This window comes from Cibotium barometz, chromosome 13 (assembly GCF_041138505.1).
Source record: "Cibotium barometz isolate CiBa-2024 chromosome 13, ASM4113850v1, whole genome shotgun sequence".
Lineage (NCBI taxonomy): Eukaryota > Viridiplantae > Streptophyta > Polypodiopsida > Cyatheales > Cibotiaceae > Cibotium > Cibotium barometz.
This window is the reverse complement of record NC_141058.1, coordinates 11,163,445-11,235,533: the sequence shown is the minus strand read 5'-3', so window position 1 is coordinate 11,235,533 and position 72,089 is coordinate 11,163,445. Positions and strand designations below refer to the sequence as shown.

Sequence of the window (72,089 nt, the reverse complement as noted above, 5' to 3'; positions counted from 1 at the left end):
GATATACTTGATGAAAATAAGTTTGCAGAAATTGTATTGTATTACATCATCTTTACAAAAGCTTTCTTACAATATTGAGCTTCCTTCTCTTGTTATTGGTGGGCAGAGTGTGCTCAAAGAGTGATTGGTCTATTTCTTGACGATCCTCTATGCCTATGCTTTTGGCTATACCTATACGAGCAAGAAGCTTACCCCTAGATCTAGAACCAAAAACATCGAAGGCAAGGGATTTTTTAATCAGAACTATACATTTGGTGCTCTGTGCCATAGAGACTACACAGAGCACCTTAGAGAGGGCTTTCAAAAAGAAGAGAGTGAAGGCAGATTGAGGGGTGTAGTCCTCGTGATAATGGCGATCCCATCCATAGGAAGTCGACCAAGATAGGTTACCAACGCAGCATCATGTCCATCTACCTTGGCCTGGTCTCTGCTGCCGTCGCCTCTCCCAGCAAATGCGTCAATTTCAACCACCCTCTCCAATCAAAGGAAAAATCAAAATATTTTCCTATACATAATTACAAATGTTTCTAGGTTGTAAAAGGTCGATTATTACCTCTTACTCAATGTCTTCTTTTGCCAAAGTGCTGGTGGGGGCGGAGAGGTCAATCGAGGACTTAGCCTCATCCTTTTTTGGTGCTTTGGTCTCCTCCATTACTCCAGCAGCAGCAAGGGTATGCTTTTCAGCCTTTAGCTTGTCTTGTAAGGTTGTGAATTCCTCCTCTGGAACTAGGGCTTGCTCCTCGGTCTCAACCACAGTTTCCTTGACCAAAGCAACTGTCTCTGCGATAGATTCTCTAAGGGGTAATATAGCACTGTCTAGGTGAGGACTGAGGCTGGACGTATCACATCGCGTACATATATTGCCCAAGCATTCATCCATTCTCAAGCCAGCTATCTTTTCAAGGTCATGAAGAAATAAGTATTCTTCACCTTCCACCACAATGGTGCTCAAGAGATTGATCTCAAGCTCTGGCAACACCTTGCTCTTCTCGTGTGGGGAAGATGGCCCTGCATCTTCTACTACACTGGGTTCAGCTGCAGATTGTGCACCCTCTGGAAAGTGCTCTGATGCAAGCTTCTCTTCTACACCAGCACTCGATCCTACTGGCTTCACTTCCTTGTCATCCCTCAACAAATACCCTGCCAACTACAATGCAGGCATCTCTACCTCCTCATCCGAATCCTCATCTCGCTGATGAGGAACGCAAAAGTGGCGAGCCACGAGAGGAACCTAGTTCCTAAATTGCCCTTCCCCAGCCTATTCACCTCCTGCTTATTGAAGGTACAGTAAGCTCCTGCGGGGATGCAGATGTCGATGAAGCATTCAAGGTGTTGGATGTAGGGGCGGGCATATTATTGAATGTACTTAAGCAGCTCAACAGGCACCCACCATCGATCATTGGGGCAATGGGGAAAGGAGATGGAGTGGGGAGCCAAGTATTGCTCCATGTATGCAATCTGCGTCTCATAATGTTGGGACGCAAGGGCGAGTGACTTTTCAAAGTCGACTTCACGAGAGAACATGACAAAGAGCTCGCTCTTGCCCACCCATGCGGTGGTGGGGAGAGAAACTCACAGAAGTTGTCTGTGAGATCCCTCTGCCCCCTCCGCACACCAGACTAGTCCCGATAGTTGACAGGGTTTCTCACTCGGGGCCTCGCTCGCGAATGTCTGGGTATGAGACTAGGCTGGTGGTCACTCCAAAAATCGAAATCGGGAAAATTTCCCATGCTCGGAAAGCGGGGACGATTCCACCTTTTTGAATTTCCTTAACGAATTTTGCTAACGAGATCAATTCTAAACTATCCTTCACCTGAATAAACCAGATAGAAGGAAACTATCACTGATATAATTTGATCATTTGAGTAATTTCAACGCTTTTTTCCTAATCAAGATCAGGCAGCACAACCGTTGATCCACTCAATTGAGAAATTTATCAGGGAATTAATTAGCTACTCAAATCCTAGCGTATTCCTAAGATTTTTCAGCTTGATTAAAACTCCACTGATTCCAGCCTAACCCCATCCGGCCCATGGGTTAGCCAACCCTACCACTGGAATCGGTAGAACCAAGCAAGTACTCATCCACCCATAATTGAAATGCCTTTCTTAACTTTAGCTTTAGAAAACAGGTACGCACACACTCCTCTTTAAAACTTTAATTTATAAAAAAAACAATCCATTGACAAACAATTTATTGGTTACACATGTCATACTTCAAAATTTCCATTGAGTCATTGTTTCCCACAAAACAGTATCACTCTAGACTCTCCGTTGAGACCAACGGGTCAGCAACGAGATCCAATAATAGATTACAATAATCATTTTGTCAACATACATATATATATCTTCCTCGACATACGAATGGGTGTCCTAAGCACTGCGAGGCCGTGCATCGCCTGGTCGAAACCCTCCAGGATCCTCCTTAGGTGTCCTGGTACTTCACTCAGGGATCGCTTCGTCGGCCCTCGCCCATCGTACCGGAAGCACACCATTTTTCACCATACCTAGGCTGGTCAAGACCTGGGCAGGTTTTTGTTCCGTGAGCTGTCCCTTGAACACTCCCCGCCAGTTGTTGCAACCGAACTTCCCTTAGATAAACATATATGCCAAATGCTCCCTCCAGCATTCTAGCGTAAGATAGTCCTTTCAAAAAATAAGGTTTCTATGCAAGTTTACAGTTTTGGTTTTGTTTGAGTACCATGAATAAATCTTAAATCCGTATCCCAATATTTCTAGATCGAGGTCTAAATTCCAGACAGAATTTCTCAATTTCTGATAACTTGATCCTCAGATCAAAATCAAAAGTCTCAGAAAACATTTCTATATTTATATAAAAGTTGCAATATGTACATAGAGCAACTCGGGCTCCAGAATCACTGCCTCAGACATAAACGTATAAAGAAGCGAAATTGTGAAGAAGTCATACCATGGTACACACGATTCATTACACAAAGAGGTGCTGTAATTCTATTTCTCGGGATAAAGCGGCTAAGAAGTCTAAAAAATCGGCATGAAGTTCTGAAGTTCCTAGGTGAATGATCAAAGAGTTGAACATGTTGAACAAGCCCTAGTCTTATCAGAATCATAGCCAAGGATATGTTTTGCCTGAGCCTCTGACGCTGGCTGGTACTAACATTAATGCACCATCCTCCATTGAACCACATATACCGATGTCGCTCAAGAGGATCAGGAAAGTAAATACTCTCAAAATGGCGAGCGAGTCTCACTCAGCTCATTCGGGTCGTAGCAGAGTTGCTGAGGTGATCAAACGCAAAAGCTATCATATCCTGACTCTAAGAGAGTCCAGGAATTCTAGATAGGTTTGGGGTGTCCATCTATAAATTTCCAATTCAATTTATGAGTTTTCAATTTTTGAAGTCCATTCACATAGTATTAACAAGTGAAAAACATTTCTTTCACAGACTTCCAGGCAATTTCCGCTCTGATACCAACTGTGATATCCCTCTGCCCCCTCCGCGCACCGGACTCCCGATAGTTGATAGCAGAAGTAGCCCCCTTATGCGCGGGGCAAGGTTTCTCACTCGGGGCCTCGCCCGCGAATGTCCGGGAACGAGACTAGGCTGGTGGTCACTCCAAAAACCGAAACCGAGAAAATTTTCCATGCCCGAAAAGCGGGGACGATTCCACCTTTGAGATCAATTCTAAACTATCCTTCACCTGAATAAACCAGATAGAAGGAAACTATCACTGATATAATTTGATCATTTGAGTAATTTCAACGCTTTTTTCCTAATCAAGATCAGACACAGCCGTTGATCCACTCAATTGAGAAATTTATCAGGAAATTAATTAGCTACTCGAATCCTAGCGTATTCCTAAGATTTTTCAGTTTGATTATTAAAACTTCACTGATTCCAGCCTAACCCCATCCGGCCCATGGGTTAGCCACCACCCTACCACTGGAATCGGTAGAACCAAGCAAGTACTCACCCACCCATAATTGAAATGCCTTTCTTAACTTTAGCTTTAGAAGACAGGTACGCACACAGTCCTCTTTAAAACTTTAATTTATAAAAAAAAACAATCCATTGACAAACAATTTACTGGTTACACATGTCATACTTCAAAATTTCCATTGAGTCATTGTTTCTCACAAAACAATATCACTTTGGACTCTCCGTTGAGACCAGCGGGTCAACAACGAGATCCAGTAATAGATTACAATAATCATTTCGTCAACATACATGTATATATCTTCCCCGACATACGAATGGGTGTCCTATGCACCGCGAGCCCATGCATCGCCTGGTAAGAACCCTCCAGGATCCTCCTTAGGTGTCCTGGTACTTCACTCAAGGACCGCTTCGTCGGCCCTCGCCCATCGTACCGGAAGCACACCATTTTTCACCATACCCAGGCTGGTCAAGACTTGGGCAAGTTTTTGCTCCCTCGCCAGCTATTGCAACCGAACTTCCCTTAGATAAACATATATGCCAAATGCTCCCTCCAGCATTCTAGCGTAAGACAGTCCTTTCAAAAAACATGGTTTCTATGCAAATTTACAGTTTTGGTTTTGTTTGAGTACCATGAATAAATCTTAAATCCGTTTCTAGATCGAGGTCTTAATTCCAGACAGAATTCCTCAATTTCTGATAACTTGATCCTTAGATCAAAATCAAAAGTCTAAACTTAGTTTCAGATTCAATGGGGGATCTGAGTACATTTTTCCAGAACTGGGCACATCGTCATTGATTGAAATTGACGAAGGAATTAGGTCTTGGTCAATAGTCTGAATCAGAGTTTGGGTTTGGAAAGGTTCTTCCCTAAACTATCTTTCTCGAAAGGTACTATTTCAATTTCTCTTTTTCTAAATTTCATTGGACGAATATCTGCTTACAGATTTCTAAAACATGAATTTCTTAGGAGGAATAAAATAATCATTTCTCTCGATCTCCGACTTCGATAGCTTAATTGAATTTTTTCATTACCATCGTAGTGAATATGAAACGGTAGCATTTCATCTCACAGATTATCTACTTATCCATTTTTCCAATTTTTGCAGAAATTAAACAGAGAACTATGAGAACCCTTATTTAAATATAATCATTCTATATGCATCTATTTATGCATATAATCTAATTCTGATGAAAGTCACACTTTTATCATCATAAAAATCATTTATGATGAAAATCACTCTTTTAATATGAAAGAATTTCTTTTATGCATCCATTTATGCATAGAATTCAATAATGATATAAGTAACACTTTTATAATAAAAAAATAATCTTTTATGCATACTTTTATGCATGAAAATCAAATATGATAAAAGTAACACTTTTATAATAAAAATAAATTTCTTTAATGCATCTTCATGCATGAAAATCAATAATGATAAAAGTAACACTTTTATAATAAAAAAATAATCTTTTTATGCATACTTTTATGCATGAAAATCAAATATGATAAAAGTAACACTTTTATAATAAAAATAAATTTCTTTTATGCATCCTCATGTATAAAAATCAATAATGATAAAAGTAACACTTTTATAATAAAAAATAATCTTTTATGCATACTTCTATGCGTGAAAATCAAATATGGTAAAAGTAACACTTTTATAATAAAAATAAATTTCTTTTATGCATCCTTATGCATAAAAAGCAATAATGATAAAAGTAACACTTTTATAATAAAAAATAATCTTTTATGCATGAAAATCAAATATGATAAAAGTAAAACTTTTATAATAAAAATAAATTTCTTTTATGCAAATAATCAAAATACATCTTCTATGCAAGAAAATGACACTTTTAGAATATAGAAATCATAAGGATTACTCTTTTAGAATAAGGGATCTAGTTGAAACAGGAGAGAGGAGAGATAAAAATATCTCATTATTTGGGATTTTAAAACTCATTCAAGCATGTGAAATAGGTGCCTCCTTCATGAGGGGAATTTCCCCATGCAGAGATGTCAAAAATGCATCATTACTTCCAAATATGTCTCTTTTTTAGCTATTAACCTTGTCCTTAGTCAACTCTTCATCTTATGTGAGTATTTACTCATTTTTGGGAGATTTTCCTTTTATTATTCTATTTATCTCCTTCCTACATTTGGATGAATCTTATTGGTCCATAGGAACCTTAATTTAAAATTTCGAAAAAATCTTCACCTCGAGGATAATGCCTCTTGAACAGATTATACTTAATTTCTAATGCACCTTCTGAAAATATTTAAACTTCTGTTTCAGGGAAACTTATTTTATTAAGATGAGATATTTTTCTATCCAAAAATATTTAAAAATTGAATTACCACTCTCTAGAATATTTTCTCTCTCTGGTAGAAACAAGATCTTTTATATTTCTGAAGAGGGATTTGATTACAGGGAAAGATATTGGACATCTTGAGAGGCTCGGGAGGAATCTTACATTGTCAAAGTGGGTAGCCATGTGAATGCAAAGAGATAGTGTGAGCTTCTGCTGCTTGGTTTCTATCGCGTCGTGAAAATGAGAAGGAAGGCACCTTTGGCTATTTATAGTTAAAATTTAAAGTTTGGCCTTTTCACACTAGACCGCTAGAAGACAAATTTAGGAATTTTGGGAATTATTCGAGTCCCATTTCTTATAGGATTGGTTGGAAACTTGGTATTTTTGTGTAGTTTGAGCTAACATCTATTTGTTGGTGCACTCTTTGTGCCATTAGATTATATCTTGACACAATTATTTGGCGTATTTGTTTGTAGTTGTATAGATACATACGTCAATGCAACAATATTGGAAGGACAAGGGAAACATGACACTAAACTTAATTGAGATTATACACAACACCTTTCATATGAAGAAGATAATGTTAAATACTATCTTCACTTTGAGACATTGAAGTAAAAACATGGGCTTTATTTAATTTGCCAAAAGAACTCTAAATATCACTTAAAAAGGAACCTTAGAAATGAGAGATCTCTAAAGGGTGTGGTTTTAGAAATGAGAGATCTCTAAAGGGTGTGGTGTTAGAAACAACAAAACAAAAAGTAAATTTCAATGACAGTAACAATGTGCTAAGTTTACGATTGATCCACAGATAAAAACCCATCTTAGACACTATATCAAGATTATAAATCATAATATATATGCTCAAATTTGAGGGATATTGAAGAACACCATATTAGTGAATTTGGGAATTTCCCAATTCCCATTTTTGAATACTTAAAAAAGGGGACATGGATAACATGTTTGTAAGTTTCTCAAAACCCTATCATATGACCTATCGTTGGAAAGCGCTTGAAAAATGGAATCTAAAGAGCTATAAAGCGCTTGAAAAATGGAATCTAAAGAGCTATAAAGCGCTCATTTTGGATTAGTGGTGTTCAAGTTATGGTTAATCCAAACTTTTGACCACATGTCCCAAACTTGTGGGAAATTCCCATATTCCCCAATATGGTGTTGAAGTAAAAACATGGGATAATAATGCCAAAGAACACTTGGAAAAGGAACCTTAGAATTGAGGGATCTCCAAAGAGTGTGGTGTTTAGAAACACCAGAAGCAATCAAATTTCAACGAGATTGTTACATTCAAGTTTACAATTCATCCGAAGACAAAAACCCTTCGTAGACACTTTGTCAAGATAATAATTGAGTACAAATTGTATCTCGAACATACCGTTTTCTCATGTATTGCTCCAATACATACAAAGTTTCACTATCATAAGCTACTTCATTTACTAAAGTGTTGCAAGTATACTCCCGTTTGTTCTTTGCATAAATCCAACCAAGTAACCATGCGCTGATTGTTGTCTCCAAAAAACTTTGAAGCTCCTCTATATTTTGATTCCACATCTTTGGAAAAATCAAGTAGGTTCCGAGCATATTCCACATTACATTGTAGAGGGTATCATCAAAAATTAGTGTGTGTTATTTCCATCCAGGTCATGAAAAATTCTCCATGCTACATTCAAGCTTTTGTGGTATACAAATCAATATCCAATTAGAAGATCTGTCTTTTGAGAATATTGACAAAAGAGATAATCAAATGATAGTAAGTTTGGAGGCATTTAATTGCTTGATATAATAGTGTAAAGATTTGGCTCGTACAATCCAAAAATTAAACCCATCTAAGCACATTATTTTGGCCAAAGCCTAAGTCTATCTTATGGGCTTTTAGTACAAAATAGCTCCAAACATTCTGCACCCAACAAGTCTTGATATTTGTCCAGATCCCATACTTCAAACTGCACGTTTAGACCTTAGAAATGGTTTTCTTCGACCTGCAGAGCAACAACTAGTATGGGTTAGGTTGGAATCTGATTATACTGTCACTCAATGTTTAATGAAACCAGACATTATCCTACCCATAAGATCAAGTAAGACTTTTGTAGCCTTGATATGTATGCTTTTGCTGCAACTCCACTTATGAGATGACCACGATCATATCCCAAGCGAGTAGCATAAGCAATAGCGTGTTGATCATCACTCAAAATCCTTCTTTTGTAACACACTTTTAACAAGCTTAGGTGGTCTTTGGATAGTAATGGTACTCCAGCTTTGAATGCCAACATTGCTAGATCCTTTCTTATGGATTCTACTTCTCTTTTTTCCCCTCTTGATTGGACATACTTTAGCTTATCACCATACAATGGTAAGTGTGAAGATGAGTTTTCCACTTCATCTGAATACTCGTTGAGCTCTTCTCGCAAAAATTGGGAGGTGAATTGGAGCCATTCTTCCAGTACATCTTGAAAATCAATAAATAAATTATGACCATGTGTGATAGGAGATTGACCTAGCCAATTAAGCAAAATAATAGACCTAATGTCATTTGTATTATTTAGATTTAAAAGGTAGGGTAGAAGGTCATTGCACAGTACGTAGTCGTGCCCTCCTTGAAAACTTTCAAGGAAGAGATAGTTTTGTTTTGGATTAACACATCCCTTGAAAGAGCTATCATCAATAAGCAATGTATTCTTCTTATTGCAAATATCTTAGCACTGATTCCAAACCTTGAGTAAAGGTTTAAACATAGCCTCAACAGTAGGCTTAACTAGCCTATACACTTTTTGAAGATTATGGATAAAACATTCTTCTTGTCCCCACACCATAAAGAAATGATATTTCTTATGTGCATACTGTTCAAGAGTGTTTACATAGGCACAAACATTCTTGGTAGCATGGTGGACCAAATACCAACATGAAAGTACTGGCAAATCTCATCCAAAAATTCAAAACACCCGGGGCGAATAACAACTGTGGTGCTGTGACACGAAGTTGGGGTTTGGACTTCGGTCACTTCTCAGAATCAAAACACACTTGTATGAAACCTCACAGCCTCCTCACCTCCCTTTCTCTCCCTAGATTAAGATAAAGATATACACATCAAAGGTGAGATCATAATTCATGGAAGGAAAGATGAAAGGCTCCGGAGAAGCAAGAATTTGTACCAGTCTTGCAACTCCAAACAAGAGGGCAATTCTTTGTTGGAAGAAAATCTTCCGACTCAGGATTATGTGAACGGAAACATACGGGGAATATTGGTAAGGTTCATCCGTTCGAATTGGGCGATTTGGACGGAACATATTAAAGAAAATGAATATAGCAATCACTTAAGACACATGGGGTTTGCCTTTTGATAAGAGATTAGGAGGAATTAATCATGATTAAGAAGAAATAATGACCAAAACTCTATAAAAATAGAGATACACAGAGAATTACAGTTTTAAATCCATATAGGCTGTGCAAGAGAGGATTAGATAGATGCGTAGAGCTTGAAGAGAGCTTCGCGCCCATATAAAAACTTTCAAAAACGGACAACCGAGCGAAAAGTTATAAGCATTTTACTACAAGACTATAAAACTGCCAAAATTCACCTAAAAATTAGTAACTTTGGGAGGAATTCTGATCATCGATGAAGTAAGGGATTAAGAAATTAGTTACATGAGTGGAAAGAGCATAGAAAGAGCTTCCTAACCATATGATCAATTTAAGAAACCAACACCCGAGTGATGAGTAATTACCGGTTGAAATTTGGGTATTGGACCACAAAAACTGCACTTCTCTCTCTTTGCATGAAACCTCAATTTTCACATAGCCTCTTGCCTTTCTTCTCCTTCATGATTCAAGCTAGAGGGTAAGGGTTAACATTGCTCAGCGGACAATCGTAAAGATTTACCTATGGTCCCCAAAGTCTTTCCACATGCTCATTACCGCTAAAACCATTGGTACCTCCAAAGGAGGGCGGCAATAAGGCAAGGGCTACCTTGAGAAGTCACAGGCCCGCCAAGATAATAACTCCTTATCCCACTTATCATGAATCATCAAAGAGGTCCAAAATTGGGTTAAGCATGAGGAGCTAATGCTAAATGAGACATTCACATGTAAAGAGAGTGTTGGAATAAGGGTTTGAAGATAAGAGGATGGCAATGACACAAAATGCTCAATTGAGGAGGCTCATTCCTTGACTTGAAAGGGAGAGGAGGGCTCATTTTATAGGTGGAGAATCACCCTCTCTTCCATTGTTACAAATTACAACATAAAAATCTTCAACCCTTCAGTGACATAAGGGTAGATGTCACCATCAATTGTCCTCTTAGGCTAAGTCTTCTATTGATTATTAAATTGAAGACTTTTTGACTTTGAGAGTGTGATGAGATAATAGCTAACTCTAAGTGGCATGTAGGTGGAGATCCCATTTACACATGGCGGAATTCTCCTCTTCCATGTAGGCATTCTAGGAGAATCTTTTCCAATTATGCACCTACACACACTCCTCCACATGCCTTCCACACTCCCCAACTTGTAGCCTTATGGTGAATACCATATTAATAATACAATAAAAATCCATGTGAGCATGAAGGCCCACTTTTATTTTCCACATCACTAGCCCATCTACCATACCAAAGTATTTATCAAGCATACTTGTGGCATTTACAATGTGTGCACCCTAAATCAAGTAAAACTATTATATTTGAAGATAGAATGCTGTTATCGGGGTAGCCGCCAAGCCGCCGCATCACCACGCCGTTATTCCATTGTGGGCGCCACAATCTTCTTGGACAAGCTTCCACCTTATTACCAGTGAGAAACCATCAAAATATGCACAAAATTGACAATGAAAGATATCAATTTTTCACGTCACAGTGCGACCAATATCAATTTGAATACAATTTGTTTGTGGATGCCTCTTCTCTTCCTTGTTGAGTAAAACTCCATTAAGATCAAGTATAAGTGCATGTTTCTTTATGGTGATTGCACGAGGAATATTTTCTGCATATACGATACAGAAGAATGATAACACTTTAATGTGTTTACATACTTAACAATGTTAAAACAAGTGATCCTATATTATCAATGAGAGCTAATTACAAAACAAAACATCCACAAGTTTACTTTCGTTTCATGCTCCCATACTCATCTATGACGATGGCTCCTAGACTTGATTGCATTTCCCTATTGATTAGTGAAGATTGAAATACTAATCTATCTCCATCTCTCTCAAAAGAATATAAACTTCCTAGAGGCCTACTCTTTTGTGTATTGGAAGGTAGCTCCTCAACACGTTGCTCTATTTCTTGCACACTTAACTTGTGATTGTTTGTTAGAAACAGCTGTACCTGCAAAAAAAACTCTTGCTGAGAATCATACTTTTTAACACACAAAATTGCTGAATAAATCATCTTATTGAAAAAGATCTACCTTTAGTTTTCTTGGCACCCTCTGCTACCACAGAGTCCTTGATTTCAACTATTCTCTCTTTATTCGTAGCATATGTAGCCTCGTCAATTTTGTCAACACCCTCTGCCGCCACAAAGTCCTTGATTTCAGCTATTTTTCCTTTATTCGTAGCATCTGTAGCCTCATCAATTTGTTCGACAATCTCTTCTTGTCTGTCCTTGGTTGCAAAAGTATCTTGAAGCTCTTCATTAACTTTATCTTTATTCTCACTAACCTCAACATCAACTTGCAAATCAAGAATGTCCTTAATCTCTTTAGTCCTATCACTTGAAGGCCTTGAAGATGTTTACAAAGCTGAATCATCGATGTGATCTATCTCCACCATGTTGTCTTCATTATTTCTAGCATTTGAATCATGAGAGTTGATCTCTCTAGTAGGGCTTTCATGATGATGATGTTCTAGTTGAGCAATGCTATCTTCGTCTTTCCCTTCTTTGTATATATCTGTAAGATTAAAATAAAATGCTATTACTTTTAGGATTTAAATAATACACCAAGGATAATACTAGTCATTTTTATATCTACACATATACTTTGTATCCAAACTTAGATTACTCAACATTGAGTGATGTACCATAATGAATTAGGAACCATATTACATGCCAAGACTTTCACATAAGGGTCAAACTTGAGTTTGAGCCTCACTTACAAGGGCAAAGTAAAGATCGCTCAACAAGACATCCCCAAGGTTGGACATAAGTGGAGATAAGGCTCAAACTTAAGTTTGAGCCTCATCGCTACACTAGGATATGGAGTGTGTAATTTCTTAATAGGCTCAAACTTAATTTTGAGCCTCACTGCTACACTAGGATATGGAGTAATTTCTTAATAGTAAGTATGCATCATCATTTATACGAGACGTTGGCATGAAATAAAGGATAATTAGAATAGAAATATTCAGTTTAATAGAAAAATGTTAAAAGTGAATCCAAAAAAGCCAATGTATTAATCAAAAGACTAATAATTATTTCAACAAATCCACACTTTGAACAAGACCTATGTTAATATTAGTTGTTGATAAGCTCCTTTCAATGATCACCATTCGTTGTACATTCATAAGCACTATCAATACACTTTTCTACCTTTCTTTGGTTGAGAGCTTGATGGGCTATGAGTATGGAAAGCCTTGTTGACATCTGTATCCCCTATCTTCTCAACGGCCATAGCAACCCCAACATTTTAAGCTTCCATGGCTTTTGCAGTATCCAATATATCATCACCATTCCCACCTTCATCATCATTTTCATGCCTTCCAATATCTTCAAAATTGTCTTTGGCATCCTCATTGAATAGAGCATCATTCCCTTGGTCCTCTTCATTCCTTTGCCCTGCATCTTCAAAGTCTATAGCATCCCCAACTTCTTTATCATCATCTGTGTCATTTTTGTTGTCAATATCATCACCTTCGTCTTCCTCCTTTGTACTTGGCTGGTCATCAATGAAAATATTTTGAAGGTTTTCTTTTTCTGCATCATCTAGTGTTTGCTTTTTTGTGCCGCCACTTGCACCACACCACACCACTCTTGCAAGGACAGGTGACCATCTAAAAGAGCAGAGCACTTTGATTCTAATGCCATCGCTTCCAAATCATCTTTGCATAAAGCAATACATTGTCTCTTCTTTAGCAAGCTCTCCTCTAGCACAACTCCACCACAATATATCTCTACAACATAGCTGTGTTCAGGACAAAACCCTGTGATGAGACCCTCAATAAAGCCTTTGTCTCGATGAATTCTCTATTTTGGCCACTAGAGCTTGAGATGAATACATTTTTTGTGAGAACCTTATCAATGGCCTCAAACTTGTCAACCTTACTACTACTGATGAAAAGAATAACAGTTGCAATCTCAACTGTTCCAGATGTCCAGGCATCATCTTTTTATGTGTGGATCACGCCAAATTCATAGTGCACCTTTATTGACTGGCTAGAAATCCCTTTGATAAGCATTCCAATGGTGATGAAATCAACAAAACACACAAGAATATATTCATATTGTGAGTTTAGTGTGTTCAAAGCAAGGGCCAACTTGGAGAAAAATTATGACGATAGCTGCTCCTTTGTACCATGTAGGTCCATGATTGCCAGTTGAAATGGTACATGCTCTTCAGAAGGCTATAGTCTTTGTCATATCAAAACCCACCCACCTAATTGTCCAAGGAATAGTCTCTTGTTGAGATACAATACCCATAGATGCTCTATATAGGTGATTCAGTAAAGTTACTACACTTTTTGGAAGTGAAGGATTTTTTTTTGAACGATTGAGAGCGTCCCTAACAAAGGATTGGCTATAGCTCCTCAATTGATTATACTCATACCCCCTAGCTTATATGTCTCACACACCTGTTCCCAAGTCATCTTTTCCCTTGTCAGATCAAAATAGAAGGCACTTATTGCATCTTTGAGCACTCCATCTGTTTTTAGCTTCCAAGCCATCTCCTCCATATCCATTCTTTGATGGGTTTGCTTTCCCTTCTTAAGCAATATTCTCTTGTCAAGAAGTGTTGTTTGAATGTCCAAAACTTCACTCTTTTGAAGGCCTAAAATGCACCTAAACAACGTTGGGCCTAGCGTGACTGTTCTTCTTGGTGCCTACTGAATTTGCCCACTCTTCAAAGTTGGAAGTTTGGGATTTTGATCAAGACCTTTAGTTTGAGTTTTGCCCTTTGTATTTCGTAGCAAGCTTTTTGAATATAGCCTCATGATCTTAACCCAATTCTGCCATACATCATCATCACATAGAAGCAAGTGTAAATCATTTTTGACAAAATTCTTATGTAGTGTGTGCTCCGTGGTCTCCACAAAGGCCTGCAAAGTTGCAAAGTAAGAAGTTAGCCCCCTAGATATCACAAAATATTAGGAGGAATCATGCATCTATGGGTTTTCAATAATTTGGAGCTTATGCTCAAACTTGAGTTTGAGCCTCACTTGCGAGTGCTAAACTAGTATATAATGGTGATGCTCGATCTTGGGTTTGAGCGTCACCTCCGTATGCAAATCTAGCACTTGCAAGTGAGGCTCCACCAACTTAAGTTCAAGCCACAATTAGATATGCAAGTGCTACACCATCACAGAGAGGTGAGGCTTGAAGTTCAATTTCAAACCAAACTATTAAGTTTATGCAGTTTGAGGAGAAGCCTCACATGCATCTTTCTTATGCTACTGCTACACTTGAAACTATAGATCCGTAAAAGATATTATGAAAAGTAAAGAAGAAGTAATGTATGTCTATGATTTACCAAGATATAGCAAAGAATCAAAAGAGTACCTTCCAAGACTCGTCCATCCTGGGTTGATTGACACCAGGCAAAGGTTTACTAGGGACGACCGTTTGCATGCCATTGTGCTCGAGCTTGTAGAAGTTGATCGAGGAATGGCTCCTTTTGCACAACAGATAAATTTGCATCCTTGGAAATGTCACGAGAAATCTTGGGCGGGCAATTTACAATGATCTTGGGCGGGCAATTTACAATTATCTTTGATCTCTTGAACCTAAATTGCTGAGGAGGGGTCACTTTAGCCATATTTAGAGCCTACAAGCTTTTTGCAGCACTAATGGAGTGTTGACCAGAGATGATCCAATATTCAAGTTTATGAATATCTTCTTTTGCGAGTTTATCAAGGGGTTGTTTCGTAGCACGATTACAGGGCATCAAAATTGCAAGTATCTCCTCTTGCTTTGGGTCCTTAATAAAGTCTTGGGTCAAAATACAAACCCAATCCTTATTTAGCCTTCTATACACATAGTTTGAAGGAGCAGGATAACATTTCATCACATCAATGCTGAAGACCTCATTTAGACCAAAGCGATAATATCCCTTCTTTATTTCTAATGAGATCATTGCTTTGCTGCCCTTGTTTGGAGTCTCAACCTCCATTAGCTCATCATCGGACGCATCTATCTACTTTGAACCACTTGCTGGTTTTGTCCTTTGCCTCTTTGAAGAGATTTATTGAACCTTTGTAGAGTGCTTTGCCTTTCTCTTCTTTGCAAGTGCTTGCTCCTCTTCTTGCACCTGAGAGCCTGCCATGTCTTTAGTGCTATTGTGCTTACATCAAGGACTTTTGTTTTGTCACCCTCCTTTTTATGTTTTGAAGAAGTTGCACCAGCATTTCTAGATGCTTCAAGTGCACTCTTCACTATGGCCCTGCCTTTTTTCTCCACAATTTTCCTAACTTGAGTGGTTGTTGTCTCCTTTTCAGGTATGGACTTTTTTCGTGAATCCAAAGCCTTCTTTGCATGCCTCACCGCTTTCACCAGGTCCTCCACATTATCCACCCCTGAGTCTTCTTGATTGGAAAAGTCAATGATCTTCAATCCTAGCTTTACAATATAATTGTCCTTTCCTAGTTTACTGCCAGTCATGTCTACTAGGTGAAAAGTGTCCAATGATAAGCAAAACTTATTTGCTTTTATAGTTTCTCCTTCTGGCAATACATTGCATGTGAAGCATGGGTTTTCTCTTGCATCCACATCATCCTTAGCACCTACCACAATCCCCATATCTCCATATGATGTATCACCTTAAGACAGAAACAAATGGAGGACTCCTTTGAAGTTTGCACTAGCATCGTAGCTATCCACAAACCATTTTACTCCTTCTTTGTTACTCAATTTGAAGGTTTTATCCACCTTAATTCTAGGAGTGACACTTTTAGCTTGAGTTGTTGTTTCGAGAGCATCCAGAGTAAAGATTGGTGCACCATGTGGTTGCGAGGTAGCGGGCGCTCTGCTAGCTTCCATTCTTGAGGTAGCGGGCGCTCTGGTAGCTTCCATTCTTGAGGTAGCGGGCGCTCTGCTAGCTTCCATTCTTGTGAAGCACAAAAAAAGTTTCAAAACCTTAGAAAAAAATGGATTTAAATGCTACATATCAAATCAAAACCTATCAAACTTAAGAAACTTAATGCATGCTACAATTATTGATGCTTCACTTAGTTTTCTTGAATAGCGGGGGCCTCACTTGCATTTACTTAATCCATACAGAAGCTCGACTTAAGATGGAGCCTAGATCCAAGTTGTGCACTCATATGTTAGGGGTACGCTAGCATAGAGAGGCAAGGCTCAAACTCAAGTTTGAGCCTTAAGGCAAAGTTCCATGTATGGGAGGCTTGAACTTAAGCTGGAGTCTAGATCCAAGTTGCGCACTCATATGCTAGGGGTACACTAGTATATTAGAGCCTTAAGGCCAAGTTCCATATATAGGGGAAACCTGAACTTAAGCTAGAGCCTAGATCCAAGTTGTGCACTCATATGTCAGGGGTACACCAGCATATAGAGACAAGGCTCAAGCTCAAGTTCGAGCCTTAAGGCCAAGTTTTATGTAGGAGAGGCTCGAACTTAAGCTGGAGCCTAGATCCAAGTTGTGCACTCATATGCTAGGGATACGCTAGCATAGATAGGCAAGGCTCAAAACTCAAGTTGGAGCCTTAAGGCCAAGTTCCATGTAAAGTTAAGCATGGAAAATGAGCCTTAACGCATAAGTTCCATGTAGGGGAGGTTTAATCTGAAGTTTGAGCCTTGAGGCTGGTGTACACTAGCATCGAGAGCAAAGGCTCCAACTCAAGTTTGAGCCTTAAGGCCGGTGTACACTAGCATCATGGAGAACAAAGGCTCCAACTCAAGTTCGAGCCTTAAGGCCGGTGTACACTAGCATGGAGAACAAAGGCTCAATCTGAAGGTCGAGCCTTAACACGGGGGTGTACTAGCATGGAGAGCAAAGGCTCAAACTCAAGTTTGAGCCTTAAGACTGGGGTACGCTAGCATGGAGAACGAGAGCAAAGGCGCAAACGCAAGTTCGAGCCTTAAGGCCGGGGTACACTAGCATGGAGAACGAAGGCTCGATCTGAAGTGTGAGCCTTAAGGCTAGGGTGCACTAGCATGGAGAGCAAAGGTTCAAACTCAAGTTTGAGCCTTAAGGCCGGGGTACACTAGCATGGAGAACGAAGGCTCAATCTGAAGTTTGAGCCTTAAGGCCGGGGTGCACTAGCATGGAGAGCAAAGGCTCAAACTCAAGTTCGTGCCTTAAGACCGGGGTGCACTAGCATGGAGAGCAAAGGCTCAAACTCAAGTTCGAGCCTTAAGGCCGGGGTACACTAGCATGGATAACAAAGGCTCAATCTTGTGAGATCCCTAACCCCACTACGCAACAAATTCTGGGGTGCTAGCAGCGGAAGTAGCACTTCTTGCACGGGGAAGGGTCCCACACTCGAGGCCTCGCCCACGGATATCCGGACAATAGACTAATCTATCGGTTTTTCCAAAACCGAACCCGAAAAAACTTCCTTTGCCCGAAAAGCACGGGCGATTCCACCAAGATAACTTTTCCCTAACGTAGTCAAAAGCCTTAACTAACTGAACTGATCTGACCAAACTCGTAAGTTCCATGGTCAGATCAAGGGACAGATTGCACTTGGATCATAGATTCCAACGCTTTTTTCCTCATCGAGAGGCACAGCCGTTGATTCTTTTTCCATAGAACAATTTTTGTCCGGGATTTACTTCATCTATCAAACTAAACAAAAATTGAGTCTCGATTTATGGATCCATCAGTCCAGCCTACAGTCCCATGGGTTAGCCAACCGCTCCCAACCACTGTCGTGATGGGATCCAATTAGGTTTTGTCCCGGGTACGAGGGAAAAGAGTTCCCAGGCCCCCTAGCCGGATGTCCATACAAACATAAAACTAGTCACACCACTTACACACCCAATATGAAATTGCCTTTTTCACAGATTCAGTCATCTTTAAAATAATCATTTAATGAAACCATAGTATCACTGATCACAATCCTCCAAAATATCCGGTTGAATCTTAATTTCCAATCATTCCTTCATCAGAGTATCTATGGCCTCATTGGCAACCAGAACGCTCACCACCTGTTCACTCAGGGGCCTTTTCAAAAGTTCCTAGCTCATAGTACTCGATAATATAATCACTTATAAAAATCAAGATGGAATCTCCGTTGAAGATCAGCAAGATCAACCAACAGATCCATATAAAAGAGCCATGGACTCATCTGTTTTGAGGACCAGTAAGGTCAATCAACCAGATCCATGCCCGGTTTCAGAAAACAACTCTTACTCCTTATTCCAATATCTTCCACGACGCACGTGTGGGTATCTTCGGCCCAGAGCCCGAGCACCGTATGGTCAGCACCCTCTAGGATCCTTTGCAAGTCACCTAGCGCTTCACTCATAGGCCGCTTCCTTGGTCCCTCATCCACCATACCGAAAGCTCACCATTTAAATCAAACCGAGGCTGGTCAAGACCTCGGGGGGGTCACTATATGTAGAATACCCCTATCGCATGCGTTCAAGGCCTATATTTTTAATACTTTATCTGTGAATTTTTTTTCCATATAATATCCCCTTTTCTTTATGAATCTGTAAATTTTTTTGAAAACACATGACATCTCATCTCATCCATTCGCTCATATCGACTTCATATCTATTCACATTCATATTTGCATTCATTATTCCACACACACATCCACATTCGTACATCCACATTCACATCTATATCCATACATCCATTTTCACATCCACATCCACATCCACATTCATACATCCACATCCACATCTACATTCATACATCCACATTTACATTCACATCCATACATCCATACCCACATTCCACATTCATACATCCATATCCACATCCACATTCATACATCCACATCCACATCTACATTCATACATCCACATTCACATTCACATCCATACATCCATACCCACATTCCACATTCATACATCCATAGCCACATTCAACATTCATACATCCACATCCACATTCACATTCACATCCATACATCCATATCCACATTTCACATCCTCATTCACATTCACATACATCCACATCCACATTCCATATCTACGTCCATATCCCCATTCACACATCCACATTCACATTCACATACATCCATATCCACATTCCATATCTACATCCATATCCCCATTCACACATCCACATTCACATTCACATACATCCACATTCACATTCGCATTCACATCCATATATCCATATCCACATTCCACATCCTCGTTCACATTCTTATACATCCACATCCACATTCCATATCTACATCCATATCCACATTCACACATTCTCATTCACATTCACATACATCCATTCTTTCACATACATACATCTCCATCTATTCCTCATTCATTTTCATCTATTTGATTCGTTTCACATCCTCATATCTATTTATAGAATACAAGAGATTTCTTATTTTTGATATAAGATTTCTTTACGCATCTATTTATGCATAAATTCCATTTTAAGAAGACTAACACTTTCGAAAAATAAAAATCGATTTTTTATGCATCTTCCTATACATAAATTCATTTTAAATGAGGATGACACTTTTGAATTAAAAATCAATCTTTTATGCATCTTCCGATGCATAAATTCATTTTAAATGAGAACGACACTTTTGAAATAAAAAGCAATCTTTTATGCATCTTCCTATGCATAAAATCAAAATTGACGAAAATAACTCTTTTGAACTAAAAATAGATTCCTTTATGCATCTTTCTATGCATAAAATCAAATTGATGAGAATAACTCTTTTGAACTAAAAATAGATTTCTTTATGCATCTATCCATGCATAAATCCAATTTAGTAGGAATTCCACTTTTAGAATAAAAGAATTTTTCTTATGCATCCTATTTATGCATAAAATCATTTATGATGAAAATCACACTTTTAATATAAAAGAATTTCTTTTATGCATCTAATTTATGCATAAAATCATTTATGATGAAAGTAACACTTTTATAATAAAAAAATAATCCTTTATGTATACTTTTATGCATAAAAATCAAATATGATAAAAGTAACACTTTTATAATAAAAAAATAATCTTTTATGCATACTTTTATGCATAAAAATCAAATATGATAAAAGTAACACTTTTATAATAAAAAAATAATCTTTTATGCATACTTCTATGCATGAAAATCAAATATGATAAAAGTAACACTTTTATAATAAAAAAATAATCTTTTATGCGTACTTCTATGCATAAAAATCAAATATGATAAAAGTAACACTTTTATAATTAAAAAAAATCTTTTATGCATACTTTTGTTGGATAGGTGTCATCTCCAGATGGTGTCACGCTAGTGGCACACTCTTTAGCCTCTAGGCATTTTTGGGATTTATAGCATTCATTTCCATTTTTTCCTATTTACACACATTTTTGGGTGGAGGAACTTTCCTATATATATGAGGCATTGTAGTTCATTTCTAATGAAGTTGGCTAGACTAAGTGGTTCATTGATGAGTTCTTAAGTACATTGTCTCTTCTCTCATCTCTTCTTTCTCACATGGTATCAGAGCAAGGTGGTGGCGCACATAGAGCCTCCTTATCCCTCGTCCTCTCTACCTCTAGTCCTCTTCAACAACCTCTAGTCCTCCTTATCCTTCGTCCTCTCTACCTCTAGTCCTCTTCAACAACCCCGCTTTCAATTGCGTTTTTTCATTCTTTGATTTTTTGCTAAACAAATGCGTTTTTGAGGATTGTGCCCAATAGACCTACTCGAATCATCGTGGTCTACATTTTTGCAGATGAATTTTTTTGCAAATTCCTCACCGTTTTTGAGTTATTCTTTGCACACTGCCTGCATGCAGAATTTCTGCTTGCGTTTTTTGCAGAAGCCCTTACTCATCATCCTTGCACTCATTCAATGATGCAAGAGGTTTCAAACCAGCCCCTTACCATCCTCTACAAGTGTGTTTTTAAAGCACTTCAATTCGAGTCCTACAACTCTACTTGCGGCGGTGAAAACATTGCCAACTAGTTTTCCCTACATGTGGTAGCGTTTTTTTGGAGGCTTCTTGTGGAGAGATTTCTTGGCTGCGTTTTCATCATCAACTTCAGTCCTCTTCATGGTGTTTTGAGGTACATATTCATCCTCTTTTCTACACCTTTCTACCGGCTGAAAATTCCACTTTGCTACACACTTTGTGTTTGCATTTTTGTGGACAATCAACTCCTCCATACTCCTTCTACCTAAGGTTACATTCTCAGCCCTCTTTTGGTGGTGTCTACGGAGTCTATTGGTTCATATATCGGATGTGTTTTGTGGCTACGTTTTTGCACTATCTTTGTGCATATTTTGGAGATACTTCCTTGGTGGACAGCCCATCTATTGGCTGCGTTTTTGGAGGTACGACACTTCTCCCACCCTCCTCTCCCTATGGGATCTCGGAAGTCCTCTACTCCAAAAGACAAAGGCAAACTTGAAGATACTATGGATCCTACATCTCCTACGACTGTTGGATCGACAACTACTACAACGGAAGTTGGTGCAATTCCTTCTTCGGTAGGTGCTTCTACTTTCTCTTTTCCGTATATCCATTACCTTCTACGGATCCTTTCTCTCTTTCTTCTTTGTCCTTTATGCCTTCCTATCTACATACTTCTATGCCCTCTATGGTATATCCCCCTACATCATCTATGCCTTTTATGGTAACTTCATCGACTATAATTCCTCCTTCTACTACTTCCACTACTACTCCTCTCCCCACTCAATCATATCAGCCCTTTAACCCATTCACTCAATCTTTGAGCCTTCCAAGTCTTTTCGATTCATAAAAGCTTACCCCAAACAACTACCACACTTGGTCCTTGTTTATGCAACTTCTTTTGGAAAGCGCCGGGGTGTGGTCTATAATCACTTCTCCTCATATGGTGCCTTCTCAATATCAAACCTATATGGATGCACGGGCCAAAGCTTTACTTGTGCATGGCATGTCGACATCGGTTGTGTCTCAATTTCTCTTACAAGAAGTACGGCTCAACAATTATGGCACGCTATACAAATGCAATATGGAAGACTTTCAATGGTTAAGATGGCTAAGTTGGAAGAAGATTTGGATAAACTTTCTATCTCTGAATCCGACAACATAGTGGAGAAGCTTGGAGAATTCAATCGATTCAAGTGGCAACTTGAAGAGTTTGGTACATTGGTAAGCAATCCGGTCCACAAGCTACTTGGTAAATTGCCTTCTTCTTTTGAATCGTTCAAAGATAACATCTTTCTTCGAGTTCCTTTCCCTTCCTTTGAAGAGACTATGGGTCTTCTTCATGATAAGTGCCTTACGCGTCCTCCAAGCAAAACAAAAAGGACTCGGATTTTGTAAGAGCCAAGGCAAGGGCAAAGGCAAATGCAAGGGGAATGATCAATGAAAAGGCTCTAATTCCAATGCTAAAGATTCTTCAACCAAAGGTGACAAGGACAAATCAAAGGATTCTTCCAAGGAGTGCACTTTCTGTGGTCGTAGAGTGGCCATACGGAGGATCATTGTTTTGCTAAGAAGGCGGCATCCAAGAAGGTAAAAGCTGAACTTGAATCCAAATCTAAGGGTTCTTCTACATCAACATCTTCTCACGACAAAAACAAAGACAAGACGGAAGACGGTAATGCCAAGATTGCATATGTTCCTATGTCTTCTACTTCTTCATGTGACACATCACTTGTGGTAATCAAAGATCTTGATACGCATACTGCGGATGAGTGGATTGCCGACAGTGGTGCTACCTTTCACATGACGAATAGTTCTTCCTTAGGAAAACTATAAGTCTATCTCTTCATCAATACACATTGGTGATGCTTCGTCTCTTCCTGTGATTGTTGGTATTGGTGATATTTCTTTTGGAGATGCTATCTTACATGATGTTTTGCATGTGCCTAAGATTGCCAACTTATTTGGCAGCTTTGAGGGTTCTTTGATATCTTCATGGAACTCTTGAGTATGGCATTTCTTATGCAGGTGGAGATACACTTATTGGTTACTCAGATTCTGATTGGGCAAGGTGTATTGATACTAGGCGTTCCATGTCAGGCTATTGTTTTATGCTTGGTAAAGGACTTGTTTCTTGGAAATGTCAAAAGCAACAGATTACTTCTTCTTCATCGACAGAAGCAGAGTACAAGTCATATCTTGATGCCACTTCTGAAGCACTTTGGCTTCAGCAAATTCTGAATCACCTTGGATGTTCATCTACTCTGACACTCATCTACTCAGATTCACAAAGTGCTATTGCTTTAGCCAAAAATCCAGTTATTCGAGGATGATCCAAACACATTGATGTTCATTTTCATTTTGTTCGTGATTGGATTTCTGAAGGTCGCATTTAGCTTGAGTATTGTCCTACCAAAGATAATGTTGCTGATTTTTTTACTAAGCCTCTTCCTCGACCTACCTTGTATTATCTTCTTCAGCGCGTTGGCGTTGGTCCTCCCATCTGGACCTGAAGAGAAGGTGTTAGATAGGTGTCATCTCCAGATGGTGTCACGCTAGTGGCACACTCTTTAGCCTCTAGGCATTTTTGGGATTTATAGCATTCATTTCCATTTTTTCCTATTTACACACATTTTTGGGTGGAGGAAAGGGTGGAGGAACTTTCCTATATATATGAGGCATTCATTTCTAATGAAGTTGGCTAGTGGTTCATTGATGAGTTCTTCAGTACATTGTCTCTTCTCTCATCTCTTCTTTCTCATAACTTTTATGCATAAAAATCAAATATGATAAAAGTAACACTTTTATAATAAAAAAATAATCTTTTATGCATACTTTCATGCATAAAAATCAAATATGATAAAAGTAACACTTTTATAATAAAAAAATAATCTTTTATGCATACTTTTATGCATAAAAATCAAATATGATAAAAGTAACACTTTTATAATAAAAAAATAACTTTTTATGCATACTTCTATTCATGAAAATCAAATATGATAAAAGTAACACCTTTATAATAAATAATAATAATCTTTTATGCATACTTTTATGCATAAAAATCAAATATGATAAAAGTAACACTTTTATAATAAAAAAATAATCTTTTATACATACTTCTATGCATGAAAATCAAATATGATAAAAATAACACCTTTATAATAAAAAATAATCTTTTATGCATACTTTATGCATAAAAATCAAATAATAATGAAAGTAATACTTTTATAATAAAAATAAATTTCTTTTATACAAATAATCAAAATGCATCTTCTATGCTTGAAAATGACACTTTAGAATATAGAAATCATAAGGATTGCTCTTTTAGAATAATGAAAGATATTACTTATTTCCAAATTTTTGAAGAATTTTGCCATAACCTCCTTTGTATGGCTGACCATTTTTCAATTTTAAGTCTCTAAAATTAATTGGAAATGCATCAAGAGTATTTAAATCTTTCTAAAGTAACATTTTTCTACTTATTTAAGAGAAACATTATGAAAAACTTAATTTTATTCATTAAAGGGGGCAGGGCGGCACTGCACGAGCTGGAGAGGGGGCGGGGTGCATGCTCAACGAGAGGGAGAGGAGAGGGCGGGTGGGGGCGCTGCACGAGAGGAGAGGGGACAGGGCAGCAGGCACAGCGGGCGGCGCACGGCGAGGAGGCAGCAGCCAGGGCGATGCACGGCAAGGAGACAGCAGAGCAAGGGTGGCACACGGTGAGGAGGCAGCAGCCAGTTTGTTTCATGGGCGAGGGCGGGCGGGAGCGCGCGCCGGTGCGCGGTCGGGAGGGAGAGCCAGAAAGTTTGTTTCGGTTTCGGTTTTTTCTCCCAAGCCCAAGCCCAAGCCCAAGCCCAAGCCCAAGCCCAGGTCCCAGGTCTTTTGATTATAGTTAGTTTCACTTTTGTTTATATACCCTCCTTCACCCACACCCCACTTGTTCTCTGGGATTATCCTAGCTTCCCTCTCTATTCCTACTTGCTTGTGTAATAGACAAGGCTCAAACTCAAGTTTGAGCCTTGAGCTTGAGCTTGAGCTTGAGATTTCTTCTTTTCTTCCCTCTTTCCCCATACACCCAAATATACTTATAAACTATGCGATTAAAAATTCAACTAAAATCTATATAATGCACAATGGCTCAAACTTGAGTTGTGCACTCACGAAGGAGAAGAGTCTCAAATCCAATGTCCATTTGCTCATTTCCATGTCACATTCTCTTCACTAGCATATTGTTTCTCTCTATTGCTTTCTCTTTGCCTTTGCTGCTGTTGTAACTACTCACCTTTGCCTTTTGTAGCTATGAAACATTGATGGCTAATTGACACCATACCTTGACTCAATATCCCAATGAAACGGTGTGGCCAGATACAGAGGGTGATGAAGCCTACCTCTTGGGAAACTAGCATATACATGATGTGAGATCCCTGTCCCTACCACGCAATGGATTCGGGGTGCTAGCAGCGAAAGTAGAACTTCTTGCGCAGGGCAGGGTCCCACACTCGGGGCCTCGTCCACCACGGATATCCGGACAAGAGACTAATCTGTCGGTTTTTCCAAAACCGAACCCGGAAAAACTTCCTTTACCCGAAAAGCACGGGCGATTCCACCAGGATAACTTTTTACTCTAACGTAGTCAAGACCATTACTGATCAAGCTGATCCGACTGCACCTAAAGATACTCGGTCAGATCAAGGAAGAAACTTACACTTGGATCATTGGGATCAACGCTTTTTTTCCCATCAAGAGGCACAGCCGTTGATTCCTATCCATAGAACAATTACTATCCGGGATTTACTTTATCTATCGTAATAACAGATATTGAGTCTCGATTTACGGATCCATCAGTCCAGCCTAACCCCATCCAGTCCCATGGGTTAGCCAACCACCCAACCATTGTAGTGATGGGATCCAATTAGGAATTTTGTTAGGTTTGTCCCGGGTACCAGGGAAAAGAGTTCCCAGGCCCCCTAGCCGGAAGTTCATGCAAACATAAAACTAGTCACACCACTTACACACCCAATATGAAATTGCCTTTTTCTCAGCATCAACTAACTTTAAAACAATCCTTTAATGAAACCATTAGGTCACTGATGACAATCCTCGAAATCTCTGGTTGAATCCATATTTCCAATCATTCATTCATCGGTGTACTTACGGCATCATTGGCAACCAGAACGCTCACCACCTGTTCACTCAAGGGCCTTTTCAATAGTTCCTAGCTCATAGTACCCGGCAATATTCTCACATATAAAAATCAAGATGGAATCCTTGTTGAAGATCAGCAAGATCAATCAACAGATCCATATAAGAGAGCCATGGACTCATCCGTTGAGGACCAGCAAGGTCAATCAACCAGATCCATGCCCGGTTTCATATGCCCGGTTTCATAAAACAACTCTTACTCCTTGTTCCAATATCTTCCACGACGCACATGTGGGTATCTTTGGCGACCCAGAGCCTGAGCACCGTATGGTCAGCACCCTCTAGGATCCTTCGCAGGTGACCTAGCGCTTCACTCATAGGTCGCTTCCTTGGTCCCTCATCCACCGTACTACCGGAAGCTCACCATTTAAATCGAACCGAGGCTAGTCAAGACCTCGGTCGACCTTGCTACGCGAGACGTCCTCCATTGACTCTCCGTTAGCAGTTGCAACTTTATCAATTAGGTCTCCATGACCTTAATCCACAAGACGGTCAAAATGCTTCCCGAGCATTCTTGACATAAAACAGCCATTTACAAACAGGTCACAAAATACAGTTTCTATATCGAACTCTCGTCTTTCCACATTATCCCTCATCAGTCCACATTCCATTCATATGTGTACTCATTCTCATCCATTCACTTATATCGACGACACATTATTTCACATACACATTCACATTCATTATTCTACATACACATCCATGTTTGTACATCCACATCATACATCCAATCCCATATCCGCATTCATACATACACATCCATATCCACATCCATACATCCACATCCACATCCACATTCACATCCATACATCCACATCTACATGCATACATCCATTTTCACATCCTCATTCATACATCCACATCCACATACATACATCCACATCCGTATCTACATCCATACATCCACATCCACATCCACATTCACATCCATATATCCACATCTACATGCATACATCCATTTTCACATCCTCATTCATACATCCACATCCACATACATACATCCACATCCATATCTACATCCATACATCCACATCCACATCCACATTCACATCCATACATCCACATCTACATGCATACATCCATTTTCACATCCTCATTCATACATCCACATCCACATACATACATCCACATCCGTATCTACATCCATACATCCACATCCACATCCACATCCACATCTACATGCATACATCCATTTTCACATCCTCATTCATACATCCATATCCACATACATACATCCACATCTGTATCTACATCCCTACATCCACATCCACATCCACATTCACATCCATACATCCACATCTACATGCATACATCCATTTTCACATCCTCATTCATACATCCACATCCACATACATACATCCACATCCGTATCTACATCCATACATCTACATCCACATCCACATTCACATCCATACATCCACATCTACATGCATACATCCATTTTCACATCCTCATTCATACATCCACATCCACATACATACATCCACATCCATATCTACATCCATACATCCACATCCACATGCATACATCCATTTTCACATCCTCATTCATACATCCACATCCACATACATACATCCACATCCGTATCTACATCCATACATCCACATTCACATCCATACATCCACATCTACATGCATACATCCATTTTCACATCCTCATATCTATTTATAGAATACAAGAGAATTCTTATATTTGATATAAGATTTCTTTACGCATCTATTTATGCATAAATTCCATTTTAAGGAGAATAACACTTTCGAAATAATAATCAATCTTTTATGCATCTTCCTATGCATAAATTCATTTTAAATGAGAATGACACTTTTGAATTAAAAATCAATCTTTTATGCATAATTCTAATTTAGTAGAAACTACTAAAAGAATTTCTCTTATGCATCTAATTTATGCATAAAATTATTTAAGATGAAAATCACTCTTTTGAATTAAAAATAAAATTCTTTATGCACCTTTCTATGCATAAAATAAGAACTAATAAAAATAACACTTTTTGGATTAATTTAAATTCTTTATGCATCTATCCATGCATAAATCCAATTTAGTAGGAATTACACTTTTAGAATAAAAGAATTTCTCTTATGCATCTTATTTATGCATAAAATCCATTTTTGATGAAAATCACACTTTTAATATAAAAATTATATCCTTTATGCATATGTTTATGCATACAATTCATTTATGATGAAAATCATTTTTTTAATATAAAAGAATTTCTTTTATGCATAAAATCATTTATGAGATAAAAATCTCACTTTTATAATAAAGTAGTTCTAGTATACATTTTTCTATGCCTAGAATTAGAATTAACCCTTTAAGAATACTCATACGATGGGGATTACTCTTTTTAACATAAAATTTAATTACTAGAAATCCTCTTTTTCTTAATTCATCAATTATGCATAACATAAAAATCAATTTCTCCATGATTCTTTCAATTAATCTAGGATGATAATTGCTAGAATATGGTAGGAAGTCCTCTTTTCATACTTTGAATGAAATTATTTTATATATAATTTTTATAAAAATTTTGCCATAGCTCCGTTGCTATGACTGAAAAATCTCAATTATTTTAAGGGATCTTAACATCAAGGGAATGATTAGAATGATCCCTAATTGGATCATTAACCCATAATGGATTTAATCATCAATATTTATAAAATACATAAACTAAAAGCATAGGGGAAAGCCATTAATTTGGTCTCAAGCATAGATTAATCTTGGATTAAGGAAAAGCTTTATGAAAAGCTTCATTTGGATTGAGAATAGGTCATGAGTATGACCATTTCTTGAGTGACAGAGAGAAATTACATAAAAACCATTAGAATTAAGCATAAATAAAAATTTATGTAATTCTTTACTATCATTCATCAATTAACTTCAATAGCATTCATCAATTTATGTAATTCTTTATTTACTACCATTCATCAATTAACTTCAATACCATTCAAAAACCATTCCTGTGAGATCCCTGTCCCTACCACGCAAGGGATTCGGGGTGCTAGCAGTGGAAGTAGCATTTCTTGCGCGGGGCAGGGTCCCACACTCGGGGCCTCGCCCATGGATATCCGGACAAGAGACTAATCCGTCGGTTTTCCAAAAACCGAACCCGAAAAAACTTCCTTTACCCGAAAAGCACGGGTGATTCCACCAGGATAACTTTTTACTCTAACGTAGTCAATACCATTACTGATCAAGTTGATTCGACTGCACCTATAAAGATACTCGCTCAAATCAAGGAAGAAACTTGCACTTGGATCATTGGGATCAACGCTTTTTTTCCCATCAAGAGGCACAGCCGTTGATTCCTATCCATAGAACAATTACTATCCGGGATTTACTTCATCTATCGTAATAACAGAAATTGAGTCTCGAATTACGGATCCATCAATCCAGCCTACTAACCCCATCCAATCCCATGGGTTAGCCAACCTCCCAACCACTGTAGTGATGTGATCCAATTAGGAGTTGGGTTAGGTTTTGTCCTGGGTACCAGGGAAAAGAGTTCCCAGGCCCCCTAGCTAGAAGTTCATGCAAACATAAAACTAGTCACACCACTTACACACCCAATATGAAATTACCTTTTTCTCAGCATCAACTAACTTTAAAACAATCCTTTAATGAAACCATTAGGTCACTGATGACGATCCTCGAAATCTGTGGTTGAATCCATATTTCCAATCATTCATTCATCGGTGTACTTATGGCATCATTGGCAACCAGAACGCTCACCACCTGTTCACTTAGGGGCCTTTTCATCAATAGTTCCTAGCTCATAGTAACCGGCATAACAAAATGGAATCTCCATTGAAGATCAGCAAGATCAACCAACAGATCCATATAAGAGAGCCATGGACTCATCCGTTGAGGACCAGCAAGGTCAATCAACCAGATCCATGCCCGGTTTCAGAAAACAACTCTTACTCCTTGTTCCAATATCTTCCACGACGCACGTGTGGGTATCTTCGGCGACCTAGAGCCCGAGCACCGTATGGTCAGCACCCTTTAGGATCCTTCGCAGGTGACCCAGCGCTTCACTCATAGGCCGCTTCCTTGGTCCCTCATCCACCGTACCGGAAGTTCACCATTTAAATCGAACCGAGGCTGGTCAAGATGTTGGTCGACCTTGCTACGCGAGACGTCCTCCATTGACTCTCCGTCGCAGTTGCAACTTTATCAGTTAGGTCTCCATGACCTTAATCCACAAGACGGTCAAAATGCTTCCCCAGCATCCTTGACATAAAACAGTCATTTACAAACAGTTTACAAATACAATTTCTATAATGAACTCTCATCTTTCCACATTATCCCTCCTCAGTCCACATTACTTATTCCACATTCCCTTCATATGTACTCATTGTCATCCATTCACTCATATCAACGACACATTATTTCCCATACACATTCACATTCATTATTCTACATACACATCCATGCATACATCTATTTTCACATCCTCATTCATACATCCACATCCACATACATACATCCACATCCGTATGTACATCCATACCCCCACATTCACATCCATACATCCACATTCATGCATCCACATCTACATGCATACATCCATACATACACATCCACATTCACATCCATACATCCACATTCACATCCATACATCCATACATCTACATTCACATCCAAACATCCACATCCACATCCATATTCACATCCATACATTAACATTCACATCCATATTCATATCCATACATCCACATTCATGCATCCACATCTACATGCATACATCCATACATACACATCCACATTCACATCCATACATCCACATCGACATCCACATTCACATCCATACATTAACATTCATGCATCCACATCTACATGCATACATCCATACATACACATCCACATTCACATCCATGCATCCACATCCACATTCATACATCCATACATACCCATCCACATTCACATCCATACATCCACATCCACATCCACATTCACATCCATACATCCACATTCATGCATCCACATCTACATGCATACATCCAAACATACACATCCACATTTACATCCATACATCCACATCCACATTCATACATCCATACATACCTATCCACATTCACATTCACATCTATTCTCACCCTATCACAACCCATATACATCTTATCCCATCACATACACTTATTACCTCATCCCATACACATCTTAACTCATCTTATCACATCCTAACTCATCTCATATGCATCTTATCACATCTCATACACCTCTTATCACATCCTATCTCATATGCATCTTATCCCATCACATACACTTCTCACCTCATCCCATACACATCTTATCACTTCTTAACTCATCTTATCACATCCTAACTCATCTCATATGCATCTTATCACATCTCATACACCTCTTATCACATTCTATCGCTTCCCATACGCATCTTATCACACCTTATCACATCTCATACACGTCTTATTACATCCTATCACTTCCCATATCTTTTATGCATACCTCTATATGCATGAAATTCAATTATGCTAAAAGTAACACTTTTGTAATAAAATAATCATCTTTTATGCATACCTCTATGCATGAAATTCAATTATGCTAAAAGTAACACTTTTGTAATAAAATAATCATCTTTTATGCATACCTCTATGCATGAAATTCAATTATGCTAAAAATAACACTTTTATAATAAAATAATCATCTTTTATCCATACCTCTATGCAAGAAATTCAATTATGCTAAAAATAGCACTTTTATAATAAAATAATCATCTTTTATGCATACCTCTATGCATGAAATTCAATTATGCTAAAAGTAACACTTTTGTAATAAAATAATCATCTTTTATGCATACCTCTATGAAATTCAATTATGCTAAAAATAACACTTTTATAATAAAATAATCATCTTTTATGCATACCTCTATGCATGAAATTCAATTATGCTAAAAGTAACACTTTTGTAATAAAATAATCATCTTTTATGCATACCTCTATGAAATTCAATTATGCTAAAAATAACACTTTTATAATAAAATAATCATCTTTTATGTATACCTCTATGCATGAAATTCAATTATGCTAAAAATAACACTTTTATAATAAAATAATCATCTTTTATGCATACCTCTATGCATGAAATTCAATTATGCTAAAAATAACACTTTTGTAATAAAATAATCATCTTTTATGCATACCTCTATGCATGAAATTCAATTAAGCTAAAAGTAACACTTTTATAATAAAATAATCATCTTTTATGCATACCTCTATGCATGAAATTCAATTATGCTAAAAATAACACTTTTATAATAAAATAATCATCTTTTATGCATACCTCTATGCATGAAATTTAATTAAGCTAAAAGTAACACTTTTATAATAAAATAATCATCTTTTATGCATACCTCCATGCATGAAATTCAATTATGCTAAAAATAGCACTTTTATAATAAAATAATTATCTTTTATGCATACCTCTATGCATGAAAATCAAATATGCATAATATAAAAATTAATTTCTCCATGATTACAATGATATTCTTTTAATTAATCTAGGATAATAATTCCTAGAATATGGTAGGAAGTCCTCTTTTCATGCTTTGAATGAAATTATTTTATGTGTAATTTTTGTAAAAATTTTGCCATAGCTCCGCTACTATGACTGATAAATCTCAATTATTTTAAAAGATAAAGCTTATCATTGAGGGAATGATTAGAATGATCCCTAATTGGATCATTAATCCATAATGGATTGAATCATCAATATACATAAACTAAAAGCATAGAAAAAAGCCATTAATTTGGCCTCAAGCATAGATTAATCTTGGATTAAAGAAAAGCTTTATGAAAAGCTTCATTTGGATTGAGAATGGGTCATGAGTATGACCATTTCTTGAGTGAGAGAGAGAAATTACATAAAAACCATTAGAATTAAGCATAAATGAAAATTTATGTAATTCTTTACTGTCATTAATCAATTAACTTTAATAGCATTCATCAACTTATGTAATTCTTCACTACCATTCATCAATTAACTTCAATAGCATTCAAAAACCATTCCAATTAAGCTTCTCAAGCTTGAGAGGGGTTGAGAAGAGAGAAACATTGAGAAATTATAGAAAAGATCAAAATTCACCAATTACCTTACAAATTGCTTGATTCTTTGTTCACGGTAGAGGCCCCCAACCAATCAATTGGTTTAGTATGTTGATGGAGCCACCAATGGGGATTGAAGAAAGAGGGAAGCTCCAATTTCTTCAATTTGGAGAGAATAGTAGAAATTAGCATTATTTCAGCATAACTCTAGTATAGTAAAATTCTCCTATTTTTTTCAAAGGACTCATGTTCTATTTATAGGAGAGGGAGGCTCTAACCAAGGCTAACTAATTTCTAGGATTTTCTAGATTCAGTTTGGTTGAATTTGGACTAGATTTGGACCTAGTTTGGTTCCTTTTTTATTCGGTTTGGTTCCATTTTGATTTGGTTTGGTTCAAGAGAGAGCAGAGATAAAAATATCACATTATTTTTTAGTTTAAAACTCATTCAAGCATGTGAAATATGCACCTCATTAAAGGGACTCCCCTTTCTTACATATGTGTCAAAATGGAATCATTATACCCAAAATATCTTATATTTTTTATATTACTCATATTTTCTTACTAATAAACCTTGTACATATTCAACTCTTCATCTTATGTGAGCATTGAAGGGACCCCCCTTCCTTACATATGTGTCAAAATGGAATCATTATACCCAAAATCATATTTTTGATATTACTCATAGTTTCTTACTAATAAACCTTGTACATAGTCAACTCTTCATCTTATGTGAGCATTTACTCATTTTTGGATAATTTCTTTTACAAATTGGATTTATCTCCTCCCCACACATGGATTGATCTTATTGGCCCATAGGAACCTTAATTGGACCATAATCCAAAAATTTCTGAAAATCTAGACCCTTAGGCTAAGGTCCTTTATACCCATTTCCAATTTATTCCAATTGCACATTGGAAAGTTCTTTTTGAATTTCTGTTTCAGGGGAATTCATTTTAATAATATGAGAAATTTTTCTAATTCATTTTAATAATATGAGAAATTTTTCTATCTAAAAATATTCAAAATCTGAATATTCTCTCTCCAAAATATTTTCTCTCTCTAAGACAAAATAGGTAGAGACAAGATCTTTTATATTTCTGAAGAGGGGATTGATTACAGGGGAAGATGCTGGACATTTTGAGAGGCTGGGGAGGAATCTTACATTCTCTCCCACTTGAAAAACGCGAGATGTCCTCATCTCACAAACTGGGGTAATTTCGCAAGATGCATGAATATGAGACTCAGAGAAAATTTAATTAAGATTAACCACCAATAAAAGTCTCAAAGAAAGCAAGACTCAAGACAAGAACAAAGATTTCAACTTTATTCACTCTTGGAACATATACAACAAGATAGAAGAACTTTTTACAATTCCATAAGCCCGTCCATCATATGGTCACAAAAGTAGCACTCACAAGCAGCACACGTATAAGGTAACTCATCTCTGGGAATAATTCGGTCGGTTATTGTAGCACCTATCTCATTGATATGAGGTGACCTAATAAAAGGACCTCTAAGAGGCAAGCAAAAAATGGAATAAAGGCATATCTTCTGATGATGAGGAAGAAAACACGCTAGTAAGAAGACCCGCTCAGAAAACCCAACATGCCTTGATCTCATCACGCAATAGTATCGGGGATCCAAACCCAAAGCTTCAATAACCATAGCCAAGCGGACATTGTTACGAAAGTGCTGCTGACCCCACGGTGTTACCCTAGTTATGTCTCGATAGGTCCGCCATTTGGTCTGAACTACAGAAGTTCCCAAGTGAGGGAAAAGTGAGCGCTCATACAGTTCTATAAAATCCTTCTTCACAGACTCACTTGCGTCTTGAAGGTGAGAAATCATCATGGATAAAACCAAGTCTTGCTTCCAGGCCATAAAAGAGATTAAGAAAGAAAGGAGATCGATGGAAGTAAGATTACTGCGAGCGACAAGTAAGAGTTACGACTTATATAAAAGAAGGAACTAGCGTAACGTAGAAGCCGACGGTGTATCTTACCACTAAAGTTTTACTGTCTTTCCATGATTTGGGCTTGGCACAATTTCTTTTAGAAGGCTTACATGAAATACATTATGAACTTTGAGATGAGGAGGTAGAAGAAGCTCGTAGGCTAAGTCACCTACTTTCTTTGAAATCAAATTTGACATGGCAGGAGTCGGGCAGTCTTTTAACTGACGACCAAAACCTTGGCATCCAAAACACCGGTTCTCACTTCTGAACTCATCGTTCTGAATCCTTAAAATAGGTGGGGTTCCTGAGAAAGCATTCTGGGGAAAGGGTCTTCCTTTTTAAACAGAATCTTTCTTTTATTTTAGAGAGGGAATAATTATAAGATCAGAAAGGGAGGTTCTTGCAATGGATTCGGGGTGCTAGCAGCAGAAGTAGCACTTCTTGCGCGGGGAAGGGTTCCACACTCGGGGCCTCGTCCACCACGGATATCCGGACAAGAGACTAATCCGTTGGTTTTTCCAAAACCGAACCCGAAAAAACTTTCTTTACCCGTAAAGCACGGGCGATTCCACCAGGATAACTTTTTACTCTAACGTAGTCAAGACCATTACTGATCAAGCTGATCCGACTGCACCTATAAAGATACTCGGTCAGATCAAAGAAGAAACTTGCACTTGGATCATTGGGATCAACGCTTTTTTCCCCATCAAGAGGCACAGCCGTTGATTCCTATCCATAGAACAATTACTATCCGGGATTTACTTTATCTATCGTAATAACAGAAATTGAGTCTCGATTTACGGATCCATCAGTCCAGCCTAACCCCATCCAGTCCCATGGGTTAGCCAACCACCCAACCACTGTAGTGATGGGATCCAATTAGGAATTTGGTTAGGTTTTGTCCCGAGAACCAGGGAAAAGAGTTCCCAGGCCCCCTAGCCGGAAGTTCATGCAAACATAAAACTAGTCACACCACTTACACACCCAATATGAAATTGCCTTTTTCTCAGCATCAACTAACTTTAAAACAATCAGGTTTAATGAAACCATTAGGTCACTGATGACAATCCTCGAAATCTCTGGTTGAATCCATATTTCCAATCATTCATTCATCGGTGTACTTATGGCATCGTTGGCAACTAGAACGCTACCACCTATTCACTCAGGGGCCTTTCAATAGTTCCTAGCTCATAATACCTGGCAATATTTTCACATATAAAAATCAAGATGGAATCCTTGTTGAAGATCAGCAAGATCAATCAATAGATCCATATAAGAGAGCCATGGACTCATCCGTTGAGGACCAGCAAGGTCAATCAACCAGATCTATGCCCGGTTTCATAAAACAACTCCTTGTTCCAATATCTTCCACGATGCACGTGTGGGTATCTTCGGCGACCCAGAGCCCGAGCACCGTATGGTCAGCACCCTCTAGGATCCTTCGCAGGTGACCTAGCGTTTCACTCATAGGCTGCTTCCTTGGTCCCTCATCCACCGTACTGGAAGCTCACCATTTAAATTGAACCGAGGCTGGTCAAGACCTCGGTCGACCTTGCTACGCGAGACGTCCTCCATTGACTCTCCGTCACATCAGCAGTTGCAACTTTATCAGTTAGGTCTCCATGACCTTAATCCACAAGACGGTCAAAATGCTTCCCTAGCATTCTCGACATAAAATAGTCATTTACAAACAGGTCACAAAATACAGTTTCTATATCGAACTCTTGTCTTTCCACATTATCCCTTCTCAGTCCACATTACTTATTCCACATTCCATTCATATGTGTACTCATTCTCATCCACTCACTTATATCGACAACACATTATTTCACATACAGATTCACATTCATTATTCTACATACACATCCATGCTCGTACATCCACATCATACATCCAATCCCATATCCGTATTCATACATACACATCCATATCCACATCCTTACATCCACATCCACATCCACATTCACATCCATACATCCACATCTACATGCATACATCCATTTTCACATCCTCATTCATACATCCACATCCACATTCATACATCCACATCCACATACATACATCCACATTCGTATCTACATCCATATGGATGTATACATGTAGATGTGGATGTATGGATGTGGATGTGGATGTGGATGTGGACACATCCTCATTCATACATCCACATCCACATACATACATCCATCCACATACATACATCCATCCACATACATACATACATCCACATTCATACATCCACATCCACATACATACATACATCCACATCCATATCTACATCCATACATCCACATCCACATCCACATTCACATCCATACATCCACATCTACATGCATACATCCATTTTCACATCCTCATTCTCATACATCCACATCCACATACATACATCCACATCCGTATCTACATCCATACATCCACATCCACATCCATACATCCACATCTACATGCATACATCCATTTTCACATCCTCATTTATACATCCACATCCACATATATACATTGACATCCGTATCTACATCCATACATCCACATCCACATCCAAACATCCACATCTACATGCATACATCCATTTTCACATCCTCATTCATACATCCACATCCACATACATACATCCACATCCGTATCTACATCCATACATCCACATCCACATCCACATTCACATCCATACATCCACATCTACATGCATACATCCATTTTCACATCCTCATTCATACATCCACATCCACATACATACATCCACATCCGTATCTACATCCATACATCCACATCCACATCCACATCCACATTCACATCCATACATTCACATCTACATGCATACATCCATTTTCACATCCTCATTCATACATCCACATCCACATCCGTATCTACATCCATACATCCACATCCACATCCACATTCATATCCATACATCCACATCTACATGCATATATCCATTTTCACATCCTCATTCATACATTCACATCCACATACATACATCCACATCCGTATCTACTTCCATACATCCACATCCACATGCATACATCCATTTTCACATCCTCATTCATACATCCACATCCACATACATACATCCACATCCGTATCTACATCCATACATCCACATCCACATCCACATTCACATCCATACATCCACATCTACATGCATACATCCATTTTCACATCCTCATATCTATTTATAGAATACAAGAGAATTCTTATATTTGATATAAGATTTCTTTACGCATCTATTCATGCATAAGTTCCATTTTAAGGAGAATAACACTTTCGAAATAATAATCAATCTTTTATGCATCTTCCTATGCATAAATTCATTTTAAATGAGAATGACACTTTTGAATTAAAAATCAATCTTTTATGCATAATTCTAATTTAGTAGAAAGTACACTTTTAGAATCAAAGAATTTCTCTTATGCATCTAATTTATGCATAAAATTATTTATGATGAAAATCACTCTTTTGAATTAAAAATAAAATTCTTTATGCACCTTTCTATGCATAAAATAAGAATTAATAAAAATAACACTTTTTGGATTAATTTAAATTCTTTATGCATCTATCCATGCATAAATCCAATTTAGTAGGAATTGCACTTTTAGAATAAAAGAATTTCTCTTATGCATCTTATTTATGCATAAAATCCATTTTTGATGAAAATCACACTTTTAATATAAAAATTATATCCTTTATGCATATGTTTATGCATACAATTCATTTATGATGAAAATCATTCTTTTAATATAAAAGAATTTCTTTTATGCATAAAATCATTTATGAGATAAAAATCTCACTTTTATAATAAAGTAGTTCTAGTATACATTTTTCTATGCCTAGAATTAGAATTAACCCTTTAAGAATACTCATACGATGGGGATTACTCTTTTTAACATAAAATTTAATTACTAGAAATCCTCTTTTTCTTAATTCATCAATTATGCATAACATAAAAATCAATTTCTCCATGATTCTTTCAATTAATCTAGGATGATAATTCCTAGAATATGGTAGGAAGTCCTCTTTTCATACTTTGAATGAAATTATTTTATATGTAATTTTTATAAAATTTTTGCCATAGCTCCGTTGCTATGACTGAAAAATCTTAATTATTTTAAGGGATAAAGCTTAACATTAAGGGAATGATTAGAATGATCCCTAATTGGATCATTAATCCATAATAGATTTAATCATCAATATTTATAAAATACATAAACTAAAAGCATAGGGAAAAGCCATTAATTTGGTCTCAAGCATAGATTAATCTTGGATTAAGGAAAAGCTTTATGAAAAGCTTCATTTGGATTGAGAATAGGTCATGAGTATGACCATTTCTTGAGTGAGAGAGAGAAATTACATAAAAACCATTAGAATTAAGCATAAATAGAAATTTATGTAATTCTTTACTATCATTCATCAATTAACTTCAATAGCATTCATCAATTTATGTAATTCTTTACTACCATTCATCAATTAACTTCAATACCATTCAAAAACCATTCCAATTAATCTTCTCAAGCTTGAGAGGGATTGAGAAGAGAGAAACATTGAGAAATTATAGAAAAGATCAAAATTCACCATTTACCTTACAAATTACTTGATTCTATGTTCACGGTTAGAGGCCCCCAACCAATCAATTGGTTTAGTATGTTGATGGAGCCACCAATGGGGATTGAAGAAAGAGGGAAGCTCCAATTTCTTCAATTTGGAGAGAATTTTAGAGAATAGTAAAAATTAGCATTATTTGAGCATAATTCTAGTATAGTAAAATTCTCCTATTTTTTTCAAAGGACTCATGTTCTATTTATAGGAGAGGGAGGCTCTAACCAAGACTAACTGATTTCTAGAATTTTCCAGATTTCAATTTGGTTGAATTTGGACTAGATTTGGACCTAGTTTGGTTCCTTTTTGATTCGGTTTTGATTCGGTTGATCCAAGAGAGAGGAGAGATAAAAATATCACATTATTTTTTAGTTTAAAACTCATTCAAGCATGTGAAGTATGCACCTCCTTTAAGGGACTCCCCTTCCTTACATATGTGTCAAAATGGAATGATTACCACCATTCCTACGTGATGCCTCCTGCGCTCTATGTATCGAGGACATTGATAGTACTGGTGGATATGCCCTGGGATGTGGACATTTTTTCCATTTGTCTTGCATCACCCAGGAGCTAGTACGCTTCTCAGCATGTCCCTCTTGCCATGCACGCGTTGACCTAGCGACATACAGAGTTTTGGGCATTGATGATCTTCACCCAGGCCTCATTCGAGTAGATGCTAGGACTGGCAGGCCTATTGATTTTACCTCAGCTATACTGACTTGGGACTCGATGCCTTTGATGATAGAGATCAGAAGCCTGAGGTACCTCCAGAGATTGAGTGGAGTGCACATGAGTTTGATGCATACCAGAGAGTCCTTCACGAGAGCCAGATCAGAGCATACGAGCATATGGGTGGTGCTTGTCCTAGTGGCACCTTGGGTGATGGTGCTAGCAGCAGTGCTGCTTCTCATGAGCAGCGTGTCCTTACAGCAGAGGAGCTTACACGAGCAGAGTGGCAGACACGTACCATTGCTGATTATAGATTTTGGGTTTACAGATAGAGACGTCTTGCAGTAGCATGACGTAGAGAGAGGGAGAGGTCTATAGTAGCTTATGGGACTTGTGAGCTCCCGAGTACACCGGCACCAGCTCATGATCTTGCCTTTGAGGCAAACCTCCCTGCAGACCTTCTCGATGACCCCCGCAGCCAGCACAGCCTCCTCGACGTGCACAACAGTCTCGACGCGCACGTCGACCAGTAGTTAGAGATGACGATTTTGATTGGCTTGTCGTTGATAGTGACTAAACTCAAACTAGCTGGGTTAGCTCACTTACATTGTACTTAGATTTATGGGCAGTGACTAACCTAGCTGGGGTAGCTCATTTTCATTCTGATGTACTTATTTGATGTTTATATCATTATGAGTTTTTTCATTATTGAGTATCATTACATTTTAGTTGATGTTCTTGATTTTTTTAAAAATTTTAACACTTTGGCTATCATATTTTTTGTTGAAAATCTCCATGCCATCGTACCCAAACATGCTCCGATGGGGGGAACCACACTTTGCAACAAGCACATGGGGGGGACCCACCCCCACATGCTTACAAAGTTTGGTCATGATCGGAGCATGTTTGGGTTAGTAATTAGTGCCCACTGTGGATTTTTCAAGTCTCTTGGTGCTTAAGAGGCCATGGAAAATCCGGGCCTTCCCCATACCATCGTACCCAAACATGCCCCAATGGGAACCAAACTTTCCAAGCATGTGGGGGGGACCCACCCCCACATGCTTGCAAAGTTTAATCACAATCGAAGCACGTTTGGATTGGTAATTAGCGGCTAGTGTGGATTTTTCAAGTCTCTTGGTGCTTAAGAGGCCATAGAAAATCCGGGCCTTCCCCATACCATCGTACCCAAACATGCTCCGATGGGAACCAAACTTTGCAAGCATGTGGGGGGGCCCACCCCCACATGCTTGCAATGTTTGGTCACAATCGGAGCATGTTTGGATTGTGGTAATTAGCAGCCAGTGTGGATTTTTCAAGTCTCTTGGTGCTTAAGAGGCCATAGAAAATCCGAGCCTTCCCCATACCATCGTACCCAAACATGCTCTGATGGGAACCAAACTTTCCAAGCATGTGGGGGGGACCCACCCCCACATGCTTGCAAAGTTTAATCACAATCGAAGCACGTTTGGATTGGTAATTAGCGGCTAGTGTGGATTTTTCAAGTCTCTTGGTGCTTAAGAGGCCATAGAAAATCCGGGCCTTCCCCATACCATCGTACCCAAACATGCTCCGATGGGAACCAAACTTTGCAAGCATGTGGGGGGGCCCACCCCCACATGCTTGCAATGTTTGGTCACAATCGGAGCATGTTTGGATTGTGGTAATTAGCAGCCAGTGTGGATTTTTCAAGTCTCTTGGTGCTTAAGAGGCCATAGGAAATCCAGGCCTTCCCCATACCGTCGTACCCAAACATGCTCCGATGGGACCCAAACTTTGCAAACATGTGGGGGGACCCACCCCCACATGCTTGAAAATCTTGGTCACAATTGGAGCATGTTTGGATTGGTAATTAGCAGCCAGTGTGGATTTCTCAAGTCTCTTGGTGCTTAAAAGGCCATGGAAAATCTGGCCTTCCCCATACCATCGTACCCAAACATACTCCGATGGGAACCAAACTTTGCAAGCATGTGGGGGGGATCCACCCCCACATGCTTGTAAAGTTTGGTTATAATCGGAGCATGTTTGGATTGGTAATTAGTGGCCAGTGTGGATTTTTCAAGTCTCTTGGTGCTTAAGAGGCCATGGAAAATTCGGGCCTTCCCCATATACCATCGTACCCCAACATGCTCCGATGGGAACCAAACTTTGCAAGCATGTGGAGGGACCATCCCCACAGGCTTGAAAAGTTTGGTCACAATCGGAGCATGTTTGGATTGGTAATTAGTAACCAGTGCGGATTTTTCAAGTCTCTTGGTGCTTAAGAGGCCATGGAAAATTCGGGCCTTCCCCATACCATCGTACCCAAACATGCTCCGATGGGAACAAAACTTTGTGAGCATGTGGGGAGGAACCACCCCCACATGCTTGCAAAGTTTGGTCACAATCGGAGCATGTTTGGATTGGTAATTAGCTGCCAGTGCGGATTTTGCAAGTCTCTTGGTGCTTCATAGGCCATAGAAAATCCGGGCCTTCCCTATACCATCGTACCCAAACATGCTCCGATGGGAACCAAACTTTGCAAGCATGTGGGGGGATGGACCCACCCCCACATGCTTGCAAAGTTTGGTCACAATCGGAGCATGTTGGATTGGTAATTACCGGCCAGTGTGGATTTTTCAAGTCTCTTGGTGCTTAAGAGGCCATAGAAAATCCGAGCCTTCCCCATACCATCGTACCCAAACATACTCCGATGGGGACCAAACTTTACAAGCATGTGCGTGCAAAGTTTGGTCACAATCGAAGCATGTTTGGATTTGTAATTAGCGGCCAATGTAGATTTTTCAATTCTCTTGGTGCTTCATAGGCCATAGAAAATCCTGGCCTTCCCCATACCATCGTACCCAAACATGCTCCGATGGGAACCAAGCTTTGCAAGCATGTGGGGGACACCCACTTTGCAAGCATGTGGGGGACACCCACCCCCACATGCTTGCAAAGTTTGGTCACAATGGGAGCATGTTTGGATTGATAATTAGCAGCCAGTGCGGATTCTTCAAGTCTCTTGGTGCTTAAGAGGCCATGGAAAATCCGGGCCTTCCCCATACCATCGTACCCAACATGCTCCGATGGGGACCAAACTTTGCAAACATGTGGGGGGGACCCACCGCCACATGATTGCAAAGTTTAGTCACAATCGGAGCATGTTTGGATTGGTAATTAGCGGCCATTGTGGATTTTTCAAGTCTCTTGGTGCTTCATAGGCCATAGAAAATCCGAGCTTTCCCCATACCATCGTACCCAAACATGCTCCGATTGTGACCAAACTTTGCAAGCATGTGGGGGGACCCAGGTTTGGAGTCTCAAACCGGGAGCGTTCTATGAGGAGATCTTTGGGGATTTGACAGTGGTCACCCCCACATGCTTGCAAAGTTTGGTCACAATCGGAGCATGTTTGGATTGGTAATTACCAGCCAGTGCGAATTTTTCAAGTCTCTTGGTGCTTAAGAGGCCATGGCAAATCCGGGCCTACCCCATACCATCGTACCCAAACATGCTCTGATGGGAACCAAACTTTGCAACCATGTGGGGTGGACCCACCCCCACATGCCTGCGAAGTTTGGTCACAATCGGAGCATGTTTGGATTGGTAATTAGCGCTAGTGCGGATTTTTCAAGTCTCTTCGTGCTTAAGAGGCCATGGAAAATCTGGGCCTTCCCCATACCATCATACCCAAACATGCTTCGATGGGGACCAAACTTTGCAAGCATGTGCGGGATACCCACCCCCACATGCTTGCAAAGTTTGGTCACAATCGAAGCATGTTTGAATTGGTAATTAGCGGCCAGTGTGGATTTTGCAAGGCTCTTGGTGCTTCATAGGCCATAGAAAATCTGGGCCTTCGCCATACCATCGTACCCAAACATGCTCCGATGGGAACCAAACTTTGCAAGCATGTGGGGGGGCCCACCCCCACATGCTTGCAAAGTTTGGTCACAATCGGAGCATGATTGGATTGGTAATTAGCGTCCAGTGTAGATTTTTCAAGTCTCTTGGTGCTTAAGAGGCCATGGAAAATCCAAGCCTTCCCCATACCATCGTACCGAAACAGCCGATGGGAACCAAACTTTGCAGTCTCTTGGTGCTTAAGAGGCCATGGAAAATTCGGGTCTTCCCCATTCCATCGTACCCAAACATGCTCCGATGGGGACCAAACTTTGCAAGCATGTGGGGGGGAACCCACCCCCACATGCTTGCAAAGTTTGGTCATAATCGGAGCATGTTTGGATTGGTAATTAGCGGCCAGTGTAGATTTTTCAAGTCTCTTGGTGCTTCATAGGCCATAGAAAATCCGGGCCTTCCCCATACCATCGTACCCAAACATGCTCCGATGGGAAGCAAACTTTGCCAGAATGTGGGAGGGGCCCACCCCCACATGTTTGCAAATTTTGGTCACAATCGAAGCATGTTTGGATTGGTAATTAGTGCCCAGTGTGGATTTTTCAAGTCTCTTGGTGCTTAAGAGGCCATGGAAAATCCGGGCCCTTCCCATACCATCGTATCCAAACATGCTTTGATGGGGACCAAACTTTGCAAGCATGTGGGGGGGGACCCACCCCCACATGCTTGCAAAGTTTGGTCACAATCGGAGCATGTTTGGATTGGTAATTAGCGGCCAGTGTAGATTTTTCAAGTCTCTTGGTGCTTCATAGGCCATAGAAAATCCGGGCCTTCCCCATACCATCGTACCCAAACATGCTGCGATGGGAACCAAACTTTGCAAGAATGTGGGAGGGGCCCACCCCCACATGTTTGCAAAGTTTGGTCACAATCGAAGCATGTTTGGATTGGTAATTAGTGCCCAGTGTGGATTTTTCAAGTCTCTTGGTGCTTAAGAGGCCATGGAAAATCCAGGCCTTCCCCATACCATCGTACCCAAACATGCTCTGATGGGGACCACATTTGCAAGCATGTGGGGGGAGCCCACCCCCACATTCATGCAAAGTTTAGTCATAATCGGAGCATGTTTGGATTGGTAATTAGCGCCCAGTGCTTGCAAAGTTTGTTGATTTTCAACAAACAATATGGTGATGGTGATTTTCAACAAAGGATATGATAGCCAAAGTGTTAAAAAATCAAAAAACCATGAACATCAACTAAAATGCAATGATCCTCAATAATGAGAAAACTCATAATGATATAAACATCAACTAAGTACATCAGAATGCGAGCTAACACAGCCACTCTGGGTTTAGCCACTAACTCAAAAGATCAAGGTATTTTGAAAATGAGCTACCCCGGGCCAGCTATTCTGAGATTAGTCACTCCCAAAAAATCTAAGTACAATGTAAGTGAGCTAACCCAGCTAGTCTGAGTTTAGTCACTATCAAGATAGAGATCTAGTCAGCAGCACCCTATCTAGCTCTCAACTGCTCTAGAATGCTCTCATGGTCATCCACTCGAAGCTGAAAACGAGGGTGAGAACTGTGTTTTTGGCTCTGTACTCGATCAAGAGTGAGCCTGGTAGTAGCAACCACTAGATGAGAGAACTGAAATGCCTCTAACTCCCACTTCCACTACTGGAACTCAAGACTCCCTCGATGAAGTCGAATCTGCTGGTAGAACCGGCCTACCACAATCATGCTATGGGCGTCAAAAGAAAACCCATGATCATGCACTGTATCTTGGTCAAGGATGCACTTTGGCCTAGTGCAACTCATCAGATAGTAGTCTACTCCCTCGCTATTTCCCTCACTGGCAATAACAGCAAATACATCACCCTCCTATAGCAAATCTATCAGGTCATCATAATTGACCATGAACGCAGGACCTGTGTGCTCATCAGACAACACTGGGGATGTGAAGGATACTCGGGGGAGAGGAATGTCTGTATCCATGCATCTGCCCATCCTCTCGAGGCACAATGTAACCAATCGCCATCCATACATGCTCCACAGAAGCATGCAAACTGTCGTGTGTAAATCGTTGTGGGGGCCGCCATGCACATGCTCCTGATGGAATGTAAGCCCAAGGAGCCAGGTACTGTGTCACAATCATGGGAGGCTCTACGGTCAATCATGCCACCATCCACATGCCAAAAAAATCTCCTGACAATCCGAGCATCATGTTTGGGATGATACGATGATGCTGCACTCCCACACAAATGTTGGGAGTATCACTCGACTATGTGGCCCGCATCTCTGAACCACTGAGCATCCTGCCACCACAGCTGATGACACCTCAGCGCACGTTTCACACATGCGCCCGCACCATCATGCTCTCCCTTCCGTGACTAGTCTCAAAGAATGACCAAATCACTGGGATACTAGACTGCATATGCCATCTATAAATCCATAAAAGATAGTCTTAGTTATTGTTTTCTTTAAGATGTTCTAGTGAATTTAGCTTAATTGCAAATATAAGAGAACCATAAGTACTACCTGTAGAGCCAATAGAATTGTCGTGACGACTTGAACTGTGCGCCACAACCATCCGACCAAACCCATCGCTGGCCACGTATGATCCCACAATCTCCTAAAAAATCGTCTCATGGAGGTGAAAACAGTGTTGCACAAAATGTGCATCATGTGAACGATCATCACTGATATAGAAATGATACTCTCGAATAATGACACGGGTCTCGGGGGTACTCGCTATCCCATCTACATGAGCCTCTGCATGTTGATAGCTAATGTGGACCATAATAGCAACCTGGTGAGGTAAGCAATACAGACGTTTAGGACAGAAAAAATCAAATAAGTAATATAGCTCAAACACGAAACAAATATTATGAAATATAACCATTACCTGCTTTGAGAAGTAATACTCAGATTGTATCTCCTGAAAAGGTGTGAAGGTGTAGTTCTCTGCAAAATCAATCACAGAGACGACCACACCAATAGGAAACTCTACCAGGCATGCTCAAAACTGACGATATTGCCACTTGGCACAATGACTGTGTTGTATATAGGGGTAGATCTGCTCCCTAAATGTGGCTGTGAAGTGACAACTTGGTGTATGTTTGTCCATCACTACAAGGGATCGGGCTCATACCCACGCTCCTAGCCGCTAAAAATGACTTGTGAAAAAAAGTAGCGGGCCCGTGTATCATCGGCCATAGACATGCGTGTAAAAGCACGTGTATAGGACATCGCAGACGCGCTTATACACGGGTGTATAGCCGCGTTCTGTTCAGTTCCAGATGTACTCAGACGCGTTGATACATGCGTCTATACACGCATTTCTTTAATTTAGATGCGCTTATACACGCGTAATTGTCAGTTTTGACGCGTTAATACGCGCGTATTTTACAGATTATCCGCGTGTATACACGTAATTTTTAGCAGTTCTGACGCGTTTATACACGCGAACAGAGAGCAAAAAAAAAATTCCAGAGAGTGCTATTTGGTGCCTGAATACTGTTCCAGCATTCCAGCACCCAATAACACTCTTTGGATTTTTTTTTTTGTGCATTAGACCATCCACGAAGAACATATGCACGAGGGAGATTAAGACAAGAACGACATGAATGCATACATTGTCAATACACGATTCAAGACAGACATGAATGTAATACTATCGATTCACGATTCAATATTACTATCAGAATTTCATACATGTATACAAGGGAGTCCATATCTCGAAGTAGCCCATGGCTTCAGTTTACAAAAAAATATATACAACCACATCCTCAATATGGAATGTGATACTATAAGTCTGAGTACTACTCAGACCCAGATGATGACTCGGTGCTCCCTCCATGCTCAGATGAGCTCACATCGGTCGGAATGTCCGATGAGTAGTGCTCACGTCCACCCTCTGCAATGGCGGCGGGTGGATCATCAGCAGCTTGTGCCTGTTCAAGTAATATATAGTATATAAGTATATATATATGTAATTCAATAAACCAAAATCATTCGTTTAGAATTTTCAAGTACCTGTCGACTGTATGGTCTCATGGCCATCTCAAACTGCGCGTCCGTAATACGTCCCTCGGCTCTGAAGATGGCCCACGTGTCACGTCTGCTATGCCGACGAGCATACGCAGTATCGTGGGTTGTGGGCTTCCTCCCCGTAACCCGTCGCTGTATCATAATCAACACAATTTGTAAGATTAAAACAATCATAGAATCAATGAATTAAGTAAACAATCAAATAAAGTGGCAAGATACTTACGAACTCTGCCTCCCATGACTCGACGCCGCCAGATCCGAAATGCGAAGATCCAATGGTCTCCATCTGGATCCGTCGTGCCTCCACATGCTGCCTGCTCTTCACGCCACCCTCTGCTCGTTTCTTTGCCTCCTTCCACTCGCGTTTGTGCGCAGTGGTGGCAGGTTTCTCGGCAGGATAGCCACCCGCAGCTACATTTAGCCGGTCATCGTACGCGAGTTTTTTAAGGTGAGATCTTTTATTACTTAAGATCTCCCTTATTCGCGTCCTTCCCCATACATCCGAGAATGTAGCATGTGGGGGATTGGGGTACCGACTATGTACAGCCTCTATCACCTCCCCAACTAATCGGCTATTTTGATCTTTAAATTTAATAAAACAATTTCTATATGAGTTTGATACTACCCCACGCATGTACTCCATTACCTCCCTCCCCCTCGCATCCATCACTATCCCGCCCCTATCCGTCACATCATAGCAGATCACTCTCTCCACCTCTCTCATCTCCTCCTCTTCCGAACTGTCTCCTCTAACTCTTCTCCCTCTATCTCCTCTCTCATCGCGTGCCCTACTACCTCCCCCACCTCCCCCACCTCCCCCACCAAAGCACCCGCCGCCACCAAAGCACCCGCCGCATCCTCCACTCCCACTCTTCCTACTGCTGCGGGTGGAGTCATGACTGGGGGATTGTCTACGTGACGGTGGCTGTGAGCCCTGACGTGACGGTGGCTCTGAGGGAGCACGTGATGGTGCTGTGAGGGTGTGCGTGAGTGTGTCTGGGACGAGGTATGTCTCCTCGGTGGACGTGGAAGAGGAGAAGCTGCATGCCGTCTCGTCGGACTCGTAGGAATAGACGGCATTGGAGTGCCCTTGATACTCGCGGTAGGGGTATAGACACCAGGCAGGGAAGGAGGGGGATGGGCATACATATACTCTGTAAGCTCAACTAGACCAGGATGGCGCCCAATATGATTCAGCATCTCCATCAGCCAATTGCTGTACGCAAATGGATCAGATGAAGAACCTGGAATATCCATAAAGAACATGCAACAAAAATCCTGCAGCACATCATGGGCTGTCTCTTGACTCACACAAATATCATCATTCAAGTCAGTTGTGTTGCCTGCAAATCATAGAAACAGGAAACGTAGTCTCGTGTATACACCCGTGCAGAAACGCGTGTATACACCCGTCAGAAAACGCGTGTATATACCTGTCCAGAAACGCGTGTATATCCGCGTGAACAGACTCTGCAGACAGGGTACACGCGCTTTTACACGCGTTTCTACACGCGACCTGCGAAAAAAAAATTTCAAAAGGACCGACCTCCGACAAAGACAAAGTGTCCTTATAAAGGTTCCACTGTCGCCCCTGTCAGAATCATTCACCCAATCGTGTGCACAGAAGCAAAAGGACGGAGACAAACCCAAAAAGCAAAGAGAAAATAGCATAAACAAATCTGAGAAAGGAGACAAGGCAAAGGACAAACTGACTCACCTCTGAAAAAGTGAGTCTTCTTTCTTGCTCGGCTTCCTCCTGTGTGTGCTCCTTCTCTGCTCCCTCCTTGCACTTAGGTTTCGTTTCTGTTGGAAGAGGCGAAAACGAAAGCAGTGTTGATATGTTAGTTCAAAATCTATATTTGGGAAAGGCGGGCTATTTTTAGTTTAAACAGACCGTCGCGTTTATAAACGCGTGTATGTTCGCGTGTATGAAAATTTAGCTGCGTTTATACACGCGTTTTGTAGTAATTACCCGCGTTAATACACGCGATTTTTAGGAAATAGCCGCGTTAATACACGCAATTTTTAGGAAATAGCCACGTCAATACACGCGATTTTTATACTTTCATTAAAAACATATTATGATTTTGTGTTTTCTGGTTTGTGCATAGGATGTCATCAACCTCTTCAAGCAGTTCTGGGGAAGATGAGACAATGCGTCATCGTAATCGCGATGTGTGGTTGGGACAACGGATCAAATGTATGTGTAATCGATGTCAAGGATGCATTGTACGAGCACGTCGAATTACCTTGAATCACATCTCCATGTATGGAGAATGGAATCAAACAGGTTTAGAGGTGAGTAGATGTAAATTGATGGTATTCAAATGACTCATGGTATCCAAATTAAATTAATAGAGTTGTAATATATAAACTCTAATTGAAGCAGGATGCAGTACCACACCCTAACATGGTACCCTACGCGCGACGAGAGCACGCAAAGCGTCGACGAGATGATGCTGGAGCTTCGGGATCTATTGTCAGAGATGAGTGGGAAAGGGATGACAATAGCCCTGCACCCCACGAAGTTGTGGAAGAGGAGGTGCTTGATGATATGGTGCGGAATCTTTTTAAGGATGATCCCAAAGGTATGGACGACGATGATATGGAACAAGAGCATCTTTACAAGGCTTCATCGACACCGGTGTTTGAAGGGTGCACATTCTCTGTTTTACGTGCTTCACTTGAACTACTCAATTTACAAACAGTTTATGGATGGAGCAATGCAAGTCTTGATGCATTATTGAAGTAAGCATTCTAACTTACAAATTTGAATTAGTGGTTTAAGGTTTAGGATTTAAGACTAATTATAATTGATGATATCGGATGTAGGCTATTATCAAACATGCTTCCAAAGGAAAATAGACTACCCACCTCAAGAGACATAGCGAGGCGCTATGTGACATCTCTTGGAGGATTGGATTATGATCGCATACATGCATGCGTCAATGATTGCATTCTCTTTCGTGGGACGCATAAGGAGGCTCGACATTGTCCCACTTGTGGTGAAGCAAGGTATAGAACAGATATGAAGAGTTTTGATGTACCTCGTAAAGTCTTGCGACACTTTCCTATAATTCCTCGCATCAAACACATGTTCAAGTGCAAATCCATAGCAGAGCTCATGTCATGGCATTCCTCACATCGATCGGATGATGGCATGTGGAGAATTCCCGCAGACACTCTTGCTTGGAAGCATATTGAAGATGAGTGGCCCAGCTTTAAAACAGAGCCCAGAAACTTGAGACTTGGCCTAGGTATGGATGGAGTGAATCCATTTGGTTTCAAAAGCACCGCATATAGCGTGTGGCCAGTTGTGTTGGTGAATTACAACCTTCCGCCATCAATGGCGATCAAGAAGGGACATCTTATGTTATCCCTTCTAATTCCAGGGAAACATAAAGTCAAGCATATGGATGTTTATCTTGAACCATTGATTGATGAGTTGGAGGAACTATGGAGAGGTGTTGCGGTGGTGGACATTAGTAGGCCTCCCTCCTCTCGACACTTCGACTTAAAAGCAGTGTTGATGTGGACAATGCATGACTTTCCAGGATACAGTGATTGTTCTGGTAAGAATTCTAACTACCTCCCTACTCTATTACTATTGGCTATATATATTAATTATACATATTGACTTTATTATTCTAACTTTTATTTATATTTTAACAGGTTTGAAAACATCGGGTAAACATGCATGTCTTGTTTGTGGCCCTTCGTTAGTACATGAGTATGCTGACGGTTTGTGTAAGACCATATTCGATAATCATCATCGATTTCTCCCCTCAGATCATCCTAAATATGTTGCTAGTAAGAGTAACATTCCTCCACAAACACTTCGTGCAAAAGATTGGAAGCGTATTTGGGAGTCTACAACTATTCTTCCTCCAGATGGCATGAACAGGTATAGTAATTTGTTTTTTCAATCTTGTTTTGTGTAGTCTCTAATTGGATTAAAGGTCACATAGAGCAATCCCTTGTGTAGGTACTCCATTTTTTTTCGGCTGCCATATTGGACCCATCTTAAGATCAACCATCTTCTTGATCCCATGCACATCTTCAAGAATGTGGGATCTGGTATTTGGGAACATATTATTGGTAAACGAGACAATGTTAGCGTACGTGAGGACTTGCGGGTCGCAGGACGTATGCGTCAAGCTTGGCCACGAGAGGTGGGTGGGCACGTTCGTCTTCCGCCTGCACCATGGATTATATCAAAGAAAGAGGAGAAGCAGGTAAAGCAGGCCATCACCACTTTGCGTACTCCCACTGGATGCATGAGATCATTGAAGGGAGCCTTTACAACCACTAAGAAAAGAGGCGTTGAGCAACTATATGGGTTGAAGTCCCACGATTGGCACAAGATGCTTCAAGTAAGTGTTTTCCAAGTCTTGTACGTTGAAATTAAATTTTGTAATGCCATAAACCATACATACATGTGCTCTTATGTGCGCAGTTCATACTACCTACTAGCATCGACCATTGTGCAAATAAGAGTTTGAAAAAATGTATTTATAAGATGGGCGAGCTTGTGAGGTATGTAAAACCCATGTCAGATCACCCTTCATTATACCTTGCAAAATGAACGTGCATGAGGTATAACGTACTATTTATTTATTTTTCAGATATGTTAGTTCCAAAGCAATTGATCCAGCCACGTTGGATGATGCGCGTGTTATGGCAGTGGAGGTGGTTTGTTTGGTAGAGGAGACTTTTCCGCGAACCATTCTCACAAGTCAACTACATCTCATTGTGCATTTAGTGGACAAAATCGCTTTATGTGGTACTGTGCATGCACGTTGGATGTTCTTCCTAGAGCGCTTCATGAAGACCTTAAAAGACTTTGTGAGGCAAAGTGCAAGGCCTGAAGGAAGCATGGCCGAGGGTTGGTTGATACAAGAGTCTCTTGTATATATTTCAGAATTTCTTGGTCAGGTGGACAGCTCTTTGCCACGACTATGGAGCAATGAAGAGGACTTGAGGATGACCTCTATTGTGCCTCAAGGAAAAGGACAGAGTAAAGTAATTGACAGAACATTGATTGATGATCTCAATTTCACTTGTATCCTTAATAGTGATGTGATGAGCAGATGGGTTACAAGATATGAGGATGCAAAGACAAAAAGGCAAGCAGAAAGAGCTCTCTTTCGGAGGCAACATGGCTCTCGGAAGGCGTACCCTAAGCATCTAGCAACACTTCCGAATGATATCCATGTTGATTGGTTGCATGAGGAAATGGAGAGAGCAGAGAGTGATGAGGGGCTGCATATCACGGCGGAAGAATGGGAGTATGCACGAGGATGCATGTTAAAGGTACATAGAACTAATGTTTTGCATTAGTTGTAAGTGATTTGCTTTTAATATTTATTCACATTGCTTACACAAATATTGCTTCTATTTTGGTCCAGTGCACTATGTTCAATGCTATATGGTGTGAAGGCAAGCATTTTCGAACACAAAGAATTGATGAAAAGAGAAATACACAAGATTGCGGTGTCATTAGTAGCTTTGAGGGAGCTAATGGAAAAATGGATGATTGTTGTGGCATAATCCAAGACATATTTAGGCTTGACTTTCGTCGCTTCTTTGTGTATGTTTTGGATGTCAAATGGCAAATGAACATGGTGGAAAAAGGGCCTGATGTAACGATAAAATGCCATGCAAGTGGCTATGTAACTATTGACTCTACAAAGTTTTGGCAAACAAAGAAAGATAGGCTCGTATTGCCACAACAATGTGAGCAGGTATGCATTTTTTTACTAATGTGTTTCATGTACATATATATTTAAGCTCGCGTACCCCTTGACTTTTGATATGCTAATTAAATACTGTACTATGTGTATTTGAGTAGGTTATCTATCTACCAATGGTGCATGACATTAAATGGTGGTACGTCATCCCTATTGCACCACGTTCCAAAGTGATGTATAATACATTCACTGATATGGAGCAATATATGGAGGATGTAATAAGCCGCAATGAAGATGATGTTGAACATGCCAATGAAGATGTTGTGATCGATGATCAAGAAATAAGAGATGATCATGATAATGAGGATGAGCGTGCCATTTCTCATGATCATGAGAATGACCCTACCATTGAGGATGATGGTGATGTTGATGAGGATGATCAGGACATCGATACCATTATCAATGGAGTACAGAATATCGATAGTGGAATAAATTTAATCGTAGCCTTACAAATTGATCAAATGGATATTGATGTTGATCGTTTGGCAAGGATGGATCTTATTGAAGATGAGATCGAACCCTAACCAATCCGTCACTGTACGTTCTAAATTGATGACATTTCTATCATCTCATATGCATGATTTATTTTTGAATATATTTCATTGTTGTAAATGCATGTAGTGGGATTGTGTAATGATGTATACTGTAATGTACTATGAGATAGTTTAAAGAAAATAGTTTTTAATTTTGTAAAGGAATTCAGTTTTTCTTCAGTTTTTCTTTACCATGCGTGTATTGATCCGTGTATAGTGGCGTGTATTAATCCGTGTATGGTAGCGTGTATTAATCCGTGTATATTAGCGTATATAGATGCGTGTATTACTGCGTGTATATAAACGCGTTTATACACGTGTTGATAAATGCAAATATACACGCGAACTTAACTGATAAAATACACGCGCCCGATTCTATTCAAATACAGGCGCGACCATACACGCGCTCGTAATTTATCGCGTGTATGAAACGCGTGTATGGCAGCATTGTCTTGTAGTGCATGAGCTGTAACTTCCTGGACTGTCCACCACTCTGGAGCTGGTGTGTCACATACTTATAACGTTGCCATGGCACACTCTCTTGGTCACTTGCATCAAGATCTACCATTTGTAGATGTGCAAGTGAACCACATGATGTGCAATTGCTCTCCACACAAGGCATCCTATGGAACTGGGCATCCTCCGTGCGTGCACACAAAAGAGAGTGGATGAAATCACGAGGACTACGAGGCAACTCTCTCTATGCCCACTAAGAGAACGGAACACATCATAAAAAAGTTTGAACTCAACATGGTAGCGACAACACGGGTCACGCTGATGTGAGTACCTCACAAACCAAGGCTTACACCCCTCAAATGACCTTTGCCCAATTTTAAGCTCTGGATACGAAGCCACAAACTGAGAATACAACTCAGTTTGGGTCATTTCAAGAAAGCAAGCACCGTGCTCAATGATGAACACTCCTCTTGTCACTCTCTTATGCAAATCTTTCTTGAAAACTGGTGAGGTACGACAATTCTCCTCCCAAAAACTTTCTATCAAGGTTCTAGTGGTTTCATCTAGTAGGTGATCATGCCTAGCTACACGACCACTACTCGTCCACAAAGCACCAACCTCATTGGCATCTAAACTTTGTCGTCTAATAGATCCAACTCTAAGTGCGTGTGGTGCTATGGAAAGGATGCGAGATGTGGCACTAACCTTACCCTTCATTTGGGAGCTACTTATGGCTGCCACAATAGCCCGTCGAGCAGCCAAAGCATCCGCAGAGTTCCTCTTCTTGTTAACTATATAGGAATGACGAACACTTTGTAGCCCGTCGAGCAGCCAAAGCGTCCGCAGAGTTCCTCTTCTTGTTAACTATATAGGAATGACGAACACTTTGTAGCACCGCCATGCCAGCTCTCCTCTCTCTTCAACCTCCAATGTCGAAAAGCGCCCTGCAAATTGGCCATGTTGGGCAGATCAATCAAAGCATCAAGCACACATGCCTGTGATGAAGGCGTGAGGTCTTTGAAATAGGAATGGAAGATTGCATGGACACGATGATGTGCCCCTGACTTTGATAGTTCTTTCCTATCCACACCATGGGCGCCCAAAGGAGGGGTGGTGGGTTCTTGTAGAAGAGAAGGGGACTCAGGGGAAGAGCGGGTTCATGTGGATTATCTAAACTAAGGGATAGTGGGGGGGAAGAGGGTGGAGGGAGAGGAAGTGGAAGAGGAGGAGCAAGGCTTGGATCATCGCTCGCCCCACCAACGGAAGGTGTTGCTCGTTGACGTGCTCTCCACTCTCTCTTTCTCTCACGAGCTACCCTTCTCCTCTCCTCCTCTTAAACTTGGTGGACGGGGGGAAGTCTAGTCCTATCACGTTTTCGACTCCTACGACTTTGAGAACCAATTCTCAAGGAAGCTAAGAGAGAAAAAATTATAAAGGCTCAATGATGGGATAGTACTAGAGATAAGTGTGGGATAGTACTAGAGATGTGTGATTATATAGGAAAAATAGGTTATCCACTTCAAATCTCATTGGATTTCCTATCTAAGATTGATTGGATAATTAAGATAAACATAAAGATAATTAAAGATAAACTATTATCCACTTAAAAATCAATATTATTAATAATATTTATTAACAAGTCTAAATATTTATCATTACTAGATATATAAATATATCTTTTATTTTATAATTATATAATTACTTTTTTTTAAATATATTTTTTTAAATTTTATTCAAAGGTTTATTCTACACAAAATATTTTCAAGAAATATTAAACTTAAAGATTTATTTTTTTTAAATTGAATAATATGAACTTTAATAATAATATTATTGATCTAATTTTAAAATATAATCCTTTAAAATTAGTGATTTTAAATTCTTTTATTTAATAAGTTATATATATTTTATTATTTAAAATTCTAGATTTTATTTCTCTAAATTACTAAATTAACTTTTTCAAAAATATGTTTTTTTTTTTAAGGAGAGGTGGGAAGGAGGTGCCACATGTCACATGCGTGCATGACATGTGGCACTATTATGGTTGATGTGGCAATTCCATGATATGGCATGCCATGTCACCAAGCGCGAGGTGGCATGCAAAGGTGGCAAGATGTGGCATTAAAGATGACTAGGATGATGAGCTAGGTTGACCACGTTGACATGGAGGGCGGAGGTGGCAAGGTGAGGTGGCAAGCTGCTTATGTGGATCCTCTCAAAGCTCATGTGGACATAAAGTGGCATGCATATATAAGATTTGCGCCTACCCAAGCCTCACACATGGAATCATACCTAAGCTTTGAAGTTTACCAAGCCTAGATTTCCAAACCTAACTAGGATTGGTTTTAGACTTGAAAAAGGGGAGAGTGGACACAATATGGGAATTTTCACTTGGGAGGATTGAAAATGGACCTTCCCATACTCAAATTAAGCCAAATTCTTTTTAATAAATTCATGGCAACAAGTTTATTGATCCCTAGAGTTTTTAGATTGAAAGATTCAATATTGAATTTTCTAGAATTAAATTACAATTGATTTAATAGGCCTCTAACAGTCATAACAAATTTTCCAAAGTAAATCTACAAAAATCCAACCGTTAGATTTGTAATTTTACCTTATACCCACATTATACTAATCTTTCCCAATCTAATCATCACTAGATCCATACAATTTGAGCATTTTAAATGGTAGATATGGTGGGAGGATAAAATAGTATGTTTTTTAACAATTCTAATACCTTTTAAATAATATAGAAAATAGTAGAACACATCAAAATTTACTCGATAAATCAAGTTAAGCTCTATGTTATTTGTATTTGTGATATGCAAAGTGGGAACATCATATGAGTAATAATGTAAAAGTTATAGGCAATTTACTCACATTCACTGTACCTGTCTAAACCTTCGACAGGGCCTGTATACAAACTTGGTTCCCAAAGAAAAGGGGATTTGCAATTATTGGATATTCGATCAGATTATAGTTTTAGGTGCCCAACTTTGCATATGATGTTTCATTAGAAGACCTTGAAGTCAAACTCCTCGGCTAACTAGGAGAGATTGGCTATTCTTCTTGAAAAAATGCCTGTTTTCTGGCTAAAGCCAAGGGCGCCCACTACATGAAACTAGATAACCTCATCTTGCAACCACCCAGGTTCATTCAAGGAATGAACGAACCTTTGGACACCCTAGACAAGAATGCCAAGCTAGTTTCCATGGCTGAAGCTGTAAGGATGGTGAAGGACTTCGCCAAAGCCTTTATCATTAAAGTCCCGCCAAAGACAACTCCCTCATCCTTCAAGAGATTCTAAATACCGGGAAGTTCTTCCAACCTTCCGCCTCCAAAGAGACACCAATATCCCAATCAGAATATGGAGACAAGAAGTTTCAGGAATGAAGAAAGACCTTTTCCTCAAAGCTCTTTCTCAGGAACTTTGGCTCTCATGCAGAGGGAAGAGCTTCTAAGTGAGAATAGGTGTTTCGGTTGCCAGGGGATTTGGCACCAGCTCAAGGATTTCACATCTCCTTTTGTGGGCCAAGGAAGCTAGGGTCCTAGAGTTCAGAGACAGACTCCTTCGTATTAGTCCAATCAGGGTCCCCCACGCCAAAATGAGGGCTACCCCAGAAGAGTGCCAGCTCAGCCTGCAACCTCCATGCAAAGTAGTCTCCATACTCCCTCCCAGAATTGGGGAAACCAAAGAGAGAGAGTTCCACCTTAGACTACAAGCAGCTAGAGCCATCACTATAGTTGAGGAAGTGGAGGAAGAAAAAGGACAGATCTATGCCGCATTTGAGCATCAGAATTGTCAATTCTCAGTCCTCCAAACTCTAGCAGAGTACCAGGGTAAGCAATTCAGGCTTTTGATTGATTTAGGGAGTACTCATTCGTTTATTTTCCTAGGATGTCTGCATAAGTTAGTCCTAAATCAAAAATCAAGGAAACCTTTGCAAGTGGGATTGGTCAATGGAAAGATTCTTTTCACACACCTTGAGACAGACCCTATTCAGTTTAGTATAGATGGAAACGTAACAGATTGCCAGTTCAAAGTCCTACCCTTGGGAATCTATGATGGAATCCTTGGAATGGATTGGCTCCATAAGAATCAGGCTGACATTGATTGTCCTCACAATGGAACCATCTCTTTCCTTGACCTTCACGGGAATAAAGTTCAAGGAACTAGAATTTTCGGATCCCCTATGTGCTGCAATTAGTCAAGGCTTCTAAATTGTTAAAAGGGCTCAGAAAGAGGCAAGCTACTTATGTCGTTAAGATGAATCCTGTAGACATAAAATGCAAGGATAAAGAACGAGAGTGGTTAAGCGAGTATGTAGATGTGTTCCCTGAAGAGATGATTGAGATGCCTCCGACTTGTGAAGTAGAACATGAGATCGAGTTAACCCCTAGAGCTGAGCCAGTAGCCCAACGTGCATATAAAATGCCAGTCCCTGAAGCCATAGCACTTAAGGAGCAGTTAAGACAAGTATTAGAGCAGGGACTCGCCAGACCTAGTGTTTCACCTTGGGGTGCGCCTGTTCTCTTTCAAAAGAAGAAAGATGGAACGTTAAGGCTCTGTATTGACTATAAAGGATTGAATCAGTTAACAATTAAATATCCTATCCCTAGGATCGATGAACTTTTGGATCGGTTAAGTGGAACCCAAATGTTCACGAAGATAGATCTAAAATATGGGTACTACTAGATCAGAATCAAGGAACAGGACATCCTGAAGACAGCATTCAATACTCGCTATGGTCATTATGAGTTCACAATCATGCCGTTTTGATTGACTAATGTCCCGACGACGTTTAATCATCTTATGCAGGATATTCTCAGAGAATACTTGGATGATTTTCTTCTTGTCTTCTATTACATCTTGGTGTACTCGAAGAATGCTGCAAATCATGAAGATCATGTCCGCAAGGTCATGGAGATCCTAAGGAGGCACCAACTCTTTGCAAAAAAGAGCAAGTGTTCTTTCTTTGCTGATCAGGTGGAATACTTTGGATTCATAGTGTCTAAAGATGGGATTTCTCCTGACCCTACAAAGATCCAAGCAGTCGTAGATTGGCCGGAACCCAGGACGGTAAAAGAAGTCAGAGGATTCCTAGGATTAAATCGATGGTATAGAATCTTTATACCCATGTATGCTCAAATAGCATCCCCTTTAACTAACCTTCTCAAGAAAATTTCAGTGGACTACTATGTGTCAGAGTTCCTTTGATAAGCTGAAGATAGCCTTAGTAACCAACCATGTCCTTAAATTGCCAGCTTTTACCAAACCTTTTGAGGTAGTTACTAATGCCAGTGATTTCGCCTTAGTAGGTGGTGCTCTTATGCAGGAAGGTCATGCAGTGGTTTATGAATCCAGAACGCTCAGAACACATGAGAGAAATTATGCCGTCCATGAGTTGGAGTTACTCTTAGTAGTTTATGCTCTGAAGTTATGGAGACATTATCTTTTAGGACAAAGGTTCACCTTGATGACAGATCATCAAAGTCTGAAGTGGATCTTCACCCAAAGGGATCTCAACATGCGTCAAGGGAGATGGATGCAAACCCTGTAGGAATTTGATTTTGAAATCAAGTATCGGCCAGGGAAAGAAAATGTGGTAGCAAATGCGCTTAGCAGAAAAATCTCCTTGCTTGCAATCACATTGGTGTCAAATCCATTGAATATCAGTGAAGCAAGGGAGAGAATCATGCAGGACAAATTCTTTACCCCTATTGCTACCCTTCTCATGCAGGAAAGCAAGACTCCTCAGGAAATGAGTCGAGTTCTTGGGTACAAATTGGATGAAGGATGCATGTATTATAATAATCGGCTATGCATTACCAATGATGAGGGAATACAGGAAAGGATTGTGAGAGAAGCCCATGATAGCCTGATAGCTCGACATCCAGGGTTTATAGAAACCTACATGTCTGTGAAGAATAGCTTCTTCTGGCCAGGACTCAAAAAGGATGTATTTGACCATGTGCGGCAATGCTTAATGTGTCAGAGAGTCAAGGCAGAGAGTCTCAAGATGCCAATAAAACTACAACCCCTAGACATTCCACAGATAAAGTGAGAATGTATCAATATGGATTTTGTTACTAGACTACCTTCAGTGCAATCAGGTTACAACTCCATTTTTGTTACTAGACTACCTTCAGTGCAATCAGGTTACAACTCCATTTTTGTGGTAGTTGACAGACTAACCAAAGTTTCCCATCTGATTCCAGTGGAAGAAACATACACTACAGTGGATGTTGCTAGAGTTTTTCTTAAAGAGATCTTCAGATTGCATGGCTTACTCAGGAGGATAGTAAGAAACAGAGATCCTAAGTTCACATCAAAATTCTAGACTACATTCTTCGAAGCAGTAGGAACTTGCTTGGATCTCAGCACATCCTATCACCCCGAGAGACAGATGGCCAAACTGAAAGAGTGAATCAGGTAATAGAAGATATCCTTCGGCCATGCTGTGTAGTAGGGAACCCAAAAAGTGGTTAAGCCATTTGCACCTGGTTGAATTTGCTTACAATGCTTCTTATCATCGAAGCATCGGAATGAGCCCTTTCAAAGCTCTGTATGGACAAGATTTCCTTACACCATTGACTTGGTCCGATCGGATGTCCAGACAGATGCTTGATGACATGGACTAGCAAATGTAATCAATTTGTAAAGATATTAAGGTAGCCCTAGATAGGCAAAAGCAATATGCATATAAAAAGAGATCTGAGAGAATGTTGTCACGTGCTTGATGATGAACAATTGATTTCTCCGACTCAAGGCTAGATGGTACTCCAACCTGAAGAAATCATTGACGTTCGGGAGAAGGTTCTTAAGAGTAGAGTCCTCAAAGATTTTTTAGTCAAGTGGAAGTTCTTCCCTCTAGAAGACTCCACCAGGGAGAGAAAGAAGAAGAGCTGGTAAAAGATTACACCCATTTGTTTTTTCTTGTTTATGCATAGAGAGAAGAAAAATTCTAGAGAGAGGTAATTCAATATTGAGATATTTTTGGATATAAAAATTCTCCTAATGTCTAAAATATAATTCCTTGAAACAAAAATTCAAAATAGATTCTCTAATGTGCGTTAGCAATAAATTAAAAATGTGTATTAAAGGACTTAGCCTAAGGGTCCAGATTTTCAAAAAAAAAAAGATTATGGTCCAATTAAGGTTTCTATGGGCCAATAGGATTAATCCAAGTGTGTTGGGATGAGATAAATCCAAAGAATAAAAGAAAATACCCAAAAATTAGTAAATGCTCATATAAGATAAAGAGTTGACTGAGTACACGGTTTATTAGTTAAAAATTAAGAGATATTAGTTAAAAAATGAGATATTTAAAAGAAATGATACATTTTTAACACCTCAATAAGGAGAGAATGCCACCTCAAGGAGGTGCAAAAAGAATGATTTTGACCATATTCATGAAAGAATACTATTTTGTATTTATGCATAATTATTTAATTAATAAAAAAGAGAAATTTATGATAAATTTATTTTACGCATAAGAAATTTTAAATGACAAAAGAGGAATTTCCATGACATTTGGAATTCAATCATTTAAATGCAAAAAGAGGAATTCTTGACATATTCAAAAAAATGGATAATTGTATTTAATTAAAAAGAGAAATTTTCATGGTATTTTAAGTGAAAAAATATTTAAATTAATTTTGATGAAAAAAGAGAAACTTTCACCATAATTCCACCTAGAAAATTAGGGAATATTAATGTTGATAATTAAATTGGTAAAAAGAATATTCTTAGATATTTTTATGTGGATAAATCACCAATTTGATATATACCCAAAATTGGATTAGTGGAAGAAGAGTATTTTTATAAAATCCTGATATTCTCGTAGAGAACTATTTCTTAATCTATTGTGGTTAGGAAGGAATAAAATTCATAATTCTACTTCCATTAAACCTCTGTTTTCTTTTAAAGGATTGTTTTATGCCAGAATGCTGGAGGAAGCATTTGGTATGTGATTAACTAAGGAGAGACTTGTTGCAACAGTTGGCGGGGAGTCGTCGAGGGACGTCGCTCGCGGCAAAGCCTGTTGAGGTCTTGACCAGCCTCGGTATGGTTAGAATGGTGCGCATCCGGTATGATAGGCAAGGACCGACGAAGTGGTCCTTGATTGAAGTGGTCCCTGATTGAAGTGCTAGGACACCTAAGTAGGATCCTAGAGGGTTCTGACCAGGTGATGCACGGGCTCGTGGTTTCTAGGACACACATGCGTACGTCGAGGAAGATATGGATGAACTGAATTTTAATATTGGATCTCATTGGTTGACCAGCAGGTCTTCAACGGAGAGTCCAGATGATAAATCTTTGTAAAACAACGGACTCAATATTTTGGAGGACTATGATCAGTAATACTATGATTTCATTGAAAGATTATTTTAAAGATAGCTGAATCTGTTATAAAGAGAGTCGAATCTGTTATAATCGCAATTTCATATTGGGTGTGTAAGTGGTATGCCTATCTTAAATTTTGCTTGAAGCGCCGGCTAAGGGGCCTGGGAACTCTTTTCCTCAGTACCCGGGCACAACATAACCAAATTTTTATAAAGAAATCCCACCAATATAGTGGTTCGTAACCCATGGGCAAATTGGGGTTAGGCTAGATTGGGGGATTCTTGTGATACAAATAGTTACGATTAACTTACATTAATTAGATTAAGTCCTAGGAAGACCTTGTTCTCTGGGAGGGAATCAGTGGTGGCTATGTTTTCTCACAAAAGTGGAAAAAAAGCGGTGATTCTATGGACCAAGTGCAAGTCTCTTCCTTGATCTGACCATGTGACTTTCGATATTCCACATTCATACATCCATACATCCACATCCATTCATCCACATTCACATTCACATCCATACATCCATTTACATCTATCTGATTCCTATCACATCCTATCACATCTATTTATAGAATGTAGGAGAATTCTAATTTTTGATATAAATATTCTTTACGCATCTAATTAGGCATAAATATAACTTTAGTAGGAATAACACTTTTATAAAAATCCTTTTATGCATCTATTTAGGCATAAGTTCAATTTTAAGAAAAATAACACTTTCGAATTAAAAATAAATCTTTTATGCATTCTACTATGCATAAATTCCATTTTAATGAGAATAACACTCTCAAAATAAAAATAAATCTTTTATGCATTTTACTATGCATAGATTCCATTTTAATGAGAATAACACTTTCAAAATTAAAAAAATCTTTTATGCATCTAACTATGCATAAATTTAATTTCAATGAAAATAATACTTTTGAAATAAAAATAAATCTTTTATGCATCTTTCTATGTATAAAATCAATATTGATAAGAATAACTCTTTTGAATTAAAAATAAAATTCTTTATGCATCTTTCTATGCATAAAATCAAAATTGATGAAAATAACTCTTTTGAATTAAAAATAAAATTCTTTATGCATCTATTTATGCATAAAATCAAAATTGATGTGAATAACACTTTTGGATTAAAATAAAATCTTTATGCATCTTTCCATGCATAAATCCAATTTAGTACGAATTACACTTTTAGAATAAAAGAATTTCTCTTATGCATCTAATTTATGCATAAAATCCATTTATGATGAAAATTACACTTTTAATATTAAAAAATATCTTTTATGCATATGTTTATGCATACAAATCATTTATGATGAAAATCACTTTTATGCATATGTTTATGCATACAAATCATTTATGATGAAAATCTCTCTTTTAATATAAAAGAATTTCTTTTATGCATCTATTTATGCATAAAAATCATTTATGATGAAAATCACACTTTTAATATAAAAAATATCTTTTATGCATATGTTTATGCATACAAATGATTTATGATGAAAATCACTCTTTTAATATAAAAGAATTTCTTTTATGCATCTATTTATGCATAAAAATCATTTATGATGAAAATCACACTTTTAATATAAAAAAATATCTTTTATGCATATGTTTATGCATACAAATCATTTATGATGAAAATCACTCTTTTAATATAAAAGAATTTCTTTTATGCATAAAAATCATTTATGATAAAAATCACACTTTTAATATAAAAAAATATCTTTTATGCATATGTTTATGCATACAAATCATTTATGATGAAAAAACACTTTTATAATCAAAATAACAATTTCAATATACTTCCTTCTATGCATGGAATTTAATTCTAAAGAAAGTAACACTTTTTAATAAAATATTTTTAGTATGCATTTTCTTATACCTAGGATGAAAATTAACACTTTAAGAATACATATATGATGGGAATTACTCTTTTTGAATAAAAAAATAAAACTTATTTTTCACAATTTTGGAAAATTTTGCCATAACCTCCTTTGTATGGCTGACCATTTTCAATTTTTAATTCTCTAAAATTAATTGAAAGTTCACCGAGAGTATTTAAATCATTCTAATGTAAACATTTTCTACTTATCAAAGCGAAACATTATGAAAAACTTGATTTTATCCATTAATCATTCATCTAGGATAAAGAATGGTTGGACTTAATAAAGAAGAGAGGGGAATGCATTTTTTCAATGAGGCATAACATCATTATCATTTTAGAGAAGGCAAAAATCATAAAAACCATAAAATGAAATAGAAAAGAGAAGAATCTCTAACTTACAAGGAGAATTTGAGAGCTTTCCTTTTGATTGATGGTTTGAGGGATCTACTCTTGTTTGAAACAAGAGTGGCCACCAATCTTTAGAAGAGGGAAGGTCAAAAAATAATGAATTATGAGTAAATTCACAGTTTTTGGCTCTTGGTGGGAGAAGCAGGGTAACAGTGCCAAAAACACTATTAAGCTTCAACAAAGGGGGAGGCTTCTATTTATAGGAAAAAGTGAGCCTCTAACCAAGCAAACTGATTCTAGAATTTTCCTGATCAGTTTGGTCAATTTTCGACCATTTTTAGTTCAGCTTAGCTCACTTTTGGATGTAGTTGAAACAGGAGAGAGGAGAGATAAAAATATCTCATTATTTGGGAGTTTAAAACTCTCCCTCACATGTGAAATAGGTGCCTCCTTCATGAGGGGAATTCCCCCATACTTAGGTGCAAAAATGCATCATTTCTTTTAAATATCTCTCTTTTTTAACTAATAACCTTGTCCTTAGTCAACTCTTCATCTTATGTGAGTATTTACTCATTTTTGGGGTGATTTTCTTTATTTATTCCATTTATCTCCTCCACACATTTGGATGAATCTTATTGGCCCGTAGGAACCTTAATTTAAAATTTTGAAAAAATCTTGACCCTCAGGATAAGGCCTCTTGAACAGATTATACTTGATTTCTAATGCACCTTCTGAAAATCTTTTTGAACTTCTATTTAGGGGGAACTTATTTTAATAAGAAGAGATATTTTTCCATCCAAAAATATTTAAAATTTGAATTATCACTCTCTAGAAGATTTTCTCTCTCTAGGCCAAAACTGGTAGAAACAAGATCTTTTATATTTCTGAAGAGGGATTTGACTACAGGGGAAGATACTGGACATTTTGAGAGGCTGGGGAGGAATCTTACATTCTATGCCACTTAAAAAACGCGAGATGTCCTCATCTCGCAGGTGGAGTATGATCTCTTTCATCTTCTTCTTCTTCTTCAATCACTTCCAGCGTTACTCCCTCTATTTTAAGGTGGAGGTATTGCATTACCTTGGATTGAAACTGCAGGTTGGATAGAGGGTCTACCTCTGGGATTTCCTTGATTTTGGTAGATAGAACCCTGATTACTCTGGGACGGAAGGGCTGGACGGAAGGGGCTGGAGTCTGGAATCTTGATCCTTGATTTCCCTGCCTTGAAAACCTTGATCCAAAAGGAGTTGGGCAATCCATGTTGTGATATCCAAACCCTTGACAGTTATAGCATTTCACTCTCTTGTTCAAGGGTGGAACTTCTGAAGTTAAAATCCAGGGGATTGAGTTTCGGGAAAAGGACATTTCTTCCATTCTGGAACTTCCCATATCCTGGGTTTGACCCTGATATCTCTTAGGCAGAGGAAGGTCGGAATCATCTTCTAGGAATAAAAACCTTTTGAAAGGTGATGGTGCTGGCTTTGGCGGGACTTTGGCATCAAAGGCTTTGGCAAAATCCTTCGCTATCCGAATTGCTTCGGCCATGGAAATAGGTTTGGCATTCTTGACTAAAGTATCCAATGGCTCGTTCATTCCCCAAATGAACTTGGCCATCAACTGCTCTTCATCCAATTGAGGGGAATATTTAAGGAGAAGAGCAAAAGCCTGATGGTACTCTTCAATTGTCCGGCTTTCCTACTTTAATTCCAAGAACTCATTCATCTTAGTTTTAAGAAAGTCTGGGAGACAAAACCTCTTTCTAAGGTAAGCCTTGAGATCGGTTTAGGTTTGGGTATTTCGGTCGAGACGGTTTGTCTCGCAGTGGTTTCTCCATGCCACTCTAGCTGTCTCCACTATCTTCAGCCTTGCAAGAGCCATTTTGCTCTTCTCATTGTACCCGATGACATCAAAGTATTCTTCCATTGATTTGATCCACTTCTCCACAGCCTCACCCAAGTTTTCCCCTTCACCCTTGAAAGGTCCAGGCTGCGAACTATGAAGAGTTTTACGAACATCCAGGTCGAGCTCTTCTTCATCGAGTTGGGGGTTAACATTTCTACCACGACGACCTCGATCCATGTTCCTATCAATACGAAAATTCTTGTTAAGTCTCTTTATTTATGATTCAATCCGATTTTTGATTCAACTGATTCCGGGGTTCTCTAAATAGGTCGGCTCCCCACAGAATCAAGGGATAAAGATACTCATATAGAACGCATTATCAGTTGTTGACAATTCATTCAGAATATCTTATTCATATCTTTAACACAATAATGGTCCATCAGACTGAATTTTTCTATCTGAACAATCCTCCACGGGGATTTCAAATTTTCAGATTTTTAATTTATCAACCCTTAACTTGATCCACTGATCAAAAGTTAACAGTAGTAATCTACCAGCACAATCCACTAATCTCATAGTGATTTGCTGAAGTTATTAATGTCATTCCAGTTATGAACATCATCACAGGGACTCGTCCCATTCATCCTCATTGCGGTTTTGCTCAGCTTATTACATTTCAACCAACTTTCAGGAATCATCATTTTTCAATCAGAATCCAAATCAACTCATCAGTTCTCAACCAGAATTTAAAAATCATATCAACCACATTCGAATTCATCATCTGGATAGTATTAATGCTTATAATTCCAAGTCTTAGATTAACTCATATATACTGCCACTAAAGAGCTGCAGTTATACCCTCGGTATATACGGGTAGTCATGGTTCTTGGAACTATAAGGTAAATACCATCATGTCTAAGCCTTAAGCAAGTCAAGGATTCCATACAATTGCGGTACTTCTATTTGAAGACCCAATTACTGATTTATTAATTTCAGTTTGAATATCAAATTGTATGAATTTTATCACACAATTATAACCTTTTTGTGCTTCTTGATAAATTTTTGACATATTTGGCTTCTCGGTTGATCCTCATTAGCCAAATGGCTCTGATACCAACTGTAAGATCCCTGTCCCCACCACGCAACAATTTCAGGGGTGCTAGCAGCGGAAGTAGCACTTCTTGCACAGGGTAGGGTCCCACACTCAGGGCCCCGCCCACAGATATCCGGACAAGAGACTAATCCGTCGGTTTTTCCAAAACCGGACCCGGAAAAACTTCCTTTACCCGAAAAGCACGGGCGATTCCACCAAGAAAACTTTTTCCTAACATAGTCAAAAGCCTTAACTAACTGAGCTCATCTGACCGAACCCGTAAGTCCCGTAGTCAGATCAGGGAAAAGGACTGTACTTGGATCATAGAGACCAACGCTTTTTTCGTCATTGAGAGGCACAGCCGTTGATTCTTTTCCATAGAACAATTTTTGTCCGGGATTTACTTTACCTATCGAACTAAACAGAAATTGAGTCTCGATTTACGGATCCATCAGTCCACAGCCTAACCCCATCCAGTCCCATAGGTTAGCCAACCGCCCAACCACTATAGTGATGGGATCCAACTAGGAATTTGGTTAGGTTTTGTCCCAAGTACCAGGGAAAAGAGTTCCGAGGGCCCCTAGCCGGATTTTCAAGCAAATTTAACTCCAGTCACACCACTTACACACCCAATATGAAATTACCTTTTTCCTAGATTCAAATGTATTTAATTCAGTCATTTAATGAAATCATAGTGTTAATGATCATAAACTTCCAAGTATCCGGTTTAATCTTAATTTCCAATCATTCCTTCATCGGAGTATCTATGGCATCATTGGCAACCAGAATGCTCACCACTTGTTCACTGAGGGGCCTTTTCGTCGATAGTTCCTAGCTCATAGTACTCGACAGATAATCACTTATAAAAATTAAGATGGAATCCTCATTGAAGATCAGCAAGATCAACCAACAGATCCACATAAGAGAGCTATGGACTCATCAGTTGTTGAGGACTATCAAGGTCAATCCACCAGATCCATACTCCGTTTTAGAAAACAACTCTTACTCCTTGTTCCAATATCTTCCACGACGCAGGTGTGGGTATCTTCGGTAACCCAGAGCCGAGCACCGTATGGTCAGCACCCTCTAGGATCCTTCGCAGGTCAGCACCGTATGGTCAGCACCCTCTAGGATCCTTCGCAGGTCACCTAGCGCTTCACTCATAGGCCACTTCCTTATCCACCGTACCGAAAGCTCACCATTTAAATCGAACCGAGGCTGGTCAAGACCTCAGCCGACCTTGCTACGCGAGACGTCCTCCATTGACTCTCCGTTAGCAGTTGCAACTTTATCAGTAAGGTCTCCATGACCTTAATCACACAAGACGATCAAAATGCTTCCCCAGCATTCTTGACATAAAATAGTCATTTACAAACAGGTCACAAATACAGTTTCTATATTGAACTCTTGTCTTTCCACATTATCCCTCATCAGTCCACATTACTTATTCCACATTCCATTCATATATGCACTCATTCTCATCCAATCACATCATTTTCCATCTCATCACCTCAGATTCATTCACATCACATATCATATATTCACATCCCAATTCACATGTCATCACATCTCATCCATTCACTCATATCGACGACACATCATTTCACATACACATTCACATTCATTATTCTACATACACATCCACATTCGTACATCCACATCATACATCAAATTCCACAACCACATTCATACATCCATTTACATCTATCTGATTCCTATCACATCCTATCACATCTATTTATAGAATGTAGGAGAATTCTAATTTTTTGATATAAAGGTTCTTTACGCATCTAATTAGGCATTAAGATAAATTTAGTAGGAATAACACTTTTATAAAAATCCTTTTATGCATCTATTTAGGCATAAGTTCAATTTTAATGAAAATAACACTTTCGAATAAGAAAAAACCTTTTATGCATTCTACTATGCATAATTTTCATTTTAATGAGAATAATGTACACTTTCAAAATAAAAAATAAATCTTTTATGCATTTTACTATGCATAAATTCCATTTTAATGAGCGTCTCTCGTGAGCGTTGTCACACCGCCGTGTTGCACTACAGGTCCTCGTCCCTCCTCTCACCTCACTTCACTCACACATACTCACTAGCATGCATTAGGGAGAGAGATTAGCAAGAGCAAGACTCAATTGCACAATGGGAGAGTATATTGTATTATGAGAGAAATTCACTTATATACATGGCCATAAGTGTTCACACTCACTTAAACTATGGCCAATCGGACACTTTAGGCTCATAAGAGGCCTAATGCTATTATAATGACTACTCTCATAATATATCCGCAGTTTAAGTGTTCACACTCACTTAAACTGTGGCCAATCGGGCACTTTAGGCTCATAAGAGGCCTAATGCTATTATAATGACTACTCTCATAATATATCCATAAAAATATATCCATGAAGTACATCACTTAGGACTTGATCCTAGCTTGCTACCACATGCTCTTGAAGTGCAAATCACCATAAATACTTTGTCACACCATTACGAGTGCTCGTCCAAGTTGTAGCTTTGGACACTATTGCTTCATATCTTGAATGTATGACCCTTTGGTGTATCTACCGTGACTCCTTGATGTAAGATAATGGTGGTAGCTCTTGTTAATCCTAGAATTGGATTAACAATAAAATACAGGTGGATCAAGATTTAGATGAAGAGGGACAAAAGTAGATACAACATCTAAGGGTTTCGGTTTTGGTTTTGGAAGAACCGCCGGACTAGGCCCTTGCCCGGACATTCCTGGGCGAGGCCCCAAGTGGGAAGCTCTACCCTGTGCAAGAGGTTGCTACTTCCACCGCTAGTACTCCACAGTTCGATGCACAGAGACGGTATAGGTCTTAGAGCTAGTATCAGAGCTTTGTTGAAAGCTTAAGAATCGAAGATGAATTTTATCAGGAATTTAAAATTAAATCTTAGAAAGGTGCATTCATATGTTGTATTTTTCATTCAGATTAAGCTTCATTGATAAAGACTTATAATTGATAAATTGGATTTTATAGATGGAC

The 72,089-nt window shown here is 39.0% G+C and overlaps 1 protein-coding gene across 1 annotated transcript; it reads right to left on the bottom strand.

The window, feature by feature from the left end:
- Positions 1–25,003: 25,003 nt before the first annotated feature.
- Positions 25,004–49,453, bottom strand: LOC147632362 (uncharacterized). Its single transcript, XM_086806954.1, has 3 exons — positions 49,034–49,453; positions 48,796–48,942; positions 25,004–25,258 (listed from the first exon to the last, which is right to left on the bottom strand). The coding sequence occupies exons 1-3, from the start codon at positions 49,451–49,453 to the stop codon at positions 25,004–25,006; spliced, it is 822 nt and encodes a 273-aa protein (XP_086663080.1).
- Between the last annotated feature and the right edge of the window lie 22,636 nt (positions 49,454–72,089).

Coding starts and splice junctions, on each gene's coding strand:
- LOC147632362 (XM_086806954.1), bottom strand. CDS start 49,453: ATGGAGTACATGCGTGGGGTAGTATCAAACTCATATAGAAATTGTTTT. Junction 48,943..49,033: donor AGTCATGGGAGGCAGAGTTC/GTAAGTATCTTG, acceptor ATTATGATACAG/CGACGGGTTACGGGGAGGAA. Junction 25,259..48,795: donor TGAGACCATACAGTCGACAG/GTACTTGAAAAT, acceptor TGGGCTTGGGAG/AAAAAACCGAAACCGAAACA.